The sequence below is a fragment of the Pongo abelii genome, chromosome 18, assembly GCF_028885655.2.
Source record: "Pongo abelii isolate AG06213 chromosome 18, NHGRI_mPonAbe1-v2.0_pri, whole genome shotgun sequence".
Taxonomy (NCBI): domain Eukaryota; kingdom Metazoa; phylum Chordata; class Mammalia; order Primates; family Hominidae; genus Pongo; species Pongo abelii.
In genome coordinates, this window is record NC_072003.2 from 29,927,633 (window position 1) to 29,999,721 (window position 72,089).

Genomic DNA, 72,089 nt, shown 5'->3' on the forward strand with positions numbered 1-72,089 from the left:
TACTAATTAGGTCAGTGTTCCCAAGCTTGCCATAACACTTACTATAAAGCCCACACACCACAGCACAGCGTACATGGCCCTGCAGTCAGGTCCCACCCTCCACTTTCCCTCACTCCCTCCTTTCCAGCCACACCGGCCTCCTCTGTTCCCCATTCCCACCAGCCCTTTGCTAGCTGACTCCCCCTCCCTCTTCCTGCAGATCCTTCTCCAGCCGATTCCTACCCATCATTCCCATCTCAGCCCAAGTGACATCTCCTCAGTGAAGCCCTCCCTGATCACCTAATACTCCCATACACACTTACCACCATGCTTGATCACACTGCTTTTATTTGCTCAATGATATGGAGTTGCTGTCGGAAGCCCTCTTGCTTACATATTTATGGGGGCACTTGGTTATCGTCTTTCTTTCTCCTTTGGTGTATAAGGCTGAGGCCTCCTCTATCTTGTTCAGCATTTTATCTTCAGCCCCTAGAACTGTGTTTGGCTCATAGCTGGTGCTCTATAAATATTTGGAGAAAGAGTGCTTGAAATGAGATCAAGTATGCTGAATGCTTGACAAAGAGCAAGTATTCAGCCTCACCCACGCCAAGGCTGCCCAAAGGCTGCTCTGGTCCTTCTTGGTTGTCCTCCCACAGGGTCTAGGATTCTGCCATTGTCTTGAAAGCAGCCACAGGCAATACATACATGAATGGGGGTGGCTGTTTTCCAATAAAACTTTATTTAAGAAAATAGGCTGAGGGCTGGGTTTGGCCCACAGGTCCTAGTTTGCTGATTCCTGATCCAGGACTGTCCCCTCTGGGGTACCTCTTGTATGAAATGGAAGTTTCAGGGCAGGAAATGGCATTTGCAAAGCAGCTATGTCTTGGTCAAGGCCCCTGAAACGGTGCATCTCAGCAGGACCCTGGGCATGAATTACAACAAAGTTACAGTCCATAAACTTTATTGTTCAGCAGGGCTTTGACCCCCAACTTTGCTTTCTGCTGATTTTTTCAAAGAGCCTTGGAGGTGGGCTCAGTGCCTTGATCACTGATGCATCAGGGAAAGGGAGCTTGCACATTTAATTAAATGCTATTCAAGAAATAAAATTCGGGCCCTCAGCTGACAACGCAGAATATTAAAGCATCAATTTCCTGAAGGAAACCTGCCTTAATGAGATTCTCCAAATAAACGAAAGTGAGGGGTGCAGAACATATTAATCCCAGCTGCTAATGTCAGCCCCATCAACCCAGAGAGATGTCTTGATCAGCAAAAACTGATGGTATTAGTTAACTGTGGGAAAAAAAAGGGTCTTAGACTCTGCTGAGTCATCTGTAGTCCCGAGGCAGACAGACTCTTGAAAAGAAGACCCTTCATTCCCATGAGCCCCTAGAGTGAGGTGAAGCCATAGCAAGTTGTGTCCTTACAACCAAAGGAGGTAATAAGTGATGAGAGCAGAGCTGGTTGAGGTCTGGAGTGGAGTGCCACAGTGCTCTGCCCTGGTCCTGTCCTAGGCAATCCTTTCATTAGTGACTTGGAGAAATATAAAGACAGAGGGAGATAGTGACCTCATTTGTTGAGTTCAACTTGCTGGAGTTCAATTAATTTATGTAAGATATCTGAAATCCTTAGAACAAAATAAGTGTCTAACAAATGTTTCATTTTCTTGCCTAAACCTTCATCCCCCTCCTTCCCCCCAGAAACCAATGTGAATAAGATGTATTTATTCATCGAATAACATCTTCATGACTTTTGCCATTTTTAGACTGTGCTCTATTATTAACTTAATATATTATCTTTAATTTGACTCATTTATTATCTAAAAAAATTCATTTTAAGGGATACTTTATATCGCTACTGTAAATGAAAAACTGGTTTTACTTGTCACCATTAAAACTTAGCCATAAAGACAAATGCAATGAAAATGAAACATTGTTATTGTGGCTAAATATCATTGCTAGATAAAAGCTGTGAGCCAGAGTTTCACTGTCTCTTTGTTAATGAGAGAGATGAACAAAAGTTGGAAAAGTGTTAAAAATACACAAGAGCCAACTGAGACTGTATTACACTATCAGCTGTTCAGTGATGTTTAAGGTCATGTCTATGAGCCATGACCTATGCCTTAAGTCAAACTGAATCTGTTACTGTTGCTTACACTCAAAGACCCCTAGTTGATATAGTCTCTTGATTGACAGCTCTCCCAATATCTCTGGACCTACCACTTCTGCTTCCAAATGCCACAGAAATGCTTCATTCCAGAACAAGAAATAAAACAAAGCTCTGTTCCAAGTACAGCCAGTTAAAAATATAGAGGCTGCTGAGGTCTTTCTTGTCTCAAATAAAAATGGTCTGGAATCCGTGCAGAAGTGAATCCTTTCTGATTTGTTATCCCCAGATGCAATACCTGGTATCCAGTAGGCATCAAATCCATTGGTGTTGAATGGTGGTTGACTAAATCCAGCACTCTGCCCCTCTACTACACAACCAAAAACACCTGCTGCTGTCTGGGAAGAAAGTTTCAGTGTATGTATTTTTCCATCTATTTCTGCACCTAGAGATAGGGGACATTTCCTAGAGTGATTGGAGAGAATGTCAATCTTTATTTTGGGTGGGATGAATCTGCTTTGGGGAAGTTTGATTGAATGTTCAATAGCCACTATTAGTCTTCACTGAATGCTAAATATAAATATAAAGAATCAGAAAAGACAATCAAATTGTGAAAAATCTCCCACATTTATTTTTGCAGTGCTGTTAAATCCATTTCTGATTAAAATAATTCATCACTTATCTATAACAGGCAATACTGGATGGTTATCCATATGTGGAGCTGTCTTAGAAATAGGCACCAATTTAAAATGGTTTTTAATAAAAATATATTATTTTTAGCCAGCAATTTGGTCCCAAGGGCTGGTTGCTGACAAAGGAAAGGGAACTGTTCTGTCAGTCAGTGAATGTTTTTCCAGAAAATAAATTAGGCAGAGAACAGGAGAGGCAGCTAACTCACAATGTGATACAAGTTCATGGTGCTTACCTTTGTTACAAGTTTCATTTTTCTTAATTTTTGGTGGGAGATGAGGGTGAACTGTAGCTGTCGTTTTGTTTTTAATGAAGTCAATCAAACAGCCCCTGATAACCCAGGCTGGGTTTATAGTTTCCTTGAAAGTGTCATGACTTGGAGAAAATTTTAGAAATAGCACATTATATGCCCACATTCAAAAGGTCCTTGGTGTGGCATTGGAGACCCTTCACAATCTAATCTCAACCCACCATTAGGGAATTTCCCCCAAATCTATGCAGCATTAAATCCTTATCTTTCTCCAGGATAGCAGGCATGGTACGTTCTCTCTGAAAATAAAGGATGGAGGCAAGAAAACATTCACTTATGCTTTCATTTGCATAAAGAAAGTCTAGAAGGAGCGTCAGGAGACAAAAGAAAGTGGTTATCTGGGGGAGAAGAGACAAGGAGGAGGGTGGGAAGTGAATGGATGGAGGATGGCATAGGTGGAGGGAGGTATTTCACTATGCACTTTTTTTGCTTTCAGATTTTTGGACTATGGGAATGTGTCACCCATTCAGAAATGAAAGGTAAGGATGAAAAGGGGGAGGAAGGAAGGAAGGAAGGAAGGAAGGGAGAGGGAGGGAGGAATGAAAGAAGGAAGAAAGGAAGGAAGGAGGGAGGGAGGGAGGAAGGAAGGGAGGAGAAAGAAAAAGAAAGGAAAGAAAGAAAAAAGAAAGATGGATTGATGAAAGGAAGGAAGAAAGAGAGAGGGGGGAGGGAGGAAGGATGGGAAAGAAGGAAGGAGGGAGGGAGGGAAGGAAGGAAGGAAAGAAAGGAGAGGGAGTGAGCAATGAAAGAAGGAAGGAAGGAAGGAGGGAAGGAGGAAGGAAGGAAGGAAAGAAAAGAAGATGGCAAAATCAAAGAGAGAGGGAGGAAGGAAGGGAAAGAAGGGTAGAAGGAGGGAAGAAAGGAAGGAAGAAGAGAGAGGGAAGGAGGGAAGGAGGGAGGAAGAAAAGAAGAGAGAAAGGAAGAAAAGAAAGAGGGCAAGAAGGAAGGAAAGAGAGGGAGGGAGGAAGGAAGGGAGGAAGGAAGGAAGGAAAGAGGGAAGGAAGGAAGGAAAGAAAGAGGGAAGGAAAGAAGGAAGGAAGGAAGGAAGGAAGGAAGGAATTCCCATTATCAGAGGAACATAGTTTCGAGCCTTTGCACTTGCCATTCCCACTTCCTGGGATGACATGCTCAACCTCACACCCACATACACCTTTCCATATTTTGGCAAGAAGACTCCTGTGGGTGCTTCAGAACCCAATTTACATATCACCTCCTCTGTGAGTACAACACCCAGGAAGAGTCCTCTGTGCTCCCAAAGCCCCTTGGTTAGAATGTAAACTGCCTTTTGGCAGAACTGCAAATTCCTTATCCTGTGCTGAAGTATCAGATCCTAGCATGCTGCCCAACACATAGTATGTGCTTAATAAATATTTGTTGAGGGAGTGAAAGAATGAATGAATGAGGAGGCATAAGGGGGATGGGTGGCATAGCGGTAAGAGCACAGACTTTGGTGTCAGGCAGACTGGACTAATAAGGGCTGTGTGACCTTGGAAACACAAATCGACCTCTCTGAGACCCAACCCAGCCCCTCAGAGGGTGTGGTAAAGATTCAATATGCTTACTCACGTGCAATGAATATGCAGTGTTTGCTAAATTATTTTTTTCTAAAGAACAGACATTTATTTTCTCATAATTCTGGAGGCCAGAAATCTGAGAGGAAGCTCTTGGCAGGGCTGGTTTCTTCTGAGGAGTCTCTCCTTGGTGTGGAGACATCTGTCTGCACCCCTTGTCCTCACACGGTCGTCCCTTTCTGGGTGCCTGTGTCCTCATCTCTCCTTCTTTTCTGTATTTTTTAACTGAAAATAAAAATTGCATATATATACATATATATATATGGTGTATGACATGATGTTTTGAAACACATATACATTGTGGAATGGCTAAATCGAGCCAACTAATGTATGTATTATTTTACATAGATTTTTGTGACAAGAACAATTAAAATCTAGTCCCTTGGCAATTTTCAGGCATACAAAACATTGTTATTAACTAGAGTCATCATCATGTATACAACTGCTCTCCTGAACCTGTTCCTCCCTGAGTGAAATTTTGTGTCCTTTGACCAGCATCTCCCCTCCCCCTGCAGCCCTGGTATCCACCATTCTACTCTCTGCTTCTATGAGCTCGACTTTCTTGAGAGTGAGATCACGCAGTGTTTGTTTTTCTGTGTCTGGCTTATCTCGCTTAACATAACGTCCTCCAGTTTCATCCATGTTGTCACAAATGACAGGATTTCCTTCTTTCTTATTGCTGTATAGTACTTGAAGGTATATATAAAGAATGTATAGTTCTGATTATTACATACTCATATGTATAATGTTGGGGTTACTATATATGTAATGTACAGTATATGTATATATATAAAAATATACACACACTATACATACATAGTAGTATATATATACCTGCATAGTAGTATATATATACACGCTCTGCCATATATAGTAGGGTATATATAGCATATATAACATAGTTGTATATATAGTATATATCACATAGTTTTATACATATATATATATGGAGACAGTAGGGTATATGCTGTCTCTCTCTCTATATATATATGGTAGTTTGATATATATATGATAGTATGATATATATATATACTATGATATATATATATACTATATATGGTATAGTATAAGATGGTATGTGTATATATGCATATAAATACACGTATAAATATGTATAGATATATACATATAAGATAGTATGTGTATATATAGTATATATATAAGATAATATGTGTATATATAGTATATATACAAGATAGCATGTGTATAAATATAAGATAGTATGTGTGTATATATATATATACACACACTACCATATATACTACATATATACTATATATAGTAGTGTGTAGTATATATAGTGTGGATGTGGTTAATGTGGACATGGATAGTGTGGACATGGTTAGTGTGGATATAGTGTAGACATGGATAGTGTGGATATAGTGTGCACATGGATAGTGTGGATATAGTGTGCACATGGATAGTGTGGATGTAGTGTGGACATGGATAGGGTGGATATATTGTGGACATGGATAATGTGGATATGGAGAGTGTGGATATAGTGTGAACATGGATAATGTGGATATAGTGTGGATATCGTTAGTGTGGATATAGTGTGGATATGGATAGTGTGGATATAGTGTGGACATGGATAGTGTGGATATAGTGTGGATATAGTGTGAACATGGATAGTGTGGATATAGTGTGCATATGGATAGTGTGGATATACTGTAGATATGGATACTGTGGATACAGGGTGGATATGGATAATGTGGACATGGATAGTGTGGATACAGTGTGGATACCGTGTGGATATAGTGTGGATATAGTGTGGATATGGATAGTGTGGATATGGTGTGGATATAGTGTGCATTTGGATAGTGTGGACATAGTGTGGACATGGAGAGTGTGGATATGGATACGTGGATATAGGGTGGATATGGATAGTGTGGATATAGTGTGCATTCGGATAGTGTGGACATAGTGTGGACATGGAGAGTGTGGATATGGATACTGTGGATATAGTGTGGATATAGTGTGGACATGCATAGTGTGGATATGGATAGTGTGGACATGGATAGTGTGGATACAGAGTGGACATAGTGTGGATATAGTGTGGATATAGTGTGGACATAGTGTGGACATGGATAGTGTGGTATAGTGTGGATATGGATAGTGTGGATATAGTGTGGACATGGTTAGTGTGGATATATTTTGGACATGGATAGTGTAGATATAGTGTGGACATGAATAGTGTGGATATAGTGTGGAAATGGATATTGTGGATGTAGTGTGGATATGGATAGTGTGGACGTGGATAGTGTGGATGTAGTGTGGACATGGATAGCGTGGATATAGTGTGGAAATGGATAGCGTGGATATAGTGTGGAAATGGATAGCGTGGATATAGTGTGGAAATGGATAGCGTGGATATAGTGTGGACATGGATAGCGTGGATATAATGTGGAAATGGATAGCGTGGATATAGTGTGGACATGGATAGCATGGACGTGGATAGTGTGGATGTAGTGTGGACATGGATAGTGTGGAATAGTGTGGACATGGTTAGTGTGGATAGAGTGTGGACGTGGGTAGCGTGGATATAGTGTGGACATGGATAGCGTGGATATAGTGTGGACATGGATAGTGTGGATATAGTGTGGACATGGATAGTGTGGATATAGTGTGGACATGGTTAGTGTGGATATAGTGTGGACATGGTTAGTGTGGATATAGTGTGGACATGGATAGTGTGGATAGAGTGTGGACATGGATAGTGTGGATAGAGTGTGGATATGGATAGTGTGGACATGGATGGTGTGGATATAGTGTGGACATGGATAGCATAGATATAGTGTGGACATGGATAATGTGGATATAGTGTGGATATGGATATCCACACTCATCCATGTATAGTGTGAATATGGATATCCATCTCATCCACTGTGAATAGTGCTGCAGTAGGCATGGGAGTGCAGATGTCTCTTTGATATACCGATTTACTTCCCTTTGGATGAATACCCAGTCATGGGATGGCTGGATTATATGTCATCTCTACTTAGCTATGTTATTGTGATTGTTTGTGGTGTGTGTTGTCTCATTGTCTGACAATTGCCCCACACTGTCCCTGCCACAAGATTGGACGTTCCTGGGCATGGGGGCCCTGACTGCTCCATCTCTATTGCATTTCTGCAGTGCCAACCCCAAGAGAGAAATGGGGAGACAGTGAATGAAGAACCCTCATCAGCAGAGAGGGAAGGGGCAGGTAGACAGAGATGAATCACTGCTGCTGATAACTGGAACCCTAGAAATGCACAGCACCCTTAACTGGGAGTGACCATAAGCTCAGTCCTACAGGAAATGCCTCCAGGGGATTCAAAATGATTGTGAGCTGGGCCAGGAGCCATGTTCAGCCTGCCAGTGCCGTGCCCACTCACTTCCTCCTGTTAGGAGGTGCCTTGGCCCTCAGCTCACCACCTCTTTGCCCAGGCAGCCCCATCCTGGCATATCTTTCCCCTAGGTGTCAGCCTGCCCTAGTCCCTGTACATGAGCCTTGCAGGGTCCCATGTCCCTCTACCTGGTCTTCAATCTTTCACAAATAATATGTGTCTCTCCTGTTGGACCAGCTCTTTGCAGGTTTGCCACATAAATGTTGTTTTCTCCAATTTACCAAGGGGAAAACTAAGTACCAAAGAGGTTAAATGACTCTCACAATTGCACAATTGTTATTAAAGAACAAAGCCAGGGCTGGGAGCAGTGCTCCCGCCTGTAATCCCAATGCTTTGGGAGGCCAGTGCGGGTGAATCTCTTTAACTCAGGAATTTCAGACCAGCCTGGGCAACTGGCAAAACCCTGTCTCTACAAAAAACACAAAAATTAGTGGAACATAGTGGTGCATGTCTATAGTTCCAGCTACTTGGGGGCTGAGGTGGGAGGATTGCTAGAGCCTGGGAAGTTGAGGCTGCAGTGAGCAGTGATACCACCACCACACTCCAGCCTGGGGAATAGAGCAAGACTTTGTCTCAAAAAAAAAAGGATAAAGTCAGGACTTAATCATAGGTCTACCTGATTTCAATACAAGGACTTTTAACTCTTATACACCACGCACGGCCTTCCCTATGAGAGATACAGCACAGACTCACTGATTATTACACTTATTCCACCCTAATAGTGCCTTCAGGTGGCCTGATCCAACTGAGTATGTAGCCCCAAAAGGCATCTCTTGCCACCTGTTGGAATACTTCTCCAAATATGGTGCTCACTCCCTCACCACCTCTTCTCAAGCTTGCTGTCACTGCACTGGTAGACAAGCTGAGGCCCCTTGGATCTTTCCAGCTTAAGTTGAGGGTCTCTGCTGGCCCCACCTAGACTCCCACCTGCAGGGCCAAACCTGACATCAAGCTACAGAGGGAAGCTTTCCTCTTCCATGCCCTGACACAGTGCTAGGCACACAACTGATGCTTAAAATGGCTGCTTCTGGGTTTTTGCCTAGGTGACCAGACCCCTGCAGGAAGGACCCTCCCTTCATCCCAGACTCTCTCTGATGCACTTGAATATTTCTTTAAATATAATAGTGTTGGTGTCTTCACAACTTACCTTGGGTGGCTGGGAGGGCAGACGACTCTGGATGAAGAGGTATTAATCACCCTGGATATGAGATTCCCATTCTCATTTGCTCTATCCACTCTTTCTTTTATTAAATTGTCACCGCGCATGTACTGTACTGGCACTGAAAACCCAGAAATAAATCAGATAGTCCCTGACCTCAGAGAGATTCCCATGGAATCAGGGTGATACAAAAGGAAACATATAGCAAAAATGCAATGTGGAAGGTGAACCGATCTCGCCATAATTAATCAACACATTGCATCATTCTTCATTGGATGCTGCCTGGCTGTGTACACAGAATGCTTTGAGAGAGAGGATGTCTGGCCCTCTGATCACCATTTTGCCCTTGGTCAGAGCCTGCACTCACTTGGTGGGTACTCAAGGCTGATCTCATGAATGAACAAATGGATGTGAATGAATGAATGCATGAATGAATGTCCTAGGGGTTTATACAATGTGTTGTTGGAACACAGAGGGTAGAAGCTAGCTACTTGGAAAGCAAAGTGTTGAAGGATAAATAGAAGTTCACTTCATGGATTGTGTGACAGTGGGTGTGCATATTCGGGGTGGGAAACTGGGGATGACGAGACAGTGACCCAGCAGAAGGAACTGTGTAGACAAAGACAAAGAGATATGGTGAAGACTGGCATGTTTGGGGAATGATGAGTGTTTCGTGATGACTGCTGAAAGCACTACAATCCTGTACAAATGCACTGGATTATATGAATGTTGAGGACAGCCACTCAGTCTGAAATATGACTTGTGGGCACTGAAACCCAGACCGTGCCAGTTATGCACTGCGCCCCGGGAGGGTCTGTGTCCACACCCGCCAGGAGCAAACTTCCCTCCTATCCCCTCTCCCTCTGTCCATCCTGGGTTCCCTGACCTGCAGATGTAACCTCGAGTGACTACCTGCCCTGGGATAGAGACTGTCAGTGCCTCCAGAGCAGACAGGCATGTGCTCAAATTCATGGCACTCTCTGGCAACTTGGCAGGTGATGCGCCCTTTCTGGGGTCTGACAGATCCCCAGGCTGCACATCAACCAGTGTGCCTACCCCTGCATACTGTGATTAGCTGGGGTGCGATGACAGCCAGCTGACATTAATTATCCATGAGTTAGAGGCATCTAAGAGCACAGAGGGCTGTCAACAAAGCAAAGCAGCGTCATTATTGCTCCTGTGGCTTGCAGCTGGGACTTTGAGCAGTGACATGGGCCTTTCAGGTTCAAGGAGGGGTGGGCATGGCCAGCAGCCCTTCCCAGCCATTTCCAGGGAGGTCCACACACAACCTTTGGGTTAATTTCAGAGAAGGTCAGGCACCCAGTGGTGAGCAATGCGTTACTCATCACTCTGCCACGACACCCGGTCCATTACCGCATCCTGACAGTTTCGCCTCCGAAATAGTTCTCAGATCTCAGATCTGTCCACGTCTCTGCATTTCCACAAATCCAGCCTGGTCTCTCCACGCTGCAGTTGGCTCCTACCTGGTTCCTTCTCTACTCTGGCCCCCTCTCAGCCATCACTCCACTCAGCAGCCAGCGTGGGGCTTTCAAACTCCAAGCCAGGCTGTGTGCTGCTCTACTCGGAATCCACCATCCCTACAAACCCAGCACGTGGCCACAAGGCCTCTGGTTTCTGTTTCCTCCAGATCTCTGCTCCCCCATCACGTTCACTTTCAATGGGTTTCTCAACTGTACCCCATATCCTCTGGCCATGCGACTTTTGCACATGCTGTTCCCTCTGACTGGATCACTTTTCTTACCCCAGCCTATGACCTAGGGCTCCTTAAACCTCGTGTCCTTTCCCTTGTAAAGCTTCCCTCAACCCCCAAAGCACAGCCAGTTCCTTTGTCTTGCAAGAAGGCAACGCAGTATAGTGGCCATAAGCATAAAAGCTGGTGTTGGTTCAAATCCCAGCCCAACCCCTTAATAGAATGGCTGTGTGACTGTGGGCAAGGTTTTTTTGTTTTGTTTTGTTTTGTTTTGTTTTGAGACAGAGTCTCGCTCTGTTGCCCAATCTGAGCAAGTTTCTTAACCTCTCTGAGCTTCAGTTCCCACCTCTATAAATGGAGACGACCATAAAATCAACCCTGCAGGGTTGTTTTAGGGACTAGCTGAGTTAAGAGAGTAATAGGCGCCTCTTGGGGCACAGCCTAGCACAGGAGTACTACACAAGCATTCACTGTTGCTGTGGATACATTTCTAACTTATCTCTGTTTGTAGCCTTATCCTTGTTGGTGTGATCATTTGATTAATTTTGTCTTCTTCCATACACTCTAGGCCAGAGTTTCCCAACTTCACGAGCGCTTGAGATGGGCAACTCTGTTGCAAGAGCTGTCCAGTACATTGCAGGACAATCTTGTCATTGGATGCCAGTAGCACCTCCCTCGTTGTGACAACCATAAATGTCTCCAGACTTGACCTGGTGTCCTGGTACAGACCCCTGCTCTGGACTCTAGAACAGCAAGGAACATCCATCATCTTCTGAACCAACTCCTCCCAGCCCCTAGCACAGAGCCTGGTTTCAGGCAGGTGTTCGTTAAGTGTATTTTAAGTGAACAAAAGCATGAATAAACGAATGCACACCAAAAAGTTCTGTAATATAAGGACCTCAGGAGATATGAAATCAGAAGATCTAGGTTCAAGTTCTGCTTCCACTCCTCCTAGAGGGGTCACCAAAGGCAAATTGTTGTCTCCTCAGAGCCTCAGTTTTCCCATCTGTGAAATGGGAGTGACAATCATTATCCTGATACCCTTCCCATCACAGGGAGTGTGCTAAGTCTCAGATGAACAAACAATGAAGTCCTTTATAAACTGCTGAGTGCTGTGCAGATGAGCAGGTTATAGTGCCTCCCCCCTTTTAACCTAAAAGAATGGCTTTCCTCCTATCAGCTTGCTGCAGCCTGCCTTGTCTGGAAGCGTCTGGGTTGTGACAGGGCATGGGCGTGTAATATATGTGGTACATAAGAAGATAATATATCCCTTCATCTCCCTTTTAATACAGCTGTAAATACGTCTTATGGGGGAGATAATAGAGATATGGCACACATAATGGGGATGATGGATCAGACCGATAAGATCTCACACTTATCACAAGGGCAGCTTGTCTGTCATTTCCCCCATTATGGATGGTGTCTTTGGTAGATTGTGGTGTCAAGTGTATTCTGAATTATGGGAAGCCCAGTGCACTTAATTACCTTGTGTTTCTAATAAGGCGAGGAGTAGCATAGTAGCGAGGAGAGAGCTGGGCTCCAGGGTTTTGCTGACCTAAGTTCATTCCCTGGCTGTGTGAGCTCAGGCACAGCATCTGCCCTCTCTGGGCTGCAGTCACCTCATCTATTCAGTGGCTGTCACGGCACAATGGGACCTTTGAAAAGAATCTCCCTTTAGATGAAGGGCAAGGACAGGGAAAACAAGACAACTCTGACCCCAGTAAATTCCAAGTACCTGTCAAATGTGCAAAGCGAGGTTGATTTTCAGGAAATGACTCCACCCAGCGGACTCAATGATTTGACTCCTAAAATGAATCAAAGCATATTCTTTTGCTTTTTGCTAGCTCCTTAGGGGTATCGTGGCACAGTGGTGGGACGTGGCGTTCAACCCAACAAACTAGGGGTTTGGCTTAAGTACCCTGGCCCCTCCTTTCATCGCCTCAAAATGTAAATTGGGAGTGATAAGTGCTTCTACCCTGGGTGGTCATTGTCATGACCACATGGGAGTAACTGAGGTGTATCAACTGCTCAGCTCAATGCCAGGTCCACAGAAAACACTCAATTGGTGAAAAATATGTGTAAGATGTGGGAAGGCTTTTCCATCCGGTGACAGACTGTACCCTTCCTGTCCTCATGACAGTCCTCAGCCTCTTCCTAACAGAGCATAATGAAAAGCTGCTGGATTTCCCAGCCCTGACACACACACTTAAAGTTAAATTTGGGAGGTCTCCTCAAAGGCTCAAGCTACCCAAGGTTTGACAGGTCCATGTCTGGGAATATTGCAATAACTCAGGTTGGAGCCTAGAGTTGAGCTAGGACATTCTAACTACAGCGGCCAGGACCTAGGGCTGGCCAGTGAACCTCCAGATGCCTGAGTCCTCTCACTGAAAACCAGATCCCCAAGGAGGGTCCCACACTCACTCACTGCCCCCTGCCACCAAGCCTGAGGCCACACCTCTGAGCTCCAGCCCACTGAGCCAGCCTATGCCAGTGCCCCTCTCTGGGATGGGAAACCTGCCCGTCTCTGACCTCCTTTTCCCATCTGTGAAAGGAGATGCTCAGCTGGAAGAATTTCTAAAATGGTATTTAGGCTCCAAAATGCCATCATTTAAGTCTTTTTCAGGTCTCTGGTATAGGCCTGATGATTAACCAGGAGTGCCGAAGTATCGCACTTTCATGGGATTGAAATTTGATTAGGAACAGTGAAGAAACGCTCAAAGGGTGGCATTCCTGTAGGCAGAAAGGCCCTGGAGCCAGGCAGGCCTCAGCTATGCAAGCTGCCCATGGAGGTGGCAGTTCCTATGTATGCTTCTGCACTGGCGCCAGAAATTCAGTGTAGACTACTGGGTAAAAGTCTGATTCCTGGATTCAGATTAGGGACTGGGCGTGGTGGCTCATGCCTGTAATTCCAGCACATTGGGAGGCAGGCAGGAGGATTGCTTGAGCCCAGGAGTTCAAGACCCACCTGGGAAAAATAGCGAGACCCTGTCTCTACAAAAAAAAAAAAAATTTTTAATTAGCCAGGCATCCTGGCACACACCTGTAGTCCCAGTTACTCAGGAGACTGAGGCAAGAGGATCACTTGAGCCAGAGAAGTCGAGGCTGTAGTGAGCCATGATCACGCCACTATACTCCAGCCTGGGGGACAGAGCAAGACGCTGTCTCAGAAAAAAAATAAAAATAAAAGTAAAATAAGTATTATTTGTTATACTTAATAATTTTAATTAATAAAAAATAGTATTTGTATACTTCTTATTATACTTCACCTGTTATTCATTATAAAACTATTATTTCTGTCATGTTAGCCATTGTTACATCCCCTGCCCTGCAATGGGTGCGCAGTTACTACTGTGATCAAAGATGATAATGCTGTCTACCTCCCAGGGCTCTCCTGAAGATCAAATTAGATGATGCAAGTAAAAACTGTTTTCACTCAGTGTCTGGCACAATGCTTTGTATTAATGAAGATACACAACCTTCGTAGCAACAATTTTTTCAACAGAGCAAGGTATCCCTATATTACAAACTCCAGCACATCAAAATGAACTGGAAATCATGTTAAACTGGACACCGGTCTGAGAGGGAGGTGGGGGTGGCTATGAGAGGGTAACAATAGGAGATTTTTGTTGTTGGATCTTTTCAGTATCTTGGCTGTAGTAGTGGATACACAAGCCTACATGTGATAAAACTGTACAGCACTTAATATACAGTACACACAAATGCAGGCACACACACAAATGAATACAAAACCAAGAAAATCTCAATAAGATCAGTAAATCGAATGAGTGTCAATGTCCTTGCTGTGATATTATTCTGTGGTTTTGGGAAATATTACCATTGGGGAAAAGTGGGAAGGCTCTGTGTTATTAATTACAACTGTACATGAATTTAGAGTTATCTCAAAACAGCTAGGCATGATGGCTCATGACTGTAATCCCAGCTATTTGGGAGGCTGAGGTAGGAGGAGCACTTGAAGCCAAGAGTTTGAGACCAGTCTAGGGAAACATAGCAAGACTTTGTCTCTACAGAAGAAAAAATATTAGCTGGGCATGGTGGCCCGCCCCTGTAGTCCCAGCTACTCGGGAGACTGAGGCAGGATCACTTGGGGCCAGGAGGTAGAGGCTGCAGTGAGCTGTGATTGTGCCACTGCACTCCAACAAAGGCAACAGAGCAAGACTATTTCAAAAAATACGTATCTCAAAACCAACACAGATTGCTAAGCACCACCCCGAGAGTTTCAGTAGATCTAATGCAGTAGAATTTTCATTTCTAACACATTCCTGAGTAATGCTGGTGCTGCTGGTCAGAGACTAGACTTTGAGATCCACTGCCTTAGGGGAAAGGCTAAACTGCCATATCAAGGAGGCCCCGAAGAAGCCTCAGGAAGACAGAAATATTACATTCTTGGGATAGCCCCAGTGTGAACAATCCAGGTTAGTGGGCAGAATCGGCTCCATAAATTCCTGCAAGAATCTGGGTTCTTTCTATGTATGGCCTCACCATTCCCTTACGTGCATGGTTAGCTGTTTCTGGGAAAAAGGAAGGAGAGGAATTGCAATACAAGCAGCTTCTCTGGAAGCAGGTTAGGAGAAGGTTGCACTCAGCAAAGAAAGCATCTGGGATGGGCTCCATCCAGGAGCATCTCAGAGTAGAAGTGAAAGGTCACAGAGGAGGGATTGGAAGAACTCAGGGACATTTCAACACCTGTGCCACATCTCTTTTGATTCCTCTGTTACTGTCTTTTATTTTCCTTTGGATATGAGAGAAATAATAACTAAAATAAAAATGGCCCAAGGAGTGATTTATGGAGCAGGTCTTCATGTGCTCTGCCCTGCCTGGGCTCTTCCTAGCAGGTCCCATTGAGTTCCTTCCCTCTCCAGCTCCCTTTCCCTAATTTTCCTCTGCCAGCACCTGGGCTGTCTACTTTCCAGATCCAGGGTCTGGGGAAAGCAAGATCACTCAACAGGGTGACCCTGAGGCTCCAGGTTCTGGACTGGAGAGAAAGTCCACTTCAGCACAGTAGCTGTAAGGACAGTCAGACCCTTTTCTAGAGTCCACTGGACCCCTCTATTTGCTTTGCAGTGGCTTCCATTGTGCCACTTGTATTCCACAAGTTGCTGAAATATTTTATACACTAAATGAGTTAAGGTCGTTAAACTTTCTTAGGAGATAGTTTCATGTGTTTTCTCAGAATACATAAGCAAGCAAACCACCTAGGCTGTGCACAATTACAGGCAGCCCAGAGTAGCTCCTGGGTAGCGGGCCTGTTTTATTTCCCTTTGGAAATGTTTAGCTCAGGTTGCCAAATTCCCTTCCATATGGGTTAGTGACAAATGTCTTAATTAAAGTAAGGATGATGAGCAGAGTAGCTTCATCTCCCTCTAAAATGAAGGATGGAGCAACAAGAAGATACAACCAGCCAGGTGCATTGGATCACACCTATAATCCCAGCACTTTGGGAGGCCAAAGTAGGAGATCTCTTGAGACCAGGAGTTCGAGACCAGCCTGGGCAACATGGTGAAACCCCATCTCTTCAAAAAATACAAAAAAATAGCTGGGTGTGGTGGTTTGTGCCTGTAGTCCAGCTTCTTATGAGGCTGAGGTGGGAGGATTGCTCGAGCCCAGCAAGTCGAGGTTGCAATAAGCCATGATCACACCAGTGCAACCTGGGGAACAAAGTGAAACCCTGTCCAAAAAAAAACAGAAGAAGATACACAACCAATGGTAAATGGGAAAACTGGGTTTTAGTGATGACAAGGATGATGATGATGACAATAAAATGAATGGTTATAGCACTTGTTGGTTACATGATAGGCACCAGGATCTTACATTGTTTGTATCCCATGATACATAATTGTATGCTACAAATGGAGACTCAGAGAAGGTCACACAGCTAGTAGGTGGTGCTGCCTGGACATTAATTCAGGTTTTGTACTCTTCAACGGTCTTGCAAACCAGCTGTCCAGTGCCAAATTCCAGCTCTCATGTGTATTTTTTTTTTTTGACCCACAGAGTGCATTGAATTTTTGAATGGTTGCCAACACTTAAATATTGGGGTTTTTCATCGCTAATTATCAGGGGAATGTAAATTAAAACCACAATGAGATACCGCCTTACTCCTGCAAGAATGGCCATAATTAAAACATCAAAAAAAACAATAGATGTTAGCTGTTAGCATGGATGTGGTGAAAAGAGAACACCTTTACACTGTTGGTAGGCATGTAAACCAGTTCAACCACTACGGAAAACAGTATGGAGATGCCTTAAAGAACTAAAAGGAGAGCCACTATTCAATCCAGCAACCTCATTCCTGGGTATCTACCAAAAGGAAAAGAATTCATTATGTGAAAAAGACACTTTCACACGCATGTTTATAGCAGCACAATTCGCAAAGATATGGAACCAAATTTAGTGCTCATCAACCAACGAGTGGATAAAGAGAATGTGGTAAAAATACACCATGGAATACTACTCGGCCATAAAAAGGAAGAAAATAATGTCTTTTGCAGCTACTTGGATAGAGCTGGAGGCCATTCTTCTAAGTGAAGTAACTCAGAAACGGAAAACCAAATATTGTATGTTCCCACATATAAGTGGGAGTTAAGCAACAAAGATGCAAAGGCATAGAATGATCTAATGGACTTTGGGGATTTTGGAGAGAGAATTCTGAGACGGGGATGAGGCATAAAAGACTACATGTTAGATACAGTGTACACTGTTCGGGTGATGGGTGCACTAAAATCTCAGAAATTTTCACTTAAAGAACTTATTCATATAATCAAAAACCACCCGTATCCAAAAAACTATTAAAATCAAAACTTAAAAATATATTTTTTTTCATATTACTGAAAAAGTATGCTAATTTCTGGCTTTCCTTGGAAATTCACAACATCTGGCCCTGCCAAGGCCACAATCCCCACATGATAACTATGGTCCAGGGCTGTCCACCTTAGACCTGACTTGTATTCACCATTTCGCCAAAGTTCCTACCTGGGCCATTTCTCTGGTTAGGTCATAGGCCAGCCCACAGGCATTTGCGTTTTAACTCTACCACTTCTACAAGGGGCTATACCAGCTGGTGGCCGACCATCTGGCTGTTCAACACTTCAGAATAACCTTCTTTCAACCCAAGGGTCAGAGACTAGCTTAGGGACGTCGTTGGCCTTCCAGATCCCGGGGAGGGCCTGCCGGCGGTTGGGTGTGGGCTGGGTCTGATGGGAGTCCAGACAACGGGTCCAGAAATCACCACGGCATTTCCTTTAAAAAGCATGACATGAACTTAGATCAAAAGATGAAATTGGTTTAGGAGGGGGCAGGTTCTCTGGGATAAAACAATCTGCCTGGCATGAACATGATCAATGCCTGCTCAGTGAATTCCCCCAGAAACTGAAATTGCATAAAAGATTTGATCAAAATCTCCATCACCCACCAAGCTGTAATGCCTTCTGTGATTTTTCTTAACCGGATTTTAATTTTTATGTTTATTATTTGGGGACTGATGGAGCAGAAGAAATGCTTTAGCCTCTGAATTCCACTTTCATTCTCCTCCTGTGAAGCACTTTCAGAACTCGGGAAAACTCAATTGCAAAAGAAAAGCATTTGGTTCTCAGTGTTTCATGTTTTGTTCCCGTTCCCCGGGCTTGGAGACAGCTCAGGAACTTAATTAAAATCAATGGAGAAAAAGAATTGAATAAATCACAACATGAATATCTCTGAAAGTCTGCATTACAGCGCAGCAGCATAGAGGTAAGAAAAAAAAAAGATGTTCCATTCCCTCTCTCCCTCTCTCCCTCTGGAAAAGAGAAAAATTAAAATTATCTCTGAGTGTACTTGATAGCTCTCTCCCTTTCTCTCTCTCCTCCTTTAACTAACTCTCTCTTTCTCTCTTTCTCTCTCTCTCTCTCTCTCTTTCTGTCTCTCCTCTACTAAGAGCAGAAATATAAGAAAGAAACTGTCAAGAAGTCAAAGGGTATGTACGGATCTGCCTCTCATTCCCAAGGGAAGTCACTAAAACATATAAATGGGCCGGGCGTGGTGGCTCATGCCTGTAATCCCAGCACTTTGGGAGGTCGAGGAGGGCCGACCACTTGAGGCCAGGAGTTCCAGACCAGCATAGCCAACATACCAAAACCCCGCTTCTACTAAAAATACAAAAATTACCCAGGTGTGGCAGCGTGTGCCTATAATCTCAGCTACTCTGGAAGCTGAGGCAGGAGAGTCGCTTGAACCTAGGAGGTGGAGGTTGCAGTGAGCCGAGATCATGCCACTGCACTCCAGCCTGGGCAACAGAGCGAGACTCTGTCTCAAAAAATAAAAATAAATAAATAAATAAATAAATAAAACATATAAACAATCTCCATCCTTAATTGCACAGAAACACTGTGTAATACATTTGGCTTCAAAATACATTTGGCTTCCTCAAGCAACCCTACAAAGGAGTTGTGTTTAGCTCCATTTTGCAAATGAGGTCAAATAATCTCCCCCCAGTTTACCTGTGACTGCAGATGTTCATCCTTCACCTTGAACTTGGTGAGCTTCCCTTCCCAAAATAATCCAGTGATTCTCCCTAGGGCTTGTGGAAAAATCATTTTCAGGGAATCTGAATCACACACAGGAAGGGATGGGAAAGGACTCCATGAGGCCACCAGCCTGGCCCCGTGCCTCTCAGCACAATTATACTCAAACCACTCGGTCCCCAGGAGAATCAAGCTCATTCTTTCACAGCTCCAGAGGAGAAAATTCTCCTCCAGCCTTGAAAGTGCACTTAAGCTTCTAACATTTCTCATTCTCCACGGAGCAGGGCTTGCTCAAATTTAATCCGAATCCTCCAGTCTGTGGGCTGCATCACGCTCTTAGGGTTAATCTGAGAACGAGTCATGGACCTTTTTCGTCCCCTCATCCTTCCCTTCCTCCATATTTCCCAAAGTTCTACCCCCTTGCCTCCCAACACAGGTAAAACACTCAACCCGGTGGCTGGTGCAAAGTGCATGTTTCATGAATATTAAGCTCACCCTTTTGTGTTTTCCTTCCACTGTGCCTAAGCTCCAGGTTTCAGATGTGGCTAGCAACCACTGCCTGCTTAGAAAAGCTCACAGTCTAGAAAGAAGGACCATGTTTAAACAGGTAACCGCAATGCAGAGAGATTAGTGCAATAATAGATCCAAAACCACAGTAAGGTCTCAAGGAAGGACTTGCTCTGCCTTTTGCAGCCCAGGCTCCATGATGTCACCACTTGCTTAAAACCTTCCCATTGCCCTTAGAACAAAGGCTGGATCTCTGAGCTCTGTCTGATCAGAACCTGCATGGTGGTGGTGGCCTCATCTCTCACACCCCCATTCACTCTCTGAGCCCCAGCCACACTGCCTTAAGTATCCTCATGCAAACTCTTCCTTCTTCCTGGAGTATTTCTGCCTCCATATTTCATCGGGCCAAATTCTCCTTCCCTGCTTAAATACCAGTTTCTCAGGAAGCCCTTCACTATCCACCCCTCCCAAATGCAGGTACAAGTCCCTCGCTGTACACTCAATCTGTGTAACACAAAACATATTTTCTCACTCACCACATATGTCATTAATCACTCAATGTCTATCTTTCCTGACAGATAGAAAGCATCCCTGGGCAGTGAAGGCTTCACAGAAGAGACGGTATTTTGTTTAGATCTTAAAATAAAATAGACCGATGGGAGAGAGGGGAAGTCAGGTAAAACATGAACATAAAGGTTGCTTCTGAGTTGGGATCATAGCATGTGCATTAGTGAACTATTGCCCCAATAATGTCACATAACAAATCTCAAACTCAGTGGCCTACAGAAAGAAGCATTGTTTCTATGCTCACAGGTCTGCAGATTGACTGCATTTCAGCTGATCTAAGCTGCGCATTGCTGACAGCTCTGCCGTGAGATGCAGGTTGACTGTGTTGGCTCCAGGTTCCAGGTTAGCTCATGTCAGCTCCATATGTGTTTGTTCTGGACCCAGACTGAAGGGACCATGACCCTCGAATATCTACTGCTCATGGTGGATCACCTAAGGTCCAGAGGATGATCAAGAACACGCAAAGCCCCTCAACCCTTGACTCAGCATGGGGACTCTATAAGTCTCCCGCCCCCATTCCATTGGCCAAAGCAAGCCACGAGACCAAGCCCGAAATTGATGGGATTGGAAAATGCCCTCTGCCTATACTGGGAGGAACCACAGACTCATATGGCAAAGACCATGGATATATAGCTTAATATTGAAGACTGTGAACAATTGCAAGAAGGATTCCATTTCTCACAGCAAGAGTGGGATGAGGAAGATGGAAGACTCCGAGATGGTACTCAGGTTTCTATTTTTGTAAACTACTGAAATGTATGCCATTCTCTAAGGTGGGAAGCACGGGTGGGAGAGCACCTGAGGGCAGGGGAATATGAAGTTTTGTTTTGAGCACACTGAGTGTGTAGTGCCCACAGAACACCCATGTAGAAAGACCTGGCTTCCACTGGCCCCATAGGTTTCAAAGGGAAGGTCTGAGCTAAAATTTGGCAACATCAATCGCCAAATTTGGTTGCCAAAGATGACAACCAAAGCTTTGGAGGATGGAACTGTGCAGAGAGAGTGTGTGGGGCCCCTGACATCCCTGACTGGGAGCCCCGTCCCTGCCTCGTTTGCAGGTAGTAATGGCCACGTGACCAAGTTCCAGCTAATAACATGAAAGGAAGGATTTTCCTAGGAAAGACTGAAAGGCTCTTTCAGTAAACAGGTAGATACATAGAAAGAGATGCTAATGTTGCTCCTTATGAATGGCCCTGCCTTAAACACAATAGGATGCCTCAATAGGATGCCTCCTGCTCCAGCATTTTCTCTGTGAGATTGATAAGCATAAGGAAGAAAGACGAAAAAAGCTAAATGCAGCGGCTGATGCCTGTAATCCTAACACTTTAGGAGGCTGAGGCGGGAGGATCACTTGATCCCAGGCGTTCAAGACCAGCCCGAGGAACACAGTAAGACCCTGTCTCTACAAAAAATTTAAAAAATTAGGCCAGGCACAGTGGCTCATGCCTGTAATCCCAGCATTTTGGGAGGCCAAGGCAGGTGGATCATGAGGTCAGGAGATCAAGACCATCCTGGCTAACACGGTGAAACCGTGTCTCTACTAAAAAATACAAAAGAAATTAGCCGGGTGTGGTATGCAGGTGGGCACCTGTAGTCCCAGCTACTCGGGAGGCTGAGGCAGGAGAATGGCGTGAACCTGGGAGGCAGAGCTTGCAGTGAGCCGAGATCGCACCACTGCACTCCAGCCTGGGTGACAGAGCGAGACTCCATCTCAAAAAAATAAAATAAAATAAAATAAAATAAAATAATTAGCTGGGTGTGGTGGCTCACACCTATGCTCCTAGTTACTTGGGAGGTTGGGGCAGGAGTTGGAGGCTGCAGTGAGTTACGGCTGTACAACTGCACTCCAGCCTGGGGAACAGAGAGAGACCCTGTTTCAGAAAAAAGAAAAAAAAAGACTAATGAGCTAAAGAATGAGAAAAATGTGTAGAAAGAGCATAGGTTTTTCATGACATCACTACACAACCCTGAGACCTCCAGAGGTCATTTCAGGGAAACAAGTATCTTTACAGTTTAAGCCACTATTACTCAAGCAATTTGCCATTCACAGGTAACTATGTTCCTAATTGATACAAGAGCTATAGACTAAACGTGGGGAAATAACAACACATAATTAAAGGGTGGGCAAAAGAGAGAAAGTCAGTTAAACAGGCAGGAAAGGAAACAGAGACTGCTATCTTGGAATGTGGAAAGAATATCAACACATAACCAGGGCTCAATTCTGCAGATAATTTAATTTAGATAATGTGGCCGGCCGGGTGCAGTGGCTCATGCCTGTAATACCAGCACTTTGAAAGGTCAAGGTGGGTGGATCACCTGAGGTCAGGAGTTCAAGACCAGCCTGGCCATCATGGTGAAATCCCGTCTCTACTAAAAATACAGAAATTAGCCAGGTGTGGTGGTGTGTACCTGTAATCCCAGCTACTTGGGAGGCTGAGGCAGGAGAATCACTTGAACCCGGGAGGCAGAGGCTGCAGTGAGCTGAGATCACACCACTGCACTTCAGCCTGGGCCACAGAGTGAGACTCTGTTTCAAATAAATAAATAAATAAATAAGACAATACATCAAAATCATCCACTGAATTTCAAAAGCAAGAAGCCACTGATGTCCTTGAAGAATCTTTTTTTGCAGGGAGGAGAGAAATGGAGTGAAATATCACAAGGAATAAAGAGTGGGCATTTGGAAAGCATGAGGAGACATTCAACCCCTCTGTCTTTGGGCCGTACCCATGACTCCAGGGCAGAGGCTTGTGGCTCAGAGCTGCCCATTCAGCTGAATCAAATCCCCCTAACCACAGACATTAGCTCAGAGGTTGACATAGGCCCTAATTTGATCTATCAAAGTATAATCTGAGCCTTTCATTAGGTGACAAGAAGAGATACTTCCTTTTTAAAAAAAAATTGTTACATATTTAATTTAGAAATATTGTTTCAATGTCAAGGGAAGAAAATATATTGCTTCCCATAAAATGCAGTAAAAGATAAAGAGCAAAAGCTATTCCATAATGTTGAAATATTGTCATTCTGTGATTAACACCCAGTGCATCACCCGAGTATTGCAATGATTCTCTTTTTTTTTTTTTTTTTTTTTTGAGACAGAGTCTTGCTCTGTCACCCAGGAGTGAGACTCCATCTCAAGATTTGAACTTAGAAGGATGTAAGGATCAAGCAGTGTTGCCATCCTGCTGGTAGAGACCGAAAATAAATCCAATCCCGAAAAGGTGAGAAGGAGGAGAGGGAGAAACTAGGTCCTGTGACATTGTGTGAGCACCTGAATCCAGCCATACCTGAAGCCAGCTCATATCCCAAACTTGAGTAAGAAATTCCCTTGTCATTCTCTTACCATTATGGGCCAGGGTGTCTGCCACTTGTGTGGAAAGATTCCTGAGAAAAAAGAGTGAAATGGAGTAGAGAAAATAGGGGTCAGTGAACGTCCTTTTTACTTTCAAATGCTGGCACTAGCAGGCAATGATTCAATCCCCTCTGCAGTCCTCTCACAGACTCACCCAGTTTTGTCACCATTATTCAGCCAGCAGCTTCCACCTCTGCCTGATGTGATGGGAAAGGAGCAGAGAGGCTGTCTGATGGCTTCAGTCTTTTTTTGTCTGGGCACACTGTGATCTCACACTCCATTCCCCTAGCTGGAGAGATGAGCCATCCTTCTGACTTATCACTCTCTGCGTTTGTTTGCATTTGTTTTCATTACCCTCCAGCAAGATGCTATGAGAGATTGTTCCAAAAAAGCGCATCCTAGGGAAGGCACTGATTTCAGAGTAACCAGTATTCTCTGCTAGGATGCAGCCCTGTCAGGATTATCCACATGGGGCCAGCACTCTTTGCCAAGAGCTCCTAATAATTCTCTAAGCATGGCCTGCATTGAGACCTGTGTCACAGCAGGGCAGAAGCTGCTGCTGGGGGCTAAGTGGCTGCAGCTGTGCAGGTTAAAGGTTTGCAAGGCAGGGAGCCAATAGATGATTACAGTCTTAGGAGCACTCAACGTACCATTGGTGCTCCACCCATCACCCCAGGACCCTACCAGGAGAGAGGCAGCAGGAAGTGCAGGAGCCAGGAACCTAGAAACGCCCTGGTGTGAGAGTTTTCTGATACGCAGTCACTTAGTCCAATTGAGATGAGCCCGGGCAAGCAGAGTCTGATCTGTTTTTAGCTTAGCAAGGGAGATCAAAGATACCAGATACGGACCAGAGAGAGAGAGAGAGGGAGTGAGTATCCTACATCTGTTATGATGCGGTTTGGGGCTAGGAGTCAACTCTGAGACTACATACAAAACAGTAAACCCAGGAAAGGTCAGGGAGGGGAGAGAGAGGGAAGAATACCAAAATCTAAAGTAAGATTCACAGATTCAAATGACCTCAGGCTTAAAACAGGAAAAATAACTGGATGAGCCATGCTGGGAAAAGATCATGCAGAACTGGAGAGCTTAAATCTGTTAACATAAGCAGCTGCTATTCAACTCAAACTAGGTAGAAAGAAACAGTAGTGCTGTGCAGTTGTTCTAGAGAAGTCAAAAGTCTGTAGGATCTTTTTAAAGTGGAATAAGTTACTTTTTAAATACTGATCACGAATTCAGGTCTTTTTTTTATTTTTTAAAAGACAATAAGGACTTCTGGTTTTCGGTTCAGCAAATATGAGGCTTAGAACTCACCACTCCATCCTAACAGCATGTTAGAAGATGAACAAACAGAAATCAACAGTATTTCATAGATTCATCAGAGAAGTAAGGTCACAGGGCAAACTGCTGCCCCAAAACTGGAAAGACATACAGATAGATACAGAAAATCACAGCTTATTAGAGTAGGAACCCATGAGCAAAAACCTTTACAGGAACCAGTGCCAGGGTGGGAAAATCAGTACTGTAATTAATGAGTTTCTGGAGGCTTAGTGCAGACAAGTCTAAGTCTTAGTTTAGACAAGTCTGAACATTCTGGAGGGATTTGGTCATTGGAGGCCCCACACTTGGGTGAGCTTTACCTCTAGGACCCTGACCTGATTCTCACAGTGAATATTAGAGAAAAATCCCCTCCTGCTTCCAATAGAGGGAGGGAGAAAAGAACCATCACGAAATACACCAGAGCATTCTGTTTTTGACAAAGCCTGCACACAGAAGAAACTTTTTTTTTCCCAGAGTGTAACCTTCTGGGGTTTTATCAGAGCTTAAACTGATCTGTGAAAAGGGAAATACCCAACCCTAGCCCCATATAGCCATTCTGGCCCATCAAACGGGTGTGGTGGAGGCTGAGAACCACTGGTAAGGTTTATAATCCAGAGGCATTAGGGTCACTAAAAGAATGAAACACAATCATAGGACAACAGAATTCTTTCTCTTCCCCCTACCCTATCACCCCACTTACTGAAGGCCTATTACTGCTATGCCTTTTTACTCAATACATCATGTCCACATTTCCACAAGAAAATACAAGTCATACTGAAAGGTAAAAACACAGCTTGAGGAGTCTGAACAAGCATCAGAACAAAACTCTGATATAACAGGAATGTTGGAATTATCAGACCAGGATTTTTTTAAAAAATTTTATTATTATTATACTTTAAGTCTTAGGGTACATGTGCACAATGTGCAGGTTTGTTACATATGTATACATGTGCCATGTTGGTGTGCTGCACCCATTAACTCGTCACTTAGCATTAGGTATATCTCCTAATGCTATGCCTCCCCCCTCCCCCCATCCCACAACAGTCCCCAGAGTGTGATGTTCCCCTTCCTGTGTCCATGTGTTCTCATTGTTCAATTCCCACCTATGAGTGAGAACATGCGGTGTTTGGATTTTTGTCCTTGTGATAGTTTGCTGAGAATGATGATTTCCAGTTTCATCCATGTCCCTACAAAGGACATGAACTCATCATTTTTTATGGCTGCATAGTATTCCATGGTGTATATGTGCCACAACTTCTTAATCCAGTCTATCGTTGTCAGACATCTGGGTTGGTTCCAAGTCTTTGCTATTGTGAATAGTGCCACAATAAACATACATGTGCATGTGTCTTTATAGCAGCATGATTTATAGTCCTTTGGGTATATACCCAGTAAAGGGATGGCTGGGTCAAATGGTATTTCTAGTTCTAGATCCCTGAAGAATCGCCATACTGACTTCCACAATGGTTGAACTAGTTTACAGTCCCACCAACAGTGTAAAAGTGTTCCTATTTCTCCACGTCCTCTCTAGCACCTGTTGTTTCCTGACTTTTTAATGATCGCCATTCTAAGTGGTGTGAGATGGTATCTCATTGTGGTTTTGATTTGCATTTCTCTGATGGCCAGTGATGATGAGCATTTTTTCATGTGTTTTTTGGCTGCATAAATGTCTTCTTTTGAGAAGTGTCTGTTCATATCCTTTGCCCACTTTTTGATGGGGCTGTTTGTTTTTTTATTGTAAATTTGTTTGAGTTCATTGTAGATTCTGGCTATTAGCCCTTTGTCAGATGGGTAGGTTGTGAAAATTTTCTCCCATTTTGTAGGTTGCCTGTTCACTCTGATGGTAGTTTCTTTTGCTGTGCAGAAGCTCCTTAGTTTAATTAGATCCCATTTGTCAATTTTGGCTTTTGTTGCCATTGCTTTCGGTGTTTTAGACATGAAGTCCTTGCCCATGCCTATGTCCTGAATGGTATTGCCTAGGTTTTCTTCTAGGGTTTTTATGGTTTTAGGTCTAACATGTAAGTCTTTAATCCATCTTGAATTAATTTTTGTATAAGGTGTAAGGAAGGGATCCAGTTTCAGCTTTCTACATATGGCTAGCCATTTTTCCCAGCACCATTTATTAAATAGGGAATCCTTTCCCCATTTCTTGTTTTTCTCAGGTTTGTCAAAGATCAGATAGTTGTAGATATGCGGCACTATTTCTGAGGGCTCTGTTCTGTTCCATTGATCTATATCTCTGTTTTGGTACCAGTACCATGCTGTTTTGGTTACTGTAGCCTTGTAGTATAGTTTGAAGTCAGGTAGCATGATGCCTCCGGCTTTGTTCTTTTGGCTTAGGATTGACTTGGTGATGTGGGTTCTTTTTTGGTTCCATATGAACTTTAAAGTAGTTTTTTCCAATTCTGTGAAGAAAGTCATTGGTAGCTTGATGGGGATGGCATTGAATCTATAAATTACCTTGGGCAGTATGGCCATTTTCACGATATTGATTCTTCCAACCCATGAGCATGGAATGTTCTTCCATTTGTTTGTATCCTCTTTTATGTCCTTGAGCAGTGGTTTGTAGTTCTCCTTGAAGAGGTCCTTCATGTCCCTTGTAAGTTGGATTCCTAGGTATTTTATTCTCTTTGAAGCAATTGTGAATGGGAGTTCACTCATGATTTGGCTCTCTGTTTGTCTGTTATTGGTGTATAAGAATGCTTGTGATTTTTGTACATTGATTTTCTATCCTGAGACTTTGCTGAAGTTGCTTATCAGCTTAAGGAGATTTTGGGCTGAGACAATGGGGTTTTCTAGATATACAATCATGTCATCTGCAAACAAGGGCAATTTGACTTCCTCTTTTCCTAATTGAATACCCTTTATTTCCTTCTCCTGCCTAATTGCCCTGGCCAGAACTTCCACCACTATGTTGAATAGGAGTGGTGAGAGAGGGCATCCCTGTCTTGTGCCAGTTTTCAAAGGGAATGCTTCCAGTTTTTGCCCATTCAGCATGATATTGGCTGTGGGTTTGTCATAGATAGCTCTTATTATTTTGAGATACGTCCCATCAATACCTAATTTATTGAGAGTTTTTAGCATGAAGGGCTGTTGAATTTTGTCAAAGGCCTTTTCTGCATCTATTGAGATAATCATGTGGTTTTTGTCTTTGGTTCTGTTTATATGCTGGATTACATTTATTGATTTGTGTATGTTGAACCAGCCTTGCATCCCCTTGCGTATGTTGAACCACCACTTGATCATGGTGGATAAGCTTTTTGATGTGCTGCTGGATTCAGTTTGCCAGTATTTTATTGAGGATTTTTGCATCAATGTTCATCAAGGATATTGGTCTAAAATTCTCTTTTTTGGTTGTGTCTCTGCCAGACTTTGGTATCAGGATGATGCTGGCCTCATGAAATGAGTTAGGGAGGATTCCCTCTTTTTCTATTGATTGGAATATTTTCAGAAGGAATGGTACCAGCTCCTCCTTGTACCTCTGGTAGAATTTGGCTGTGAATCCATCTCAGACCAGGATTTTTTTAAACTATGATTAATATTCTAAGGGCTTTGGCGGGAAAAATAGATGACATGCAAGAATAGATTGATAATGTAAACAGAGAAATGGAAATTCTAAGAAAGAGTAAAAAAAATACTGGAGACCATAAACAATGTAACAGAAATGAAGAATGCCTTTGATGGACTCATTAGTAGACTGAATGTGCCTGAGGAAAGAATCTCTGAGCTTGAGGATATGATAATAGGAACTTCCAAAACTGAAATCCAAAGAGAAAAAGGACTAAGAAAAAAAAACCCAAAACAGAATATCCAAAAACTGTGGGACAACTACAAAAGATATAAATACATGTATTGGGAATACCACAAGAAGAGGGAAAAAAGAAGCAGAAGCAATATTTGAAGGAATAATGACTGAGAGTTTCCCCCCAAATGAATGTTAGTCACTAAATCATAAATCCAGGAAAGTCAGAGAACACCAGCCTGGATAAATCCCTAAGAAAACTCCATCTGGGTATGTCATTTTCAAACTTCAGAAAATTTAAGATAAAGGAAAATCTTGAAACAAGTCAGAGAGAAAAATACAAAGAAGCAAAGATAAGAACTACTACAAAGAATTGCTACAGAGAAGCAAAGATAAGAATTACTGCCAACCTCTCCTCAGAAACCATGCAAGAAAAAGAGAGTGGAGCAACACATTTAAAGTGTTGAGAGGAAAAACACCCCACCAACCTGGAAATCTGTACCCTGCAAAATTATCCTCCAAATGTGAAGGAGAAATAAAGGCTTTCTCAGACAAAAAAAAAAAAAAAATGGGAGAATTTGTTACCAATAGACTTGCCTTCCAAGAAATATTAAAAAAAATTCTTCAGAGAGAAGTAAAACAATACAGGCAAGAAACTCATATTTATATAAAGAAAAGGAGAGCATCAGAGAATCAATAAGTAAAGGTAAAATTAAAACCTCTTTTTAAAATTTTAATTAATTTAACAGATAGCAGTTTGTTCAAAATAATCATAGCAATGTATTTGATGATGTATGCTTGTGTGTGTATATAATTATGCTTATGTATAAGTGAAATTAATAACAGCAATGATATGAGAAACAGGAAGGATTATAATTACTTTGTTATTATAAAGTATGTGTCCTATGTGTGAGCCATAATGTGTTATTTGGAAGTAGATTTGGATTAGGTATAATGAAACCAGCCCAATACTCCCATAGACTCTTCTTTTAGATAAACATAGACATTGACCCCTCTGCTGTTAAAACTTGAAACTTGTATTTGTTTTGTCTGAGTTCCTTCCTAGGAAAGGACCTTCAGGCCTCTCAAAACAAGTATCAAAGAACTGAAACTCACTAGAGCCCAGTACCAGATGCCTCCTTGCCCCTCCCTAGTTCTTGTTTTCTTACACATTGTTACATTTCTTCCCTGCTATATAAACCCTAGTTTTAGTCAGTCAGGGAGATGGATTTGAGACTGAGCTTTCATCTCCTTGGCTCCAGCACCCAGTTAAAGCCTTCTTCCCTGGCAGTACTTGTCATCTCAGTCACTGGCTTTCTGTGTAGTGAGCAGCAAGACCTAGACCAAACCCCTGGTGTTTCAGTAACAGAACTGTATATTTGCAAACTCTAGAGCAACCCCTAAAAAAGGTGAAGAAGAAGGAGGAGGAGGGAGGAAGAGGAGGAGGAGCAACGGGAGGAGGAGGAGGGGAGAAGGAGAGGGAGAAGGAGAGGGAGAAGGAGGGGGAGAAGAAGGAGGGGGAGGGAGAGGAGAAGGAGGAGACAGCAGCAGCAGCATAACTTATATGCTAAGAAAGGAGATAATATATAATCATATCAAATGCCCAGTTAAAACAACAAAAGGTGGAAAAAGTGTGGAAAACAAAAATAGGAACAAAGGAAAAGGACAACAAACAGAAAACAGTAACAAATATGGTAGCCATTACTCTAACTGTATCAGTAATTAAACATCAATGGTCTAAACATGCCAATTAAAATACAGAAATTGTCAGAATAGATTAAAAAAAGACCCTATATATGTTGTCTACACGAAACCCACTTTAAATATAAAGATGAGTATATATTATAAGTAAAGGGGTGGAAAAAGATATACTATGCTAACACTAATCAAAAGAAAGTGGGAGTAGCCATATGAATTTAAGACAAAAGATTTTAGAGCAAGGAAAGTATCAGAGATGAAGAGATGCATTACATAAAGGGGTCAATATGTTCCAGGAAGAAATAACAACCCTTAATGTGTATGCATCCAACAACAGAGCATCAAAATATGTGATGCAAAAACTGATATAACTTCAGAGAAAATAGATAAATCCACTATTATAGTTGGAGATCTTAACACCCTTCTATCAAAAATGGACAGCTCCAGCAGGCAGAGAAATCAGTAAAAACACGGTTGAACTCAATAGGACCATCAATCAACTGGATATAATAGATGCCTATAAACTACTTTATCCAACAACAGCAGAATACACATTATTCTCAAGCTCACATGAAACACCAAGAGACATGACATTTTGGGCTGTTAAACATACGTTAACAATTTTAAAATTTAAAACAATCATATGATGTCTGCTCTCAGACCACAGTGGAACTCAACTGGAAATTAATAACAGAAAGACAGCTGGAAAATCCCAAAACACTTGGACATTAAGCAACACACTTCTAAATAACACACAGGTAAAATAAAACATCCAAAGGTGTGTCTGGAATTGGTGGGTTCTTGGTCTCACTGACTTCAAGAATGAAGCCACGGACCCTCGCGGTGAGTGTTACAGTTCTTAAACGTGGCGTGTCCAGAGTTTGTTCCTTCTGATGTTCGGATGTGTTCTTCGGATGTGTTCGGAGTTTCTTCCTTCTGGTGGGTTCCTGGTCTCGCTGGCTCAGGAGTGAAGCTGCAGACCTTCGCGGTGAGTGTTACAGCTCTTAAGGTGGCACATCTGGAGTCGTTCGTTCCTCTCGGTGGGTTCGTGGTTTCACTGGCTTCAGGAGTGAAGCTGGAGACCTTCACGGTGAGTGTTACAGCTCATAAAGGCAGTGTGGACCCAAAGAGTGAGCAGCGGCAAGATTTATTGCAAAGAGGGAAAGAACAAAGCTTCCACAGTGTGGAAGGGGACCCCAGCGGGTTGCCACTGCTGGCGCGGATAGCCTGCTTTTATTTTCTTATCTGGCCCCACCCACATCCTGCTGATTGGTCCATTTTACAGAGAGCCAGAGTGGTCTGTTTTGACAGGGTGCTGATTGGTGCATTTACAATCCCTGAGCTAGACACAAAGGTTCTCCAGTCCGCACTAGATTAGCTAGATACAGAGTATGGACACAAAGGTTCTCCAAGTCCCCACCAGAGTGGCTAGATACATAGTGTCCACACAAAGGTTCTCCAAGTCCCCACCAGAGTAGCTAGATACAGAGTGTCTGTTGGTGTATTTACAATCCCTTAGCTAGACATAAAGGTTCTCCAAGTCCCCACCAGACTCAGGAGCCCAGCTGGCTTCACCCAGTGGATCTTGCACCTGGGCCGCAGGTGGAGCTGCCTGCCAGTCGTGCATCCTGCGCCCGCACTCCTCAGCTCTTGGGTGGTCAATGGGACTGGGCGCCATGGAGCAGGGAGTGGTGCTCGTTGGGGAGTCTGGGGCTGCACAGGAGCCCAGGGAGGAGGCGGGGAGGCTCAGGCATGGCGGGCTGCAGGTCCCGAGCCCTGCCCTGCGGGAAGGCAGCTAAGGCCTGGCGAGAAATTGAGCACACCAGCTGCTGGCCCAGGTGCTAAGCCCCTCACTGCCTGGGGCCGGCGGGGCCGGCGGGCCGGCCACTCTGAGTGCGGGGCCGCCGAGCCCATACCCACCCCGAACTCGCGCTGGCCCACAAGCACCGTGCGCAGCACCAGTTCCCGCCCGCGCCTCTCCCTCCACACCTCCCGCAAGCTGAAGGAGCTGGCTCTGGCCTCCGCCAGCCCAGGAAGGGGCTCCCACAGTGCAGCAGCAAGCTGAAGGGCTCCTCAAGTGCCGTCAAAGTGGGAACCCAGGCAGAGGAGGGGCCCAGAGCGAGCGAGGGCTGTGAGGGCTGCCAGCAGGCTGTCACCTCTCAAAGGTAAGTTTAAGAATATTTTAAACTAAATGAAAATGAAAATACAACTTATCAAAATTCATAGGACATAATAAAAGCAACACTTAGAGGGGAATTTATAGCATTGAATGCATAGATTAGAAAAGAAGAAATATATAGGATCAATAAGGTAACATTCCAACTTAAGAAATTAGAAAAAACGAATATCAAATGTAATCCAAAATAAGCAGAAGAGATATAATTTTTGAAAAATTAGGGAAGAAATCAATGAAATTAAAAACAGGAAATCAATAGAAAAATCAACCATTAAAAAGCTGGTTATTTGAAAAGGTGAATAAAATCTATAAGCCTCTAGCCAGGCTAACTAAAGAGAGAAGACACAAATTACAAACATCTGAAATAAAAAGGGACTATCAGTACAGATCCCATAGACATTAAAATAACAATAGAATATTATTAACAAGTTCATGCCCACAAGTTTGATAACTTGAGTAAAATGGACCAATTCCTTGAAAAACAAAATCTTCCAAAACTTACACAAGAGGAAACAGACTATCTAAATAGGCTTATATCTATTAAAGAAACTGAATTAACAATTACTAACCATCCAAAACAGAAAGAACTGAGACCAGATGGATTCACTGGTGAATTCTGCCAAACATTTAAGACAGAAAATAAGCTCACTCACTCCAGTCTCTTCCAGAAGACATCCAGAAGATAGAAGCAGAAAGATGTCAATTGTGGATGAGGTTGTGTATGTGTGGAGACACGGATTTATGAGAACCCTCTGTATTTTCCACTCAATTTTTCTCTGAGCCTAAAACTTCTCTTTAAACAGTTTATTAATTTTAAAAAAGCAAAAAAAAAATGCCACTCAATTGTTTTGGTCTACTGACTGTTATCTGGGGAAGCCCAAAATTTCATTAAGAGATGATTAATGGGGAAACCGGGCCTCCTATCCACCCATCCATCCATAAATTCATTTATTTATTCATTAACTCTGTCAACAGCAATACCAACTACTATCCTCTCAACATAGAACACAGTGTAATTAAACAACACATATTTATTACGTGCCTATGATATTCCAAACACTGTGTCTTAGGGTGTGATGTACAGCAGTTAAGGAAAATCAAAAATCTCTGCCTTATGAAATTCACAATCTGGTGAAGAGACACTGAGTAAACAAACAAATAATTTTAGAACCTATTGGAAGGTGAGGTGGAGTGAGGAGTAGGATGGAGTAGGAGACACAATTTTAAACAGAGTTGGAAGGGATTGTTGCAGAAGGTGACATTTAGGGAGACCTAAAGGAGGTGAGGGGAATGTGTGAGAATGGCCAGGGAGAGTACTCCAAGCAAAAGGGACAAGAAGAATAAAATCTCTGAGGCAGGGATTTTAATAAATACTGAGCATGTGTAAGTAACAGCCAGGAGGCCGGGAGGACTGGAGTGGAGTAAGTGAGAAGAGTAATGGGACGTGAAGGCAGAGGGGTACATGGAGTCGAGTACATGCTCCACAGTTACGACCCTGCCTTTACTAGGAGGGAGCTAAGAGGCCATTGGTTTCAAGCAGATGAGTGAAATGATACTTTTGGTTTATTTATTTATTTATTTATTTAGTGCAATAGGTAGTAATCTCTGTCCACAAACTCAGAAAGAAAAGGAATATCACTTCATTTTCCATAAGACACCTCTCACTCATCTCTCACAGGAGAGAAATCTCATCTCAGTCCTTACCATGCCTCCTACCTTCGTCCAAGGTCACTCTTGAATGAGGACGGTGTGTATAAAGGCCGTGACATGAAGGCCTACCTCTAACTGAATTGTGTCATGGTCAATAAAATCAACAATCACCAATGTCCTTTTCATCTGATCTGTAAGAGGTCCTGTGTCGTGAATGGGGTACAGCCTGAGACCCCTGTCCTAGGATCTTTTTTCTGCAAATCATGTGTTCAGACAACTCTAGGTGCTGTAACAAATCAATCCAAAATAGTAGTGGCTTAAAGAAATAGAAGATTTTTTTTGCTCATGTGATTAGTTCAGGGCAGGTGATAATGGTTGGTGGGAAACTTATCTCCATGCATGGTGACAGAGGGACTCAAACTTCTTCCATCTTTCACATTCACAACCCTTTCTGTATCCAGAGAGAAGTGGGAAGGGAAGAGAAAAAAAGACATCCATCCACTGCTTAACCACCTTGGTCTAGAATTCACACACATCACTTCTATTTACATTCCACTGGGGACAACTAGTCACATGACCCTACATAGAGGCAAGAGAGGTTGGAATAGGCCAACCAACATTGGGAAAAATCTGGAAGGTAATGAGGTTGAGCTGGCACCAAGGACACTCCACTTAGCCATGACTGAGTGTAGATGAGCTACGTTCATGTCAACACACTTGACAGACTATAAATGGATGAACAGCAGGTGGGATCTCTCTCCCTGAGTGTGAATTCCCACTCTGTCCTTTCCTGACAGAGTTCCCTAGAGCAAGTCATCCAACTTCCTCGAGCCTGCTTCGCTCATTAGATTCAGCCATCCGTAAAGCACATAGAGAACCTAGCACAGTGCCCGGTAGATAAGAAACATTCAGTCAATGGTATGCAACAATTTAGGTGTAAACTGCAGGAACCTGGAATCCAGAACTCTTATTCCATCCAGAGATGTGTACCTATGAGGCCTGACCCTGTTGTAGGCTCTGTTTTAAAATTAGGAGATTGGCCGGGCACAGTGGCTCAAGCCTGTAATTCAGCACTTTGGGAGGCCGAGGTGGGCGGATCACCTGAGGTCAGGAGTTTAAGACCAGCCTGATAAATGTGGCGAAACCCTGTCTCTACTAAAAATACACAAATTAGCCAGCCGTGATGGTGGGCACCTGTAATCCCAGCTAATTGGGAGGCTGAGGCAGGAGAATCGCTTGAACCCGGGAGATGGAGGTCACAGTGAGCCAAGATTGCGCCATTGCACTCCAGCCTGGGCAACAAGAGTGAAACTCTGTTTCAAAAAAATAAAATAAAATGAGGAGATCGTGGTCTATTGACCACATTAGGAGATCATGGTCTTTTGACTGCTACACGTATTTGTCTTATTAATACCCCTCTTGTGTGAGCTGGCTTGAGTGGGTCTCTGTTCTGGGAAACAAAATGCTCTCAACCAGAAGAGAAGATCAGAGGATAGGATGGACTTATAAAGCAAGAGCTTACCTGGGAAGTTAGGGCAGAGGGTGAGCATAGGTGTCTCAATAAATAAAATGTCAGGGAAGCCCGGGAAACATAGCAAGACCCTGTCTTACAAGATAAAATAATTAGTTGGTTATGATGGCATGCACCTGTAGTCCCAGCTACTTGGGAGGCTGAGGCAGAAGGAGCACTTGAGCTCAGAAATCAGAGGTTGCAGTGAGCTATGATCACTCTACTGCACTCCAGACTGGGCGACAGAGCAAGCCCCTGTCTCAAAAAAAAAAAAAAAAAAAAAGGTCAGGGAAGAAGAGACAGTGGTAAAATAAAAAGGAAGCCGGGCGCAGTGGCTCACGCCTATAATTCCAGCACTTTGGGACGCCAAGGTGGGCAGATCATGAGGTCAGGAGATCAAGAACATCCTGGCAGACACAGTGAAACCCCATCTCTACTAAAAATACAAAAAATTAGCTGGGCATGTTGGCACACACCTGTAGTCCCAGCTACTCGGGAGGCTGAGGCAGGATAATCGCTTGAACCCAGAAGGTGGAGGTTGCAGTGAGCCGAGATCGTGCCACTGCACTCCAGCCTGGGCGACAGAGAGAGACTCTGTCTCAAATAAATAAATTAATTTAATTTAATTTAATTAAAATGAATAAAAAGGAAAAAGAGAAAGAAATATGGAGAAAGGATGTAAATATGGAGAAATATGGATATAAGGATGCAAAGGAGGGAAAGAGTGAAGGGGGAAGGGAGAGAAGATGGAAGAGAAGAAGGAAGGAAGGAAGAAAGCTGGAAGGAAGATCTGGGTTCTGAAGCCTCTTCAAGGATCTACAGATTTCTCTGGCCAGAGCCAAGCATCACTATGATCTGGGCCTGGTCCCAAATGCCCAGTGCTGAGCCACCACTAAGTGGCCTTGAGTGCAGCAACAAGCCCACTGCATCCACGGCTTAATAAAGGAGCCGTCATTTTATTGTCAAGAGCAAGTGCCAATCTCATCCAAATCAATTAATTCCTTAATCACGCTGTGAATGGAGCAGGATGTGAAGCACCCATGTGGGAGCGATGAATATTGGTCGTATTTAACTGCCAAATGTTTCTGATACCATTAAGCATCCTCGAGGTTGCACAATAAAATCCAAAGTTTAACTGGTGGGTAACAAGGCCCCAGGCAATTGTACCTTATTAATGCTGACAACAGGAATATGTATGCAAGGCCTCAGCAGCCAGCTACTTAGAGCAATGCCAGCCACCAGCCCCAGAATCGGGAAGTGACAAGCATGCAGCTCATTTGCAGAAAGATTTCGGACCTCTTTCACTACTAGATTTTTCCCTATACCAACAAGTAAATACATGATCTCCCCCACCCAGCTGTACCCCAACAAATGTTTTGGAAAGAGTTGAGGAATTGAGAATAGAGGCTTTTGGATACAGGTAGGCAGTCACTGGAGAAAGACTTGATGCAGGCAGATTGGGGCTGCCATGTATGGTTGTTCAAGCTGTGTACTGCACAAGGCTTCTGATCGAAGGGGGCAAGGAGAGGCTGAAATTCTTGACTCAATTGTCCTCACCAAGCCATGTGCTTTGGCATGAAGCTATATCTGTCCCGAGAAGGACAGATTTTTCTTTTCTCTAATCTAACGCTTCAGCAGGCAAAACTTTTTCTAATTTGTTCAACCATATGGGACACTGTTTTTCAATTCATCCACTTGGGAGGGTCATTTTTTTTTCACTCACACAGAGGCATATAGGCTAGCAGTGGTCCCTGCAGCAGGTTCAGAATGGCAAGCACACCCTTTAGAAAATATCAAAACAGTAAATGAGTGTAAGAGCACAAAGCCCAAAGTCTCAGTTTCTGCCCTGACTTGGACCAGTCAAAAATGGAGGCTATTCCTGAGTATAGCAGATTTCTGTGTGTGTTGGGGTGAGGCTGGGAGGTTGAATGGCCTGGCTCCATAAACCCCAAGAGCCTCCAATTTAGACATTGATGCCATTTCAAAGTGAGATTGATTGTAGGTATAGTCATGAGGATACACTGGCAGGATAGAAAGAAGAAATCACTCATTCAAAAGATTTAAAATCTGTGTCCCAGGCCGGTCGTGGCGGCTCACACCTGTAATCCCAGCACTTTGGGAGGCCAAGGCAGGCAGATCACAAGGTCAGGAGTTCGAGACCAGCCTGATCAACATGATGACCCTGTCTCTACTACAAATACAACAAATACAAAAATTAGCCGGGCATGGTGGCACATGCCTGTAATCCCAGCTACTCGGGAGGCTGAGGCAGGAGAATCCCTTGAACCTGGGAGGCAGAGGTTGCAGTGAACCGAGTTTACACCATTGCACTCCAGCCTGGGCAGCAGAGCAAGACTCCATCTAAAAAAAAAAAAAAAAAAAATCTGTGTCCCAATCCAGACCCTGCATCTGTAACATACCAGGCATTTGGTTTTTAAAATAAATCCTATAATTATCTTGTGAAAAGTATAATTATACCTTACTGTGCTTTTTGCCTGTTAAAAACATCACTTCATTAAATGTAAACATTTTAAATGCACAACAATTTTGGTGATTCCACGCTGAAGCATTTCTTTACTTAAAAAGAAAATCCCAGACAAATGCCTGAAGCTCTCTCCACCTCTGAGGGGTCCTGGGCATTGGAATCACAGAAGCCAAAAGCCTTACCTCTGCAAGTGTGACCCTGGGCACGTCTTACTCCTCTGTCACCACCAGGCTGGAATTTCCTTGAGGTCATAATTATGGCTTATTCATCTATGGCACCGAAAATCTATCCCAGTGTCTGACACATAGTAGGAACTAGTAATGCTTTCATGTGCTTACTGTATGCTAAAAACTGTAGTAAGTACTGTATGCATATTTACTAATTCATTCCTCATTTTAGCCCCACAAGGGAGCATTATGCTGGTAACTTACCCATTGTTGGTAACTTACCCGGCACTATGCTGGTAACTTACCCATTGTCTCTCAGCCCCTAAAACACTCTCCATAGCATACTCCAGGGGCCAGCACACAGTTTTCTATGAAGGGCCAGATGGTAAACATTTCAGACTTTGCAGGCCTTAAGGGCTCTGTCAAAACTGCTCAGAACTGCCATGGCAACACAAAACTCCCATAGACAACATATAAACAAATCCACATGGCTGGAGTTTATGGACACTGAAATATGAATTTTGTAGAATTTTTACATCATAAAATATTATGCTTTTTAAAAAAATGTAACTATTTAAAAATGTGAGAGCTTTTCTTAAATCCTAGGTCATGCAAAAACAGGAGTAATGTGGTCTGTGGTGAACTTTGCCAACCTCTTGCTGGACTCTGCGATTCTGGGGCTGGAGGTCTGCACACTACATTTCCCAGAATTTCTTGATGCCTGGCTCTCTGCTGGCTTCTGCTACTAGGAGGCACAGCTGAAAGATTGGCAGGAGGAGGGAAGAAGGGTTGTACTCCTGTCTAGCTGCTGTCAGTGTCCCTCCAACAGCCAACAGCAGAGAATAGCCAAGGCTTTACCCTTCAGCTTCAGTTTCTTTTTTCTTTTTTTTTTTTTTTGAGACAGAGTCTCGCTCTGTCGCCCAGGCTGGACTGCAGGGGCACGATCTCGGCTCACTGCATGCTCCGTTTCTCGGGTTCACGCCATTCTCCTGCCTCAGCCTCCCACGTAGCTGGGACTACAGGCACCTGCCACAACGCCCGGCTAATTTTTTGTATTTTTAGTAGAGACAGGGTTTCACTGTGTTAGCCAGGATGGTCTCAATCTCCTGACCTCATGATCCACCCACCTCGGCCTCCCAAAGTGCTGGGATTACAGGCGTGAGCCACCGCACCCAGCCCCCTTCAGCTTCTTTTGCCATCCTCAGCATCAGCTCCTAGTGCCCCAGAGATGTAAACATCAACCACTTGGTATCTCCAGGGACCTAAGAACCACCTATTGGATCACCTCCCTTCAAGAGTCAACCGCCCACCAGAATACAGAAGGAGTTAAAACAACTCTATAAGAAAAAGTCTAATAATCTGATCAAAACATGAGCAAAAGATCTGAATAGACATTTCTCGAAAGAAGACATACAGTTGCAAACAGGCATATGAAAAGGTGCTCAGCATCATTGATCGTCAGAGAAATGCAAATCAAAGCTACAGTGAGATATCATCTCACCCCAGTTAAAATGGCTTACATCCAAAAGACAGGCAAGGACAAATGCTGGCAAGGATATGGAGAAAAGGGAACCCTTGTACGCTGTTAGTGGGAATGTAAATTAGTACAACTATAGAGAAAAGTTTGGAGGGCCCTTAAAAAACTAAAAATAGAGCTACCATAGGATCCAACAATACCACTACTGGATTCTATGGTAGCTCTATTTTCAGTTTTTTGCACTCAATATATCAAAGAGGTATCTGCACTCCTATGTTTGTTGCAGCATTTTTGATGATAGCTAAGATTTGAAAGCAACCTGTGTCCATCAACAGATGATTGGATAAAGAAAATGTCGCCAGGCATGGTGGCTCACGCCTGTAATCCCAGCACTTTGGGAGGCCGAGGTCAGCAGTTCGAGACCAGCCTGACCAACATGGTGAAACCCCGTCTCTACTAAAAATACAAAAATTAGCCTGGCGTGGCAGCACGTGCCTATAATCCCAGCTGCTCAGGAGGCTGAGGCAGGAGAATCACTTGAACTTGGGAGGCGGGAGTTGCAGTGAGCCAAGATCATGCCACTGTACTCCAGCCTGGGTGACAGAGCAAGACTCTGTCAAAGAAAAAAAAGAAAGAAGGAAGGAAGGAAGGAAGGAAGGAAGGAAGGAAGGAAATGTGGTACTTATACACAATGCAGTACTATTGAGTCATAAAAAAGAATGAGATCCAGTGATTTGCAACAACATGGATAAAACTGGAGAATATTACATGAAGTAAAATAAGCCAGGCACAAAAGGACATACATCACATGTTCTCATTTATTTGTGGGATATAAAAGTTAAAACAATTTACTTCACGGACATAGAGAGTAGAAAGGTGGTTACCAGAGGATGGGAAAAGTAGTAGTGGAATGGGAGGAGGAGAGGATGGTAAATAGGTACAAAAAAATAGAAAGAATGAATAAAATCGATCATTTAATAGCACAATAGGGTGACTATAGTCAATAATAACTGCACATCTTTAAATAACTAAAAAAGTGTAATTGAGTTGTTTGTAACTCAAAGGATAAATGCTTGAGGCGATGGATACCCCCATTATCCATCATGTGCTTATTTATTGCACACATATTGTACCCATATTGCATGCCTGTATCAAAGCATCTCATGTATCTCATAAATGAATAAATATATATACACGTATATTTACTATGCACCCACAAAAATTAATAATAAAAAGGCCTTATTTAAAGAATAAAAATAAAAATAACGATTCAAGCACTCACTTGTAAGGGACCCCACTGTGAGCTCCTAAGTGCTATAACATGACTTCTTCCCTTTTGTTCCCCAGCACTTCATTATAGTTGTTACTTCCTGCATTTCTAATATCTCCCCTTCTCCCCTTTCAGGGTTCTAATGCCTGCATAACAAATGCCCTGCATTTAATTCTTTCTGTTTGAAATATCTAGTATGAGTTTTGATGGAGTTTTCTTAACTAGGTCTCAACTGATATGTCCCTATTTTATAGACTAGACTGAGGCTCCTAGAAGTTTAGGTTTTATCTAAGTCAGTGTAGCAAGTAAGTCATAAGTATTTTTCCAAAATCACAGAAGAGGGAAAAAATAAAGATATATTGGAGCGCATGACTGTCTGACCCCAAATTGTGTAAGATCTTAGCCAGCATAGGCTATAGAAGGAAGAGTTAACTGCTCACACTGCTCCCAGCAAAGCCTGCACAGACCCTGCATTCTCATGGTTGAATGAATAAATGAGTAGATGATCTTCTCTTCTCTTTGAGCCTAGTGCTAGCCTGGGCATCCAATAAGGTGCAATAGATGATTTGTCAGATTAAAAAATAGGAGAATAAATGTTTTAAAGCAGTAGTTTGCAACCCTGGCTGCATATTAAAATATCCTTAAAAGAAAGCGTGTCCAGGCCCTACTCTAGAGCAAACAACTCAGAATCAGCTGTCAGTATTTTTTATGACTTCCAAGTAATTCTAATAGGGTTGAGATGTGCAGCTTTAGGCAAAGCTTAGCTGGGGCCCTGATCTTTCTGGGACACTGTGAGTCTCTCTGAGGAAGATCTCTGGAGCTGGGTGTGCTGTGGTCTCCCTAGCAGGCTTCGCTACACATCGCCCCAGGGAGCACCATCACATCTGAAAGTGAAGGTCCCTTTGTTCAGTCAGTATGGAGTTTTTTTTGTTTTTTTTGTTTTTTTTTACCAGGAAATCTAATCAGATTTAGATTCAGTCATATTTGCTGGGTATCTACTATGTGCTAGGTGCTATGCTAGACATTGTACACAATTCATCTTAACAGTCACATAAGGTAATCATCATTGAGAGACTGAATGTACAAATGGACAAAACCAAACCCTATAGGACGATGGACTCTCTAACCCACAACCTCTGCAGCAAGTGTTCCAGAACAGTTTGAAGTTACACAGCTGGAAAGAAAATTTGTAAGAGAATTAAATGAGATGCACTTTTTAAAAAGCACTTGGTTGACCACTGCTAACTTCCCGATTTTCTGCACCAGCTTCTAACTCAGGACCAGAGAAAGCCAAAGATGCTCCTTCCCAAATTAATCCATGAGATGCTTCTAGTTAGCCCACCTCCAGCCTCCCCAAGTCAACAACCTCCAAAGAGAGCATGCTGGACACCTTCCCTTCTTCACTATAAAGCTTTCTCTCTGCACAACCTTCAAGTCAAGCAAATGTGAGTGATGGAGGTGGCTGTCTCCCTTGCTATAGCAAGCGTTAAATAAGAAGCTTCTGTTTGTTCTCACTTGGGTGGTCCTTGTTTATTTCCACATAATTATCTATAATATCTTAATTGAGTAAATGTTTTATTTTACAAATGGTGAAACGTAATATTATAGAAGTAAGGTAACTTGTTTGAGGTTTCATAGCTGGAAAGAGGCACAGCCAGGTTTTGACCCTGGAGAAGCAAATTAGTGTTAAGGGGAGGAGTGCAGTGCAAGGTCAAACGCATGAGCTACGATGGAGTAAGGAAGAATGGTTACAGTCCTGATTAAGACTCTTACGGACTTTGAATGGGTCACTTAACTCTCACTGTGCCTCAGTTTCCTAACATCAGTCATGGAGCTATAATGCCTCACGAGGAGTATAGTGCACAGAGTCCAAGTAAAAACTCCGGGATGAGACTCCTGGATTCAAACACTGATCGAATTACTAGCAGAGTGTCCTTTAGAAAATTGCTTCACTTTGGGGGCCCTGAGTATTTTTATCTGTAAAATGAGGATGATTATACTCCATTTATCGCAGTTTTTTTTTTTTTTTTTGATGGAATCTCACTCTGTCACCAGGCTGGAGTGCAGTGGCATGATCTCAGCTCACTGCAACCTCTGCCTCCTGGGTTCAAGCAAATCTCCTGCCTCAGCCTCCTGAGTAGCTGGGGCTACAGGCGCCCGCCATCACACCCAGCTAATTTTTGTATTTTTAGTAGAGACAGGGTTTCACCATGTTGGCCAGGATGGTCTCAGTCTCTTGACCTCATGATCCGCCCACCTCAGCCTCCCAAAGTGCTGGGATTACAGGCGTAAGCCACAGTGCCCAGTCCATCACAGCTTTTTTAAAGAGAAGTAAATGAGATGCACTTTTTTAAAAGCACTTATGTGACACTATGTATCAGGTCCTGTGATAAGTGTATTACAGCCGTTTATTTAATTCTTATAATAATGCTGAGTTACACACCATCACCTCCAGTTTACACATAAGAAAACTGAAGAAAAAGGAAATTAGGTAACTTACCCAAGGTCCTAAAGCTAGGAAAATGTTGACCTGTGTTGGAATCCCTGTCATCAGTACACAATTCTGCCTCTTTGATAATAAAATATGCAAAGCATTTAGTTCAGTGCCTGACATAATATAAGCTCAAAGGTAGAAGCAATGATTAGTAATTCATTAGTCTAAATTCAAAACTATCTCTAATACAGACTAATGACTTCCAGGAAGACAATGTATTATAAAATGATCACTTTCAGTAAAAGAGAGAGAGAGAAAGAAAGAAAGGGAGAGAGAGTGCACCCATAGATGAGTCTGATTTAAACAAACGTGTTCGAGAGCGCAATAGGAAGATTAATACATTCATGAGAGAAGTTCACATAAAAGAAATCTAACTAGCTTTTAAATATATGAAAATATGCTAACACTCTTCTATCATTTTCTTAAACTTATTTTCTTAAATGAGATAATTTTTTTTTTAGGTTGGCAAAGTTCAAAAAGCTTATCAATCAACATTGAGTGGACCTTCCCTAAGGAATTGTAAAGTTGGCAACAGAGAAAGAATTCCCACTTAATAACACTTCTATTCAACATTGTGCAAATGTTCATGAAAGACATAAATTGTGGAAAAGAAGAAGTAAAACTCTCTCTATTCAAAGATGACATAATTCTACATGTAGAAAATCCAAAAGAATCTGCCCAAAAAACTACCAGAATTAATATGAAAATTTAGCAAAATTGTAAAATACAAGTTTAATATAAAATTCAATTATATTTCTATCTACTACCTACAAAAATTGGAAAATAAAATATAATATTACTTACAATAGCATCAAATACATAAAATGCTTAGGAATTGATTGAATGCTATGTAAAAACTCTGTGCTAAAATATTGCAAAACATTAAAACATTGCTGAATGAAATTAAACAAGACTTAAATAAATGGAGAGGTGTACTATATTCATGGATTGAAAGATTTAATTTTGTTAGGATGATAGTCTCCCTACATTGATTTATAAATCTGATGCAGACTCAATCAAAATCTCAGCAGCCCTTTTTTATAGAAATCAACAAGTTGATTCTAAAACTTGTGTATAAATGGAAGGGCTCAGAATATCCAAAACAATTTCAAAAAAGAACAAAGTTGAATGACTTCCATAACCTGACTTCAAAACTTACAATAAAGCTACAATAATCAATAGGGTATGGCATTAGGCAGAAAATTGAAACTGGACCCCATCCTTACACCATATACAAAAATTAACTCAAGATAAATTAAAGACTTAAATGTAAAACCCAAGACTTAAATGTAAAAACCTAGAAGAAAATCTAGGCAATGCCATTCAGGACATAGGCAAAGGCAAAGATTTCATGATGAAAACACCAAAAGCAATTGCAACAAAAGCAAAAATCGACAATGGGATCTAATTAAACTAAAGAGCTTCTGCACAGTAAAAGAAACTATCATCAAAGTGAACAGACAACCTACGGAATGGGAGAAAATGTTTGCAATCTATCCATCTGACAAAAGTCTAATATCCAGAACCTACAAGGAATGTAAACAAATTTACAAGAATAAAACAAACAATCCCATTTAAAAGGGGCAGAGGACATGAATAGACACTTCTCAAAGGAGGACATACATGCAGCCAACAACCATATGGAAAAAAAAAAGCTCCTCAACATTACTGATCATTACAGAAATACAAATCAAAACCACAATGAGATACCATCTCAAGCCAGTAAGAACTGCTATTATTAAAAGTCAAAAAACAACAGATGCTGGAGAAGTGGAGACAAAGAAATGCTTTCACACTGTTGGTGGTAGTGTAAATTAGTTCAACCAATTGTGGAAGACAGTGTGGCAATTCCTCAAAGACCTAGAGGCAGAAATACCATTTGACCCAGCAATCTCATTACTGGGCATATAACCAAAGGAATAGAAATCATTCTATTATAAAGATATATGCACATGTATATTTATTGCAGCACTATTTACAATAGCTAAGTCATAGAATCAACCTAAATGTCCATCAGTGATAGACTAGATGAAGAAAATGTAGTACATATACACCATGGAATACTGTGCAACCACAAAAAGGAATAAGATCATATCCTTTGCAGGAACATGGATGGAGTTAGAAGCCATCATCCTCAGCAAACTAACGCAGAAACAGAAAAACACTGCATGTTCTCACTTATAAATGCGAGCTGAATGATGAGAACACATGGACACATGGGCGGGGGGTCGGGGGTGGAACAACAAACACTGGTCACCTGTGGGTGTGGGGAGAACGTCAGGAAGAATAGCTAATGGGTGCTGGGCTCAATACCTGGGTGATGGCATGATTCGTACAGTAAACCACTGTGGTACACATTTACCTATGTAACAAACCTGCACATCCTGCACATGTACCCCTGAACTTAAAATAAAAATTGAAGAAAAAAAGAAAGCATATGGCATTGGCATAAGAATCACTGCAAAACAAAATTCAGAAAAGATTCATACTTATACAGTCAGTTGATTTTTTTAACTAAGGTGTCCAAACAGTTCAGTGGAGGAAATAAATATCTTTTCATCAAATAGCATTGGAGTAACTGGGTAAACATTTGGAAAAAAAATGAACTTTTACCTCGACCTCACATCATATATAAAAATTAACTCAAAGTAGACCATAGACATAAACATAAAAGTAAAAATTTTAAAGTTTCAAAAGAAAACAGGAGAATAACTTCACAATTTTGGCAAAGATTTCTTAGGACAGGAAAAGCACTAATCACAAAAAAATTAATTGGAATTCAATATTTTAAAAGGTTGCTCATCAAGTGACATCATTTCAAAATAGTCAAATCACAGACTGGGAAAAAATACATACCTGGCAAAAGAGTAGTATCCATAATATATAAAGAACTCCTGCCAATCAATAATACAAAACAAATAATCCAATAAAAATAGGCGAAAGACTCAAACAGACACTGTACAAAAGAGATGTAAGAATGGCTAATAAGCACATGAAAGTGTGCTCAATAGAATTAGTCATAAGGAAAACCCACATTAAAACACATTTAATACTCATTAAAATAATGAGATAAAACCTCACACCCAATAGAATAATCCAAATTTAAAAGGTTGAGAACACCAAATATTAGCAAGCCTGTAGAGCAACCAGAACTCTCGTGAATTGCAGTTGGGGACATAGGGAGGGGAACATCACATACTGGGGCCTGTCGGTGGTTGAGGGACTAGGGGAGGGATAGCATTAAGAGAAATACCTAATGTAGATAACGAGTTGGTGGGTGCAGCAAACCACCATGGCACATGTATACCTATGTAACGAACCTGCACATTCTGCACATGAATCCCAGAACTTAAAGTATTTAAAAAAGAAAAAGAAAAAGATTAGGCATATAAATTTTATCCAAAAAAATAAATAAAATAGTATAGTTACTTTGAAAAACAGTTTGTCAGTCTCTTATATAGTTAAACGTACAACTATGCTATGATACAGCAATTCTGCTCCTGGGCATGTATACAAAATAAATGAAGACATATGTCCACACAAAAAGTTGCTCAAGAATATCGTTGGCAGCTTTGCTTATAATAGTCCCAAAGCAACCAAATGTCCATCAAGAGGAAAACAGATAAATAAATCTTAATATACAGTATTCATGCAATGGAATACTACTCAGTAATGAAAAGGGAGGAACTACTGATATAACATGTACGAAATTCACACCTCTTATGTCAAGCAAAAGAAGTCAGACACAAGAATAAACACTCTGTGATTCCATTTATGTGACGTTCAAGAGCAAAATCTATGGCAATAAAAATAAGAGCAGTGATTGACGCCTGGAACAGGTTAAGATTGACTGGGAAGTGGCGTGAGAAAATGTTCATAAGTAATGAAATTGTTCTCTATCTTGACTGGGGTGTGGATTACATGGGTTTACACATTTGTCAAACCCCATTACACAATACACTTAAGGTCTGTGTATACTACAGTTTGTAAATTTTACTTCAATTTTTTTAAAGTCCTCAAAGTGTTTGACAATAAATTAAATAAAAAATGAGGTAAATTTTAAAGCCCTCAAAGTGTTTGACAATAAAATAAATAATAAATTGAGGTAAATTTTACCTCAATTCTTTTTAAAGCGCTCAAAGTGTTTGATTGTGAGGGTGTGTGAAAAAACATTTCTGGTGAGAGTATACATGTGCTACAGCCTCTCTGTAGGGAAATTTTGAAAATACCTCTCAAAATACCAATTCACATATGCATTTGGCCCACTGATTCCCCTTCTAAGAGGCAACCTGCAGATATATCCACACATGTTGTAGAAACACACCTAGAAAGATATTCTTGGCAAAAACAGTTTATGGTAGCAAAAGACTGGAAATAACATAACCATCCATCCAGAAAAGAAGGTTAAATACATTACAGTGCTACATTTTAATAGAATACAATGTGGCTGTTAAAATAATAAGGGACATTGTTATGTACTGATATGAAATGATATTCAAGATACATGATATATCAGTACACACAAAAAAGACATGGAACGGAGCTTATAATATCCTTCCATCGATGGAAACATAAATGTGCTCAAGTAATATATCTTGAAAGGTCCATAAAAAGCAGGATGCAGCTGTTACCTCTGGGGATGGGGGCTGGTCGACTGGGATACTGGAGGCGAAACCCTGAGGAAGAATTATTTGCTGTATTATCTTTTTTTATTGTAGGAGGTTTTTTGTTTTGCTTTGTTTCGTGGTTGCTTTTTTTTTAACCAAATGATTACATAAATCTGGAAAATTTTAAAAGCCAAGAAAAAGACCAACACTGGTGGGGCCAATCCATTTTCTCTGGGACTTGACCCAGACCCCTTTAGTTCCTGTGCCCCATAAATCCTGGGCCTGTCCTGCTTCTCCTATAGTAGTCAGTGTCATTGTTTTTTGTTTGTTTTTGAGACAGAGTCTTACTCTGTTGCCCAGGCTGGAATACAGTGGTGCGATCTCGGCTCCATCTCCCAGGCTCAGGTGATTCTCCTGTCTCAGCATCAGAGTAGCTGGGATCACAGGCGTGTGCTACCACACCTGGCTAATTTTTTTTTTTTTTTTTTTTTTTTTGTATTTTTAGTAGAGACGGGGTTTTGCCATGTTGGCCAGGCTGGTCTAGAACTCCTGACCTCAGGTGATCCGCCCACCTCGGCTCCATCATTTTTATCTCCAGTGCCTCCCTCCTCAGATCCCACCTCGGTCCCACCAACTGCTTCCCCTTCAGGGCTATCGAGGTATGTGTCCCAGGTGCTTTTCCCACCCAACATCACCCTTCACTACTCACTATGTGAATTATTGGGTTTTCCAGCCTTTTATTTATATTTGGCTTTTCCCAAGCAAAACAGAGCCACCCATAGCTAGAGACTATGTCTAGCCCAGCTAGATATATATGCCCCAAAATGAGACCACGAAATATCCCTGTAATTTTCAGATGCCTTAAGACATACCTCTTAAATATTTAGTGGATTATAAATGACCCACAGTTTCGGTCTAGCTTTTAAATATAACTTTTTCACAAGCCTGCATGGACAGTTTGCCTCCAGCCCCAAATGGGGACATAATTGTGGCTTGCCTGATGAATATGAGAGCAGGTGCATGGGAATTTCTGTGGAATATTAACGATGTCCTCCTAGGGGCTTTGTACCCACTACAGGGGCAGATTTGCTGCCACAAATTTCTCTCTGATTCTCCAGTTTCCAGCCTGCTGTACAAAGTTTCATGGGGAGAGAATCATAGAACCTGCCCTGAGCCTGAGTTGGCTGCTGATTTTCTGTGTAGCCTTGAGCTCACCACATTCCCTCTCTGGGCCTCTGGATTCTTCTCTATTGCACTAGGTAATTTTTATAGCTCTTGCAGCACTTGTTTTGAGACTTCTGAATATCTGCAATTATAATGATTTATCAAAATATATTTCACAATAAAAGAGAGGAAAATAAGCAATAAGGATTTTTAAAATTTTTAAAAAATAGATCTAAGCTGGGCACGGTGGCTCACGCCTGTAATCCCAGCACTTTGGGAAGCCAAGTGGGCAGATCTTTTGAGGCCAGGAGTTCAAGACCAGCCTGGCAAACATGGCGAAACCTCATCTCTACAAAAAATTCAAAAATTAGCTGGGCATGGTGGCACACACATGTAATCTCAGCTACGTGGGAGGCTGAGACATGAGAATCTCTTGAACCTGGGAGGCAGAGGCTACAGTGAGCTGTGATTGTGCCACTGTACTCCAACATGGGCCACAAAGCAAGACTCTGTCAAAAAAAAAAAAAGAGGGGGTCTTAAAAAAAAAAGAAGAAATATCACATTTCTATTCAACCTTCTTATTCCAGCAGCCTTGGTGCTGAAATGCAGGTTCTCAGGCCTCACCCCAGACCTTCATTAAAGAGGCACTCATGCTATTTATCAACTGACATTTTTCTGAGTCATGTAACTTTCCTGTTGTAACACCCACACACATTCTAAGAGACTTGGATTTTTAATGTTTGTGCAACCGAGAGCCATTTAAAGGTGGTTTTCAAGGAGTAAAGTTATGGTCAAATTTGCATTACAGTGAGATGGCTGAGATGACAGAGGCTTAAAGGAGGTGAGTCTACAAGGAGGACTAAGAAAGCGGTCGGGCGCGGTGGCTTAAGCCTGTAATCCCAGCACTTTGGGAGGCCAAGGTGGGCAGATCACCTGAGGTTGGGAGTTTGAGACCAGCCTGACCAACATGGAGAAACCCCATCTCTACTAAAAATACAAAAAAAATTAGCCAGGTGTGGTGGTGCATGCCTGTAATCCCAGCTACTTGGGAGGCTGAGGCAGGAGAATCGTTTGAACCCAGGAGGCAGATGTTGCAGTGAGCCCAGATTGAGCCTGGGCAACAAAAGCAAAACTCCTTCTCAAAAAAAAGAAAAAGAAAACAATCCAAGAGATAAATCATGAAGGCCTGAACTAAGATAGGAATGATGCAGGTTAGAGAGGAACAGAGAGACTCGGTGAGTATTTGGGATACAGAATCTTCAGGCCCCATAGTCAATTGCATATGAAGAAGATACAGAGAAATAGACTTTTAGGTATCAAGATTGGGTAGTGTGATGGTGACATACAAAGAGATGGGAGTGAAAGAAGGAAATCTGGTTTGGAGAGAAGGCATATGAGATGTTCAGTGGGTAGTGGAGAAGGATCTGGAGCTTGGGAAGGTTGGGTTAGAAATGGAATTCAGGAAATCATCATTATAGAGGTGGACATAATAGATTAACCCAGAGAGAAGAGAAAAGGAAATGCTTGGAACACCGATATCCAAAAAGTGGCTGTAAAAATGGAGGCTCACAAAAGAGTCTGAGAAGGAACAACTGCAGGAGAATCACCACAGGTCGGCATCACTGGGGCCAGGGAGGCCCACTGCAAGAAAGAAGGCGTGGTCAATGCTATCAAAAGCGCCACGAGTTCAGCCAGAGAAGGGTCAACTGGGTTTAGATAATAGAGAGCTATTGGTGGGATTTTCAAAGTAATTTTAAGAAGCTGATGGAATGAGGCTGGATGGCAATAAATTGAGGAATCAGTGGGAAGATGGAGAAGTGGAGACAGTGTCTTGGCTAATTTTAAATGGATTTTCTTTGGTGGTAAGAAGAAGAAGAAGAAGACAGTCACAGTGACTATCAATCCTGGCTGATTATAGAATCAACTGGGGGGAGGTTTCAAAACCTGTTGATTCCTGGACTTCCCACCACCACACACTGTTTTAATTGCTCTGTGATGTGGTCCAGGCCTCTGCTCTTAAAGTCTGCTGAGGTGATACTGATGTGCTTTTGAGTTTGAGGATGTTTGAGCATGAGGAACATGCGCCATTGAGGAAACGTTGCTATAAAACTCTCATTCCATGATGGGAGAGATTTCTGAGCACATTGAAGGGGCGATGGTCAATACTAGAGGCAGAGGAGAAATGTGCAGAAGAAATGCGAAACCATCGCTGGAGAAGAATCCCTGAAGGGGTGGAGAAGTGGATATCTGGGATACAGGTGGATTCACCGGACTCACTTTCCCTTCGAATTGGGAAAGAAAGAGGGAGAAGGAGGAGGATGTTGATTCTGATGGAAAAGAAAAAGAAAAAGAGGAGAACTTTCCTGCTGACCACAATTTCTTTCAACAGAGTAGTGTTAAAAGAACAACTGCAGCCGAATTACATTTAAAGGAGTTTAATTGAGCAACGAACGATTTGTGAGTCAGGCAGCCCCCAGAATCACAGCCGATTCAGAGAGACTCCCGGGATGACTTGTAGTCAGAACAAATTTATAGACAAAAAAAAAAAGTGACGTACAGAAATCAGAAGTGAGGCACAAACAGCTGGACTGGTTACAGGTTGGCGCTTGCCTTATTTGAACACAGTTTGAACACTTAGCCGTCTATGAGTGGTTGAAGTACGGCCACAAGGATTGGCCAAGACTTAGCTGTTGTTACAGGTGCATACCCCTAAGTTAGGTTTTCAATCTTGTCTGACCATTAAGCTAGATTACAGTTTGTCCACAGGACTCAAATATAGAAGTACGGAGTCCTTCTCAGGCCATTTTTAGTTTGCTTTGACAGGAGATAAATTGTGAGTTGGCTAAGAGGGAGGGGCAAATGGGAGCAGCAAGCTTGATAGGAGGAAAGGTTTGTACTCCTGCTGACTGTGCACCTACTGGAGGAGGCATCTTCCACAGAGGCTGGAAATAAGGATTTGCATGCAGATGCCCCAAGGAGGGCAGGGCCTTGCTCTGTGTTTCTCCCTGCTCTACCACCAGGGTTTAATGCAGTGCACTTGATAAATATCAAGACGAAGGCATGTGTGGTGGCACCAGTCTTCAAGATTTTTATTTCCTCAGCTCCATTTGGCAGGCCAGGGATAAAAACCTAGAAGCAATTCAGTAGAGCTGGGGTTTAGGGTTCAAGGATAACCTGGTAGGGCGTGGAAGATGTGGTCCAGATCACAGAGTATCAGCTTGGCCATGCAGGAGACAGATTTTATCTGCAGGCAAATGGTGGACAGACAGGAGAGACAGATCTGCCCTTCCCAAAGTTCACCTGGGCTGTGAAGAGATTATTTTGGAAGCGGGATGAGAGCTATTATAATCATCGAGGTGAGAGATGGGGGGGATCAGATGTTCCTAAGAGACCAGTTGGACAGTCAGTTTCAACAAGACAAATCCCAAACCATTCTAAGGGATAACTATAAAAGTCAACATTGCCCAAACATGGGCCAGGCCGCTTCAAGGAGCAATAAGCCCCTGGCATTCAATGGGTCTCTGTTTTGGGAGGGAAGATGAGCTAAGGTACCTGCAAGTACATTCTATGAATCTGTGGCAACCAATCAACCACCCTTGTGTCCCCCCTCTGCAGGAGACCTCGTGGTCTCCGGTGCATGGGAAACGCCTCTCCTCTGGCTCACCAAATTGCTTTGCTGTATTTAAAAGCCAAAGAGGAAAGTAAACCCCAGCCCAAGGAGGAAGCGATGTTGGCATTAAATAAAAGGAATGTTTTTATCCTGCAATGAAAATGCTGTGATCCTGGAACACAATTTGCATAAACAGACAGTTTGGCTATAAACAACTTCACCAGTAACTGGTATTTACATATAGAACAACTCAGTCAAAACCCAATTAAAGGCTCTGATGGATTGGGGATTGTCAAAACATTTAAAAGACTTCACAGCCACCCGGCGATTTATACGCCTCAGTTGGGCCAGGAGTTCCTGATTTCTCCTCCCATCTGCCCTTTCCTTTGCTCCCAGCCTCCTGCAAGACCCCATGACCCCAGCCCACCCACCAGTCTGGCAGCCTGGCCTCCCATCAGTGAGAGATATCTCTGAGAGAGCCCGCTGGCCTTGGGACCTTGGGGAAGACCTAGTGGGGTTAGAAAACGGGTTCCAGGCTGTGATGCCTGGCTTGCATGTAGAAAACAGGAACAAGAACTCTTCGTAGAGTGTGGGCTTATGACGCCATCAAGAGGCTCAGCCCAGGCAAGGCAGGACTTCAGAAGAATCCCAGCAATAATGATGCCTACAGTCAGGCCATCTGTATTACTGTGGTTCCAGGTTCAACCCTTGTAAGCAAGTGGTTGAAGAGCAAGACAGGATGTCAAGATCCCCTCATCCATGCAGAAGAGATGACTTGGTCAGGGATAAAAACTAAGCCAACAGGTTGGGAATACCAGGCATGACTTTAATTGGGTGGTGGGGGAGTGTTATGCTGAACCCCTATCAACTCCAAAGGGGATGGCACCTAGTTCAAGAGGCTGAACAAGAGACCCAGAGCCAGCAAATGAGACATGGGGTTTTATTGAGGGCTTACAAGGCAGAGAGAGCAGTGAGCTGGGCAGAAGATCTGCAACCGCTTGCAAAAAGCACATGGTTTATAGAGCATTTCCACTTAGCAGCCTCCCCCAACAACCTCCATCTGGCAACCTTTGCTTAACCCAAAACAATGGGCTCAATTCCCTATATGTGCTATCCGGCCCATGTTCCATGGGACAGGCTAGGGACTCAGATGTTCCACACAGAGAAGGAATGAATCCCCTGCTTGGCCACTCCCAGCTTCCTTATTCTAAACTGCATCCAGGTGCATTGCCACAGAGGCTCACTCTGAGAGTATGTGCAAGTTATTGCTCTCAGGTGCATTTACCATATAGGGAGAATTCATAAGGCAACAGGTTCACCCCAGGGCGGGATGGAGACTGCCAGCCCTTAGGCAACACAATCACCAGGCCTGAGGCTTCCAAAATGCTCCCACACTGGGCACAATGGGATCAGTCAGCTGAGTCTTTGGGAAACTCCAGGTCAGAGGAGCCGGGGAAGTCCAGCGTTGACAGAGCTAAGGCCGGTATCCTGGTGCTAGAAAGGGCTGCAGTAACCACTCTGTTCCTGATGCTCCCTAGGGAAGGATCCTCAACAAGCGTCTTATTTTATTTTATTTTCTCCAAGCAAATGATTTATTTGCATAGGGACCTGGACCTAGTCCCAAGTCAACGCATATAAATGTTCCGCTTTTTTTGGACTGATATTGTGACAACTTCTCCGTTGACTTTGCCATTTGAGTAACATTTTGATCTTTCATGCCCCAACTCATGTGAAAATTGTTGGATCCTGTTTCCAAGCTGGGGGGATCCTCTCCCCTCACAGTGTCTGGGAAATGTGCTTCCATAAAAAGAAGCTGTACCTGGTGCCCTCATGCCGAGCAGCACAGAGCAAGCTTTGATGCACGGACGGAAAGAAGGAAAACAGGGGGAGGAAAGAAAAAAAGAAAAGAGAGAGAAAGAATGGAAGAAAGGAAGGAAGGGAGGGAAGGAGGAAGAAAAAGAGAAGTGAGGGAAGGGAAAAGAGAAGGAGGAAAAGAAAGCTGCGCAGAAATAGTATGCTAGAAAAGAAGAAAGGACGGTAGGGAGGGTAGGTCCCAGGATTTCCCAGGAGTGACACCCCAGGACCCCACTGAGGCCTCAGAAAGATTGCAATGAGAGATTACTGGCTGCTGCCCTGGGTGTGGGAAGTGGGAGTTGCAGCAGATGGGCTGCTCTTTGCCACTCCAGAACAAACCAATCTGTCTTGCTGCTGTATAGAATATACTCTACAAACAATTTAAAAATTAGCCAGGCATGGTGGTGTGTGCCTGTGGTCCCAGCTGCTAGGAGGCTAAGGTGGGAGGATAGGTTGACCCCAGGAGTTTCAGGCTGCAGTCCGCCAATATCATGCCACCGCACTCCCATGGACTACTGGGCCTCAAAATTTTTTTTTGAGATGGACTCTCGCTCTGTCGCCAAGGCTGGAGTGCAGTGGCACGATCTCAGCTCACTGCAATTTCCACCTCCCGGGTTCACCCCATTCTCCTGCCTCAGCCTGCCGAGTAGCTGGGACTACAGGCATCTACCACCAAGCCTGGCTAATCTTTTGTAATTTTTTTAGTAGAGATGGGGTTTCACCGTGTTAGCCAGGATGGTCTCGATCTCCTGACCTTGTGATCTGCCCGTCTCGGCCTCCCAAAGTGCTGGGATTACAGGAGTGAGCCACCGCACCTGGCCTCTCGAGATTTTTTAAAACCGAGTGAGTACCATTATGCACCAGGCACTATGCTAAGCACTTTATTATGTGTGATCCCTTACACTGATACAGTCACCATGACCTCATTCACACCCATTCATAGGAAGAAGGACCTGATACAACAAAACAAATATCATGACCTCAAGGTGGCTCGGTGAGCTGCAACAGTCACTGCAGAAGTACTGTGTTTATACCGCAATAAAACATAATCCCTAACAATTAAGCACTTGCTACATACCCAGCACAATGCAGGGTGCCTTGATTCACTTGATTTTCTAAATTCAAAATATGCCTGAGAAAAACACCATCACCATTTTACAGTGAGGAAACTGGGGCTCAGAGAGTTGAAGACAGTATTTGAGTTGACATGGCTGGAACATAGTGGAACCAGGAGTCTGTTTGGACCCAAAGCCTGCTACATCAGGGCAGGTGCTTCCAGTTTTTCACTATGGGCCATCACATTTTAAAATGTCCTGCCTCAACTGTTGACATCCTAGTTTGGAAAACTAAGCTGACTTCTCCCTATCATATTCCCAGTAAGTTGCTGCCTCAATACTGTTACCAAAATGCCAGGGGTTCTGTGCACAGGAGGCCAATCACTGGGACAATGAATATTGCCAGGGAAGGCTTTATTCCAGAGTTACAGTGAAGGAGAACGGAAGATCAGTTTCAAATCTGTCTCCCCAACCAACTAAAATTAGAGGTTTATACAGCAGGGAAGAAATGTAACTATGTGTGGGAAAACAGGAATGAGGGAGGGGTAAGCAAGAGGAGGTGGTCCACAGGCATTAGGTAGGGGTGAGGAAGAGGAGGTGGTCAACAGGAATGAGGGAGGGGTAAGAGGGGATGATCAACAGGCATTAGGGAGGGATAAGGAAGCAATTGTGATGGGTGAGGAGTCTGGCATCTCGTTGTCCAGATGTGGTGATCTGGTGAGTTTTCGTCTCTTGATACTAACTGGGAGGAATGAGGGTTGGTTTCCTGAGAAAGGAACTCAGATAAGACAAATGTAAGTTTCTCAAGTTTCAAGACTGGGAGGATCAATTTCTATATTTATGTCAAAACCATAAACATCATTTCTGTGAGACAATTGGACTGGTTTCAATATTGCCTGTCCTCCTTACTCTTGCATCCTAAACAAATCTACTATGGGTTTTAAATCCCCAAACCACCCACCCAGGCAAAACACGTTGCCCAGAAGATCAAGGATATTGAAGGAATAAATGTAGATACTCAGACATCTCTTTCTTTCTTCATGTGGGTTCAAGTTCTTTGTTACTCAATGTTGAAAGTCAAACAATTCAACCTTCTATTGCCAGCATTTACTCAACCTCTGGTCCTGCTGAATTCTCTGAGCTCTTCTCCTACACGCCCCACCTTCCATGCACCAACTGTATCCAACATCTACTTATTCTCCCTAAACCTGCAAACCACGTGTGCTTCTCCACCTTTCCTGGGGCCATTCCCTTGGCCAGGTATGCAGATTCCTCCCCTTGTCAATGTGATGAACTCCTATGTATTCCTCAAAATAAGCTCAAGTGCCCCTTCTCCTTTATTAAAATCTTCCAACATATCCTTAGTTTAGAGTCATTTTTATTTACTCCATCTCTGTTACGTACATCTTGCTAACAGCCCTATTTACAACTTAGCGCATTGTACTAGAATGAGTTATTTGTACAAATATATCCCCCCATGAATGGAGTTCTTTGAGGGTGAGGTGCCTAATTCATCTTCACAGCCTTGCTTCAAGGTCTTGCACATAGTACGTGTTCAACAAATGCTCCATGAATGAGTAAATGAATGGGCTTTAACAAAGTCAAGACTCCTAGAAGGTCAAGCCAGTGGATCAAACCAGGACTTCTACCCACTTGAGGATCTCATTGCCATGTCTTAGGTGGCTCCTGGGGACACTTTATCATTTCCTAGATTTAACATAGTCTCTTATTTCAGGTCTTTTTCCTCTTTTTCTGAGTTTTCTCCACCATTGCTTTTTTGCATCCTGACGCAGGATGTCTCAGTGGATAGACAAGGTCTGTGGAGTCCAGCAGAACTGACTGGACCAAGTCTGACACTGGCTCCCTGCATGATCTTGTACAAGTAATCTGCAGCTTCCCAAGTGGTGAAATACAGACTGCTGATCTAGCCCCACAAAGCTGTAGTGTGATGAGTTAACATACATTTGTACACCACGTTCCAAATTGCTTAGGACATCTTGGTGAAGTTCCCTTCATCAAGATCCCTGAAGGCAAAAGACCCTTAAAATCCATCTAATGTGGGTTGAGCATGGTGACTCATGCTTATAATCTCAGAACTTTGGAAGGCCAAGGCCGCTTGAGCCCAGGAGTTTGAGGCCAGCCTGAGCAACACAGCAAGACCCCATCTCTACAAAAAAAATTAAAAATTAGCCAGGTGTGGTGTTGTGTGCCTGTAATCCCAGCTTCTCAGGAGGCTGAGGTGGGAGGATAGCTTGAGCCCAGGAGTTTGAGGCTGCAGTCAGCCAATATCACACCACTGCACTCCAGCTTGGGTAACAAAGCAAGACCCTGTCTCCAAAAAAAAAAAAAAAGAAAGAAAGAAAAGAAAAAATCAAATCTAATCTAGTCTGCAACCATCTGCTGCTTCCATTTGATACCTGAGACAGGTGGGTGTTCAGCCTCTCTGGAATATCCCAGCAATGGGGAATCATAACAAAAGTAACCATAGTAACAGCAACATGTTTACAGACCTCTTCATTTATAAAGTACTTTTGTAATTTCTGATTCTTACCAAGAAAAGAGAGCTATAAATTAATGTCCCCCAGTGAGGAGGTTCACTTCGTGCCTATGGTCACTCAACGATGAGCTGACCTGAGCTATGGATCCAGACTTAGTCCGAGGCCACATGCCTTGAACCCTGGCTTCCAGGAGACTTGCAGGGGATGGGAATCTATTCTTTGCTGTACTTTTTCCTCATGTTTCTCCCTCACAGCATACACAGTGGGAAGAGGACAGAAGTTCAGATCCAAAAAGTCATCACAGTCATCATTCTCTCTCTTTTCACCACTCAAGTGGAATGACTGTATTGATCAAGATTCTTTTGGTTGTAAGTAACAGAAAGCACCACTCAAAATGATGTAAGAAAATAACAATAATAACAACAATAACAGTATTAATAGTAACAGTAATAGAGGCTTTTTCTGTTTCATGTAGCTGAAAAGTACAGGGTAGGAATGATTAGGGGTCCAGGCCTAGATAATGTTGTCAGATCGCAGCCTCTCTCTTCTCAATTCTCTTTTCCTCTTCATTGGCATCAGTTTTAGCCAGCCCCACCCTTCATGTTGTGATAGCCTGGGCTTACACACATTTCAGCCCTCACAGGCACAAGCACTATTAGAGAAAGAGCTACTCTTCCCCAGTCATTCTAAACAAAACCCTGTGCTGAGTGAGGGGCATCACACTGGCCTGGATCAGGAAGAGGGTCCCTACCTAAAAAGTGACTGTGATTGGGGGTATTTTAGTTAAATACACCCACAAGCCACACCTGGTTCCTATACCTACCTCTGAACCTGGGGGCATATTCAACCTGACCTCAAGTGTGTGAACTAAAAATGCAGGATGGGTGATATTCCGAGAAGAAAATCTGGCTGCCATGGAGGAAGAGATGCTGGATAAGCAAGATCAGCAAAAACCACAGATGTCCTCTTCAGTGACTTTTTGGAGCTTCTATTTATATATAGAAACACTATAGCATTAAAAATATCTATCCCCATGCTGGGCATGGTGGCTCACATCTGTAATCCCAGCACTTTGGGAGGCCAAAGATGAGGATCACTTGTGCCCAGGAGTTTGAGACCAGCCAGAAAATATTTAAAAATTAGCCAAGTATGGTGATGCATGCCTGTAGTCCCAGCTACTCAGGAGGCTGAAGTGGGAGGATTGCTTGAGCCCAGGAGTTAGAGGCTGCAGTGAGCTATGATCATGCCACCGCACTCCAGTCTGGGTGACAGACAGTGCAAGACCCTTTCTCAAAAAAGAAAAAAGAACCCCTACCCCTCAGAATTGCATCAGATTGGAAACAGGCAAAAGGGGTTGCACAAATCCTATTATTGCTATTATGGGTGCTGTGGTTTTCACCTCTTTAAAGGACTCTGTTCCCTGAATCCATGCCACTGCCTCGTGATGGTTCAGGATATGATCACTCACCTACATTGTTTCAACAGCATCTTCGTGGGGCTTCAACCCCCCTAGCTCTTCCTGCCGGGCGGCCCCCCTTCAGCACCTTGCAGCCAGATTAATCTTCCGTTTCAGCAGAGTTCAGGGAGCTACAGAGCCCAGTGGTGTTTAACTTGGCTTGCACTCAACCTCATGAATTTAAAGGCCATCTGAGCTGAACTATTCATCTGTTTCTTCTTGACTCCCCCACAGTGAGTACATTTCCACACCCTCCTTTCAATACCCAGCCATCTGAGCTGCTTGCATATTTCTTTCTTAGGAAAGCTCAGAGGAAAAAAGGAAAAAAACTATATATACATATATATATAAAACCTGAGAATTTGGAACCCTCATTCTATTATCTCATAAAACATCATGTTCATATCATAATTTCAATCCAGAGAAAGGATTTGCCGTGTGAGCTCTGAGATGCATACAAATTGCCCTTCTAAACCTCTGGCTACAATAAGAAAACTTCAGAAGCCTACAGTTTACTTGATAAATACCTAATAAAGCTTAAATAATTATTCAAAGCAGACAAATGGAACAGTGGAACAGCAAGAAATGTTGTGGGGATAAATCACAGGGAAGAAGACAGAGTCCCAGACACTCAGAGGAAAGCAGATCCAGGGAGGGAAAGAGAATCAGAGGCAGGAACTTGGGCCCTAGAGAGAGTCATCCTGGAGAGGCTGCCTGGGGATGCCAAGAGATGTACAAGATGGGCTTTGGTGGGGGTTGGGGGAGAACCATTCAATACTCATGTTTAACCTTTCTTGGCTCTTCTGGAAGAAAGAGAGTCAAGGGAGAAAATAATCCACTTTGTCATCTGTCTCTGACTACCCAGCTGTGGAGGGACCTCAGAGATTCAGATATCATACCCAATTAATACCCCAGATATCACACCCCACTTATACCCCATATATCACACCCCACTTACAAGCTCTACCTCCCAAATCCAATCTTGAGGTTGGAAGAATTCAAATCTTTCTAGAGCACCATTCCATGAACTTGACCCAGAGTCACCATCCCTGTTAGACTTGAAGAAGGTATCCCAAACTCTTCATTCATTCGCTTATTCATTCATTCGTTCAACAAACATTAAGTGCCAACTACATGCTATAAACAACAAGCTTTCAGTCTAACCAAGGATGAGTGTGGAGGCATAAAATTAAACAAACAATGGTATATGCTGAAAATAGAAGGTTTAGGAGTTCATAGAGTTTATTCTGGTCTGGGAAAGTGTGCATTGGAAAGGCTTCCCACAGAAAACAGCACTTGCACTGAGATCTGCAGGATGAATGGGAGTGGGGGAAAAGGTGTTTGGGGCAGCAGGAATAGCAAGTGCAAAGCCCCTGGGGTGTAGGAGGATTTGTTGAGAGAAATCCTCTCAGGAGCCCTGAGTTCCCACACTGATGCTGACGTGTGGCAACTCCCACTCTCTTAGTGACCTCCCCACAGGATGAATTTCTGATTCCCAAGTTTCTGAGTCCATTACTGATAAGTAGTCATTTACCAAGATGGGTTTCCCGGTGCCCATTTTAGAGATGAGAACACTGAGCCACAGAACTGCTAGGGGCTGCTTGTTGCCTGTAGAGTCATAGATTGTCCTTCTGCTTTGGACCCTGTCCTCCAAACTCCCAGACCTATCTTTGCCTCTTGCTGCTTCTCTGCTCCAGCCTGGTGAACTTCCCTAATTATTCAGCATATTTCTAGGAAAAGAAGCATATCTGTCCTGCCATATTTCCAGCTGGGAACCAGAACTCTCCCGGAGTCCCCAACGATTGCGTTCCCAGTAACCGAATGCTTCTCTAATGTCTCTCTGAATGTTCCGCTATCACTAACTACACACACACACACACACACACACACACACACATCACAGACAGAGACCATTGGCCAAACTACTACTGGCCTTCCATGTTGTACATGGGACCTTCCCCCTCTCTCCTGCACCCTTTATGTCAACCTCTACAGCTGCATCCACCTTCATAGCTTTATCTCCTAGAGGTGGGAAGAAGGTGCAATCAGAGGTGAGCCTGAAGCTAGGATAGACATTCTGCCTGAGAAATACAGAAACTACTTGGGCCCTTATTTATCCATTCTCAAAGTGTGTTAAACAAGTCAACAATACTGTGTGGAGCCACAGTGTTCTCTCCTATAAAATGTACACTGTTCTGACACATTCTGCCTACTGAAAAAGTTCTAAATACTTTACATACCCACACATTTGGGTAAAATTTACAAAGTATGTTTTGAACATCATCACCAGGGTATTATAGATGATGTCACAATTGGCATTGTCCTGGTACCAGTGGACAGTCTGGTTTGACATAAGCTTGGCAAGGGCTTTGGTCACAATGCAAGATTGAAGCACTCTCATCTACCCTGGACAGGAGTCTGGAGAGGCTCTCCCAAGCACATACCTAAGGCAAAAGACTGGTTGCAAGGCTGCCCTGGTGAAGGGCAGCCTTTCCTCCTCTTCCTCATCCTCCTCTTCCTCTTCCTCCTCTATAATACCATCTTTGTTTACTGAGGCTCAATAGGTCTTATTCATTCTGAACCTGTCCCAGTAGGTCTTATTCAGTGTGAACAAGGCTGAGCTTCCCAGTAAGGCCCAGAGATTCCAGCAGTGGGTAGAAGGAAACCAAGGATGCATCTGTTATGCAAACAAAGCTGAATGGTGTAAATGCCTCCATTTGCCCCTCTGACAAGGAGTGACAATAAAACAAAGGACAAGATTAAATGTTTCAGAAGTCACCGGATTCTACCGACCTTTGTCTTTTGCAAACAAATTATGCACAAAAGAGGTGCCGACGCCCCCCGGCCCCCCTACCTCCGCAACATTTGACCCTTCAGAAAGTGCCTCTGATGTCATTCCACAAACCCCAGGCTCTACCTACAATGAGAACAGTCTTAGCACAAAAAAAGTTTGGGCAGCCCCGTGAGCAATGTGTGGGCTGCAGACACACAAAACATGCATCCAATGAATATTACCCAGAACGTATTAGCTGATAACACATGCGCCCCAGAATCAATGAGGGAATTATCTCCTCCACACAATGGGCACCAAAGAAGGAAGTTTTCAATGTCCCTCCAACACAGCCCAGCTATTGTCAACCCTGGCATGCGAGATGATTAATGCAGAAGTGACTGCACATCCAGATTCCCATTCCTACGATTATGAGCACGGACCATTTTTTCCCCTTTATGGATCCTCAGCACTTAACTTACTCAATAGTTTTTATTTGCATTGATCACATTTTATGGTATGATTAAATTTGTATGGAAGAGAACCAATTAGTTTTGTTTTACACTTATTGAATGCACTTTATAGTCAGACAAATTAACTCTCCACAGTTAGGTTAATTTATCCAGTGGCAGAGGTTTGAAGGGCCGTGCAGGGTCTCATCCCCAGCTGGGAAGAGTTGGTCATGGGGGAGAGGGTCTGGAGGAGTGAATGCCTCTGAGAAAGCGACATAGTGAACTGACTGACTACCCAGGAGATCACTGTGGAAGTGGTGGGATTTCTCTAGGAGAGTAAGAACAAGACTTTTTGCTCCATGTAAATTTCAGGAGCCCATCAGGGCTTTGTCTGAAGAGGAAATATTTTCTCCTACAGAATGGAAAAAGCAATGGAGTAGAACTCAGTTCCTAGCACACTCCCTGCCCCAACTCTTTCACTATCCTGCTGTGAGATTGGTACAACCATTTAACTTCTTTGAGCCTCAGTAAACAAAGATGGTAATATGGAGGAGGAAGAGGAGGAGGAGGAAGAGGAAGAAGAAGAGGAGAAAGAGGAACAGGGGGAAGAGGTGGAGGAAAAGGAGGAGGAGAAGGAGGAGGATACTCTCACCATGCATTTTCTCTGTGACCCCAGAATACTCTCAGCATGTGAAAGCCTGGCTTCCCATCACCTTTTGCCATGATTGGATGCTTCCTGAAGCCTCAGCAGAAGCAGATGCCAGCACCATGCCTCCTGTAAAGCTGGCAGAACCATGAGCCAACCATGATGAAGAAGAGGAGGAAGAGAAAGAAGAGGAGGAGGAGGAGGTTAAGTTACCCACATAACTTGCTGTGAGGGTCAAATGTGAGAGGACCTGTGAAAATAATTTATAAACTTTAAAGCATCACTTTTATGCTAGTCTTCCTTTAAATCAAAAATAGAAGCAGCATATCATTGTATCACACAAAAGAAACTTGGAATCAAAAGACCTAAGTTTGAATCTCTATGGCCTCCTGGCTGTGTGACACTGTGGAAGTCACTTAACATTAAGTTGCCTCGTCTGTAGAGTGGGGATAATTATCCCAGGTTCTTATGAAACAGTTCAGACAGCAGTGTTTTCCTGACTGCCCTAGTAGATGACGGCTCCTTTATCCTCCATCCCTTCCTCAGCTTCATGTTTCTCCATAGCCCCTGTGTTAGTTCACTAGGGCTACTATAACAAAATACCATAGGCAGAGTGGTTTCAACAACAGAAATTTATTTCCTGCAGTTCTGGAGGCTGGAATCGAAGCTCAAGGTGTCAGCTGGTTTAGTTTCTTCTGAGGCCGCTCTCCAGGACTTGCAGATGGCCATCTTCTCTCAGTGCTTCACATGGTGTTTCCTCGGGACTCATGAATACGTGTGGTCTCTCTTTGGTGTGTCCAAATTTTCTTTTCTTATAAGGACAACAGTCTAATTGGATTAGGGTCCATCCTAATTGCCTCATTTTGTTACAGGAAAGGGGTCCCAATCCAGACCCCAAGAGAGGGTCCTTAGATCTTGCATAAGAAAGAATTCAGGACAAGTCCACAGTGCAAAGCAAAAGCAAGTTTATTAAGAAAATAAAGAGGTGAAAGGACAGCTACTCCATAGACAGAGTAGGGAGTTCCTGAAAGTAAGAGAAGGGATGCATCCACCCTAGGTACAATACTTGTTTATATATAGGATAAAAAAGATCATGGGGAGATGTGCTCTGCTACAACGGTTTGTGACAAAGGATTAATTTTCTTAATTACTATATTTTGCAAGAATCAGTATTATTATCTTTAAAGCAAAATTAAGAATGTGCCTGTTCTCAAAATATCAGGATATCAGGACACTCCCAAGTCTGAGTCCATTTACTAAACTTTATCAATCTGTTCCCTTAACCGTAAACATCTAGAGGCTAAGAATACCTAACTTTCTGCCAGGCGCGGTGGCTTATGCCTGTAATCTCAGCACTTCGCATGGCCGAGGCAGGCGGATCAGTAGGTCAGGAGTTTGAGGCCAGCCTGGCCAACATGGTGAAATCTCGCCTCTACTAAAAATACAAAAATTAGCTTGGCACGGTGGCACTCACCTGTAATCTCAGCTACTCGAGAGGCTGAGGCAGGAGAATTGCTTGAACCCGGGAGGAGGAGGTTGCAGTGAGCTGAGATCACTCCACTGCACTCCAGCCAGGGAGACAGAGTGAGACTCCTCTTAAAAAAAAAAAAAAGAATACCTAACTTTCTGGGACTGCAGCCCCGAAAGTCCCAGTCTCATTTTCCTAGCCCTCACTCAAGATGGAGTCACTCTGGTTTGAACGCCTCTGACAATTTGAACATAATCACCTCTCCAAAGGTCCTGTCTTCAAATACAGTCACATTCTGAGGTACTAGGGGTTAGGGCTTAAACATATGAATTTTGGGGAAGATGCAACTCAGTCCATAAGACCACCTCACATGGTAATGACATTTATCTGCAATCATACAGTCTGTCAGAGACTTTGCTTTCTTTACCACATATGCCTAACACTTAAAACAATACCTGGTACATAATAGATGCTCAATAAATATTTGTTGAATGACTTTAATGAACAGTGCTTGATATGGTGACAGTTTCAACATATCCTGGTTCCAGTATGAAGAAGACATCTAGCAACAGGTGGTCTGCCATTGATCATCTCGAAAGGCCCCTCTAATCATTGCCCCAGGATGAGCTTCTGATGCATTTTCCCTGAGACCTCAAAATTCAGAGAAAGCCCAGAATTTGATTCTTTAATGCTTTCATTCCTAGAGTCATGAAAACCTTAAGCCTTAGGGTTGGAAGGCAATTTAGCAGCATCACTGCATTCAAGTTACAAAGCAGTGAAGGAGACTTTTTTTTTTTTGAGACAAATTTTCGCTCTTGTTGCCCAGGCTGGAGTGCAGTGGCGCGATCTCGGCTCACTGCAACCTCCGCCTCCCAGGTTCAAGTGATTCTCCTGCCTCAGCCTCCTGAGTAGCTGAGATTACAGGTGCCCATCACTGTGTGCCCAGCTAATTTTTTGTATTTTCAGTAGAGATGGATTTCACCATGTTGGCCAGGCTGGTCTCTAACTCCTGACCTCAGGTGATCCACCTGCTTCAGCCTCCCAAAGTGCTGGGATTACAAGTGTGAGCCACTGCACCCGGCTGGGAGACTTCTTTATGGCATTTCTTGATAACCTCGCCATGATCAATTCCGGGGACTAGAATCCCTTTACCTCTGGAAGCAGCCAGTTCTATGGCTGGAGGGCTCTGACTATTTGAACATGTTATTTTGTGTACACAACAAAGCATAAACAACAGTGTTCTTTTTGGAGCTTGATATGGTTTGGATGCTTGTTCCCTCAAAATCTAATGTTAAAATGTTAGGTGGGGCCTGTTAAGAGGTATTGGATCATGGGGGCAGATCTCTCATGACTGGCTTAGCGCCATCCCTTTGGTGATGAGTGAGTTTTTGCTTAGTTAGTTCACGCAAGATCTTGTTGTTTAAAAGAGTTCGGGACCTTCCCCTTCACTCTCTCTTGCTCCCTCTCTTGCCAGGTGACACACCAGCTTCCCCATCACCTTCCATGATTGGCAGCTTCCTGGGGCCCTCACCAGAAGCAGATGCCAGCACCATGCTTCCTGTGTAGCCTGCAGAACCATGAACCAACATAAACCACTGTTCTTTATAAATTACCCAGCTTCGGGTATTTATTTATAGCAATGCAAAAACAGACTAACACAGAACTGGTTTGTAATAGTGAAAAATGGAAGCAACTATCTCTAAGTAGGCAAATGGAGAGCAAACTGGCTTACCATATGGTAGGGTAGTTTTTGTCAATTCAAATGAATTCATTAGATCTACATGCAACTAAATAAATGCCTCAGAAAGCGTAATATTGATATATACAATATAATACTATGCACACATACATATATTCATTTATATATTTCATATATACATATATATTCATTTTTAAATGCTATATATTGTGTGTGGTAAAAGTACAAAAACATACATATCGGCCTTAGAGTAAGCTTGCCTCTGAGAAAGGAGTGGGAGAGGGATAAAGGAGGGTAGTCTTCAACTCCATCTGTAACATTTCTTTCCTTAACAAAGACATTCAGAGCGAATATGGCAAGTGTCAACCCCTGTTGCACCTTGAGGGTAGGTACATAGTTAAATGTTATTTTATTTTCTGAACTTCTCCCACACTGGAAGTATGTCTTAATTTTTTTTCATGTGTTTCAGTGAACAGGGGAATAAATGTGTCATCTTTAGCTGAACTCACATTAGGCCACCGGCCCTAGCTGGAGCCAAATGAAACAGGTTTTCTTCCCTTTTAAGCCATATCACGGTCTTCTTAGGCAAGGGGGAGATCCCAAGCCTTGTAACTATCAATATATAAGGGCCAATATTTTGGCTGAATTGCATCTAGATGTACAGACTTTTGCTTATTGAGTCATTCAAGATTTGTAGACTGCTGCAGTATGAATACTAATATTCTTCTCCTCCGAGCTCATTGTCTAGTGAGAGAAAGAGATACATAACCAGATAACTACAGTACAATGTCCGAACTGGAGAGCTTGCACAAAGAGCTTTACGTTAGAGGAAGATATGACTAATCTACCTTAGGAGGAAGTGGGCTAGGAGGTAGAAGCAGCTCAACTAGACAGGGAACCCCTAGGTGAGCTTTTAGGAATGACTAAGGCATTTCCCGGAGGATAAGGCGGGGAAAGGCTCCCAGGCAGAGGCAGACTGGCATGAAAAGGAGTGGATCCTTTGACAAATACAAGGATGTTTCAAATGGCTGTAGCAGGGGCCATGTAACAGGGGAATATCAGGAGGATGTCACCAGACGATCTTCTAAGGCACTAATGACTCAGTGGGCTAACTCCTTATTGCTCATGTTGATGTCTTTACATGTGACTATGGTAGCATGTGTTCCCTAAGCCATTTCTTGTAAGACTCATTAATAGAAAATGTTGTAAATAGGTGGGTATAAAAGCAGCTGGAGGCTGGGTTTATGAATCTATTGAACTTTCCAAACACAACTGTTCCTTAAACTCAGTGAAATCACAACTCACCTGCCTGTGTAATTGGAGTTGCCAATATCTGTTTCCTTATGCAACGAGTAATATCTATGTTTCCTTTTGTGCATAAAATTGTGTTTTTGTGTGCTCTGATCTTTTTTTAAGACTTTACAGGATCCAACAGGGAAACAAATAGAAAATAAATTAGGAGAGACAAGAAGGACTGTATAATAAAAAGCTGTGAACACAAGGCTAACAACTTGGGGTTTCTACTGTAGGCGTCAGTGAAGTTTCTCTGAACAGGAGGGAGAGTGGACATAGTTAATCTTTACTGTTTGAATTATTGCTTTGGAAGCAATGTGGAATGAGATCCAGGGGAAGGAAGACCATCAAAGAGGCATTAAGTATAAAGTGGATTACTGATAGGCTTCGGGCAGTACAAGTGGCTTATTTAGACTAGGGATGACTCATCTAATGAACAACCCCTTGCACTGCAGTGGCTTAGCACAGCAAAGGTGTATGCTTTGCTCAGTCCAATACAGTTGCTCTTGGCTGTGTATCAATGCTTTGTGCCTGTTTAGGGACCCAGGCTCCTTCCATGTTGTGGCTCTGCCATCTGCAGTGCTTGCCTTCCAGTTGCACTGTGCTCATCTGCTTGAAGCTGGCATACAGGGAAAGAGCATGGGCCAAAAGGCACCAGGGAGTGTCATGGGCTGGGTCTGGAAGTGGCTCTGCCTCCATTCTATTGGAGAAAACTTCGTCATACAGCCACACACTCAAGGGAGGCTGAGAAATGGAGTCTGGTTGTATTTTCAGGAAGAAAAGAAATGGGTTTGGTAAACAGTTTTTCAGTCTCTGCCATAGTTTTTCTTTTTTTTTTTTTTTTTTTTTAGATGGAGTTTCTCTCTTGTTGCCCAGGCTGGAGTGCAATGGCACAATCTCAGCTCACTGCGATCTCTGCCTCCTGGGTTCAAGCGGTTCTCCTGCTTCAGCCTCTGGAGTAGCTGGGATTACAGGGATGCGTTACCATGCCTGGCTAATTTTTGTATTTTTAGTAGAGACGGGGTTTCACCATGTTGTCTAGGCTGGTCTTGAATTCCTGACCTCGGGTGATCTGCCCACATCTGCCTCCCAAAGCGCTGAGACTAGAGACATGAGCCACCACACCTGGTCCTCTGCCACAGTTCGAAACAGTCAGGGCCACATAGGAGGCTGTTCCTTTTTATTATTTATGTATTTATTTATTTATTTATTTTAGAGATAGGGTCTCGCCATGCTGCCTAAGCTGGTCTCAAACTCCTGGCCTCAAGTGATCCTCCCACCTCAGCCTCCTGAGTAGCTGGGATTACAGATGTGAGTTACCACACATGGATGGAAGGTGTTTTTTAAAACTATTGAGGGCAGCCACAAGCCCTTTGGATGGATGGAGTTGTCTGCCCATGGTCAGAAATTCCCAACAGATAAATTGGACCTTCTCCAGGAAGTGAATTCAGAGGCTACTGCACAGGAAATCTAAAAGGCACCCCCTTACCCAGCACAGTCTCCCAAGAGGAGAGAAACAGCAGCAGAGAGGTGGGAAGGCGCCGATCTGTAGGGTGGGACACACAGACACAAGCCTGGGCTGTTACTCAGAGGAGAGGCCCGGAGAGGAGGTGCCCAGCATGTGGATCTGGTCCAAGAATGTGGCAGGTCACACAGACCTGCCACATTCTTGGACCTGCCAGATTCAGGGAGCTGGAGAAACACAGATGCTAAAGAGCAAAAAGAGACTGAGGATCAAAGGCTGGAAAGTATCCAGTACTTGATCTAAATGGTAAAAGTTTTCAAGACAAGAAAACTGCACTTACCAAGGCTAAACCCTCAGTGACCAAGAAGTATTGCCTGCTTGTTTGTTCATGATAATTAGCATATATTTAGCACTTACAATGTTACAGGCACGGATCTAAGCACTGACAGGTATTACCTCATTTGATTTTCACAATAACTCCAGGAAGTAGACCCTATGATAAATGCTATCTGAGAAATGAGAGAAAGAAGACATTAAAAGTGACTAAACAGGGCCAGGAGTGGTGGCTCACGCCTGTAATCCCAGCACTTTGGGAGGCTGAGGCAGGCGGATCACTTAAGGTCAAGAGTTCAAGACCAGCCAGGCCAACATGTTGAAACCCCATCTCCACTAAAAATACTAAAATTAGCTTGGTGTGGTGGCGAGCACCTGTAGTCCCAGCTGCTCAGGAGGCTGAGACAGGAGAATTGCTGGAACTGGGGAGGTGGAGGTTGCAGTGAGCCAAGATCACACCACTGCACTCCAGCCTGGTTGACACAGTGAGACTCTGTCTCAAAAAAAAAAAAAAAAAAGTGACTAAGCAACTGCCCAAGGTCACACATTTGGAGTCTGACATTCAAATCCAAAGAGTCTAACTCCATAACCACTCTGCTTCCTTGCATCATCCAGGAAAATAGCTGGGAGCTGCACACACTCTGCCTCCTTGAAGTAATTTCTCCTGGCTGACCTTGATGTTTGCCTTCTCAGGTTTTGCTACTGTTTTTGGTGCTTTCACATTTTTCATGCTGTGCTCACAGATCTCACCTAATCTACACCACAACCTCAAGGAATTGTCATAACTCTCTTCCCATGTGCATGATGAAGGTAAAGTCCAGAGACAGCCAGTGATGTACCCAGTTACCCAGCTAATGAGCTACACACTTTGAGTCATGGGTCCCTTGCTTCTTGCATTGGGGGGCTTTCTGACATACGTGTGCTTCAAAAATTGCAACTGAAACCAGCCCTATTGTCCCCTAGACCTGATGTGTATGGCTTTTTGAATAAACATAGAAAGTGACCCTCCCAGTCTTAAAGCTTGAAACCTACATTTGCCTTATCTGAGTTCCTTCATCAGGAAGCTGACCCTCAGGCCTTCCAGGTAGGATCAAGGAGCTGAAACTCACCACATCACCGCATCTGGACAAGGAGATGCCAGACCACTCACTCACCATGATTCCTGTTGGCCAACTCCTCTTCCATTCCCCTCCCTCATTCCTGTTTCTCTGCATGTAATTACGTTTCTCCCTGCTATATAAACCCCTAATTTTAGTCAGTTCGGAGAGACAGGTTTGAGTTTTGGCTCCCATCTCCATGGCTGACATCACTGAATAAAAAGCCTTCTTCCTTGGCAATACTCACTGTCTTCTTCCCAAAACACCAGGGGTTCAATCTAGGCCCTGCTGCTCACCCCACAGAAAGCCAATCACTGGGGAAACAACTTGAGAAACATGATTTTCTGAAGATTTAAGACCGGTATGGTCAATTTCTACGTTTATCCAAAAGAAACCATAAACATCAGTTCTGTGGGACACTTGGGCCTATTTCAGTTTCAGTGATTGGCATTCTGTGCACCAAGCAACTGGACCTAGACTGAACCCCTGGCATTTTCGTAGCACAATCCCCAACATTAGGCATGGAGAGAGCTGGAGATGACTCTACGTGGGTACATGGGACGGAAATTATATCATTTTAAGATGAAATTTCTCCTCCTCCTGTATCAGAAAACCAAGCTGTGGTCCAGGAACTGATCTCTAGAGAGAACCATCTACCTAGAGCTGAAGTAAACAGTTTCCTTATGTGTCCTGCCAAGGCCTCTTTCAGGCTCTGGAGGATTTTCTTTAGAGACAGGGTCTTACTCTGTTGTCCAGGCTGAAGTGCAGTGGTATGATCATAG

At 43.2% G+C, this 72,089-nt stretch overlaps 1 long non-coding RNA gene across 1 annotated transcript; it reads right to left on the bottom strand.

The window, feature by feature from the left end:
- Positions 1-4,686: 4,686 nt before the first annotated feature.
- On the bottom strand, positions 4,687-60,383 carry LOC129050733 (uncharacterized). Its single transcript, XR_008514453.1, has 3 exons — positions 60,097-60,383; positions 9,190-9,322; positions 4,687-4,878 (listed from the first exon to the last, which is right to left on the bottom strand). It is a non-coding gene; the product is annotated as an uncharacterized LOC129050733 (long non-coding RNA).
- Positions 60,384-72,089: the final 11,706 nt, after the last annotated feature.